This window comes from Molothrus ater, chromosome 14 (assembly GCF_012460135.2).
Source record: "Molothrus ater isolate BHLD 08-10-18 breed brown headed cowbird chromosome 14, BPBGC_Mater_1.1, whole genome shotgun sequence".
Classification (NCBI taxonomy): domain Eukaryota; kingdom Metazoa; phylum Chordata; class Aves; order Passeriformes; family Icteridae; genus Molothrus; species Molothrus ater.
The window spans coordinates 16,227,263-16,299,351 of NC_050491.2; the positions used below are offsets into that span (position 1 = coordinate 16,227,263).

General features: G+C 39.4%; 1 protein-coding gene across 1 annotated transcript; it reads left to right on the top strand.

The window, feature by feature from the left end:
* Positions 1-2,308: 2,308 nt before the first annotated feature.
* Positions 2,309-40,377, top strand: KLHL4 (kelch like family member 4). The gene is made up of 12 exons (XM_036402091.2): positions 2,309-2,449; positions 3,087-3,501; positions 21,195-21,365; positions 22,254-22,390; positions 23,193-23,389; positions 26,220-26,432; positions 27,453-27,639; positions 31,010-31,234; positions 33,135-33,297; positions 35,917-36,129; positions 37,805-37,976; positions 38,759-40,377. The coding sequence occupies exons 1-12, from the start codon at positions 2,422-2,424 to the stop codon at positions 38,816-38,818; spliced, it is 2,181 nt and encodes a 726-aa protein (XP_036257984.1). The 5' UTR covers positions 2,309-2,421; the 3' UTR covers positions 38,819-40,377.
* Positions 40,378-72,089: the final 31,712 nt, after the last annotated feature.

The window sequence follows — 72,089 nt, forward strand, 5'->3', positions numbered from 1 at the left end:
TCTCATTTAGAAGGTTGAACCCAATCAGAGATACACCTAAGAGTATGGGAGAGATGCAGAAAGAAATCACCCAGAAGTAAACACTCATCGCATTCAGGTTGAAGAGAACTAATTTTCTCACCAGGGGATAAATGAAAATGCTGAAAAGCAGGTACACAGCATAAAGCTCCTCCAGGGTTATACATATACATGCCACACTTCCAATAATTTCAGGCCTGAAATTTTGGGTTATCAAATCAATTATGTTGACCTGGTACAGCACACTGAAATTTTAACCAGAACACTAACAAGCTCTGTAAAAAAATAATCTCCTTATGCCCCATGTGAAACATATCCTGTGCTGACTCAAGCTGACTTTCTGAGCAAGATGGTCTCTTCAGCAAATGTCCAGTTTGACTATTTTAGTTTTAGCTACATTCACTACATCTGCTAAAAGCTGTACTGAGTTAGCAGGAACAGGAGTAATTCACAAGCAGAAGTGCTGCTTGTACATTCCCCAGTAAAATACAAGGAATATGCTTTTGATGATATCTCAGAGCAGAGGATGAGTTCAGCAAAAGAGATTTAAGGGAAGAAAACCGACAGAAGCTTTGTGACATGGTGGAAAAATATGGATTAAATGTATGAGAGCTGTTGCTAAGAGGAGCTGACAGAGCTGCTGAGATAGCTCAATGACCTGATTAAAGAGTAGCAAGAAACCATGTTCTCTGTCCACCTCTACAAGATTTCATCATGAATTATTTCATTAACCTGGTATATAGAGACTCCCTCCCTAAAATAGATGTCAAATTGCCATGTAGGCAATCCTCAGGAATATACTGAGATACCACTGAGTCTCATTACTTGTGTGAAATTGAAAAGAAAAACATCCTTAGGTGTGCAGGCTGAAACTGAGCAGTCGAGAAACATTATATTGAATATATGTTTCAATATTGAAACATTATATTGAATATTATACACATGTAATGCAAGAAAAAAATACCTGAAACACTTGGGTCTTCAGAAAGTCTTAGATTGCTGTATAAGGTCACCAATAAAGTGTGAAAACATCTTAAACTGACTTTTGGATATACAATAATCTCTCCTGCTCAATGCCCAGCCTTTTCACTGATCCCCTCACTGTCTATAAATCTTTTAATATCCCTAAGTTTGGTTGCAGCTTCTTTATTAGCTCATATCCTCAACAAGCTTGACTTGAACCCCCTTGTTAAATGCACTTTAAGGCCTTTATACACCTTCTTCTTAATGTGACTTATTAGAAGTTGAATAAGTTTTCTAGCTTCTCTCTATTCCTAGAACATCTCAAAGGAAATCTTGTTAATGTACATTTAATTGCAACAGCTCAGCCTCAGCGTTCTCTATAGCAACAAATATGCATTGGCTGCGTCTGTCAGATCTTCCCTCAGCTCCTTCCTTTCTGCCTTTTATGGCCAAGCTTTTCACACAGGTTTTCTTTTGTACAAAGTCTTTCCCTCTATGGATCTAGATAAGAAAAGATCTTGCTATTATTTTGATGAGTTCTTCACTCATCCTTTAATTTCTCTCACATGCATCCAGCCCATGATGCTGCACATCCTTTGCTTGAATATCATGAATAAGACAGGAGCAGGAGAGCCCAGCATAAAAACTGGAAATTCCTTAGTCCTATCCTCTCGTTTTGCTTTTTCTTCTTTTGTTGTTTTTTTTTTTTAAACTCTACTTCACATTTCCTTGCTTGTATTATATGAAGTCCAAAAGAATAAAAAGCAGATTTTATTTGATGGTTCAATGTCCCATCATAGAATTTTGGTAAAAAAAAGAAGGAAAACTCACAGAAAAGACAGAGAAAAATGAAATTTATGCCAGAAGGTCAGAGAGGAGACGGTGTGTTGTAGAGGGGTCCTCTCTGAATCATGTTGTACTGACTTTGTGTTACAGCTTTTTCTATTTCTTCACACTGCTTACAGTTGGATAGACCATCAGTAACCAACCTGGGAGAATATAACAGTAAAAAAAAAAAAAATCCAGTCCATTCATTTCTTTTCAATTTGCAGATGAAAACATTCTGTGTACATTATTCCAAACCACACAGGGGACAGTTCTCACAGCCCTGCCTGGTAACCAAGGGATGGGAATGAAAACCTCTCCCCTGTTAAATCTGCTGAAAACGCGTTACAGCGCACGCTACCGAAAGAAAGAAAAGAAAGGTGTTTTCAAAAAAAAAAAAAACCCACGAGTGTTTCACAGCCCGTGAGAAATCAAGAGCAGGATGGGAAAGGCTGTTGACACAGGCACTTAGCCAGGAAACTGTGCCTGCCACAGATCCAGTCATTCAGGGAGCACATCTCCGATTTTCCTGAGCTCCCTCCCTCTCCTCTCCTCGCCCTGCAATTACATGGAGAAACCCATCGGTAGGTGAGAAAACACAGCCAGTCCTGCAGCATGCATCCAAGGGCTGCCTCTCCTTTAGGTAAGTGCTACCACACCGAGGCCATTTGTAGGAATTTTACACGGCCAGACAAACAAACGCAGCCCCTTAAGGAGCCGCGGGAGCCGCGGGAGAGTTTCGCAGCGAATCGCCACCAAAAACCCGCCTGGAAGCATCCTCTGTAAATCTCCCGTGAAAAGCAGCATTGCTGATTAGCAGGCTGGATGGAGAACGCCCTGAGATAGATAGAAAGTCTTGTCACTTTATTTGTGCGTGCTCCCCTGCATCTTAAGTCGCAGCTCGGGCTCCCTGAGGATCATGTGAGGCTGGGTTATATATGGGGAGCCGCGCTGTGGAGCTGCGAGTGTGTAAGCCTGGCAGCTGGGGAGTGTTATGGTTGCTGCTTTCCTGTGCTAAGCTGATTTACTTGTTTAAGGTCTGACCTCATCATCCTGTCAGTATGGATTCCCACCTATACAGCTAACAGCAGCTCAGCATCGCCCGCGGTGCATTCAGCAGCAGAGAGAGGCACAGAGCTGCCGGTGTTTGTTCTGCTCTTGCCTTTCCTTAAGAAGAGGAGTTGAAACAGAAGAGATAACAAAGAATCCATTTCCTTCCTGAAAGAATAGGCTTTTGTCTTTTTTTTTTTTTTCCCCTCTCTGGAACAAAACCATGTCAGTCTCTGGGAAGAAGGAGTTTGACGTGAAGCAGATCCTGAGGCTCCGCTGGAGGTGGTTCAGCCACCCCTCGCAGGGCTCCGCCGGCTCCGGGGGCTGCCACCAGCAGGAAGGGTACGAGCACAGGGGCACCCCGGTGCAGAACAGGCTGAAGAGCCACTCTCGGGACAGAAATGGGCTGAAGAAGAACAGCAGCCCCGTGCACCACAACATCCTGGCCCCCGTGCCGGGCCCGACGCCGGGGCACCACCGCTCCATCCACAGCTGGCACCAGCAGAGCCTCATCGAGCAGCTGCGCTCCAGCGAGGACAGCCCCAAAAGCAGCGCCCAGGAAAACTCCGGCAAAGAGGATCCAAGTAAAGCCACCCAGGAGCTGCAGATGATCACAGAACAAAATGCAGATGAATCTGCAGAGAGGTAGGAGTTTTAAAGTGTGCACTTGGAAAGGCAGGCTTGTTCCCGAGTTATTCCCTAAAAGTGTCTTTGTTTTCAGCCAGAGTTCCTTACTGCATTAATATCAGTTTGTGTCTGTGCACACCCACACTCAGAGGAGAAGGAGCACTTCTGCATCAGAAAAAGGAACAGAAACATTGTCATGAAATTGTGATCTTTGCTTAAGGTACATCATTCCATAACTCTTCCACATGCATACAATCTGCCAGTTTGTCAAATTTGCTCTATCAACATTCACAGCATACCAATTTCTTCTCTTGATTTGTTATGTGTGAGTGCAATGAAAAAAGGAGCCTCCTGACATCCTGTCCTCGTTCTGACTTTATCAATGGGTGCAACTTTGACAAATGGGAGCTGCTGGAGGGGCATGGGCTCTGTGGTTGCCGTTGATCTCTCAAATTTCTCACTGATTTTCTTTTACTGTCTTCCTGGCAAGTAAAATTAACCTTGAACTAAGTGGAAAGGAAGCATCATTCTTTGCTTTTTTGAAGGTTTGTTTGAAATCCCAGTACTTTCACAGCTTATTTAGTAGGCTAAGACAAATCTTTTCTGCAAGGTCAGGTGAAAAAACATTACAGCTATGAGATCTTAAGATGTAAGCACAAAGGAAGAGCTATTTTTTAGTTGTGAATAACAAAGAATACAATGTCAATACCACTTATTTAATTCAGTTTTTTTTATGTTTTCTTTTTCAAAACTCATGTCAGTATTTTTAGCTTATCCAGCAACATTTTTACCCCACCTTTCCCCACCTTGGACTCAAATCAAGCATTTATGATATGATTATTTGCACTGTTTGATGAGATTGCTATCAGTCTTTGGACATAATTTAAATGTATTACATTGCATTTAGATACAAATTTATCTCAGTTGAAGTTACAGTTCTCTCAGTAAAAACCAAGCTGACAGCTTGCATATTTTTAGCAGTTATTATTTTTCAAGTTGTGCATCTGCTGTGGGGAACATCTGCAGATGGAGCAGCAAAAACTGCATTCCAAAATGTCACTTGGAAACCAGTCCCAGTAGTCCATAGGTACCAGATAAAATCATGACAGAATAAAAGCCCTGAGGAAGGGCTGTCGGAGTTCTGTGTTTCCAAGGGTGCTGGTTTGGAATGGGGAAGCAGCAGACCCTTAGTACAACATTTCAAATGATAGTACAAATTTCCTGGGAGAAAAAAAAAAAAAAAAAAAAAAAAAGAGGTGATTTGAGACATGCCTTTGAAAGAAAATTGATTTAATTTGAAGAATATAAGGAACACTTGTTCATCCAAATAAGATTCTACACCATGTGAAGAAGGAGGTAAAAAAACCCCAAACCCTTATCAGTTCAGTTTGGGAGGTAATAAACCACTGCCTTCTAAAATAAGATGTGACATTTTCTCCAGCTATAGATGAAGTTTCTGCTAAGACCTCCTGAAGTTTTGTACCTTCATATCCATTCCAATTTAAGTTCTGCTCTTGAGCTGTTTAAAGTTGCAGCTTTTAGGATAGTTCTGGAACTGCATCTATCATGAATTGTTATAGTCAAATAAGTGGGTTTCTTCAGAATTTCAGTAAAAGCCATCACTGCATGTAGTAGATTAAAATCTATTTTAACATACATCTTCAAAAGCTGAATTGGTAATCAATTCTTTATAAAGTGATTCATGGCTATGAGTTTCTCTATAATTAAAATTTATTTCAAGAAAATAAAACTGACCATTAAGGACAGTGTAGCTCAAATTTCTTAAATATGTATCAACAGAAATCATTAAGTAAAGCTCTGTTCCCTTCCCCTCCAGCATCCAGCACAGGCCACACATTAATTAATACGTTAATTGGCTGGGTAGAAATGAGATACTGATAAGAAATAAGGAGAAGCAACCTTATACCTACATCTATCTAAATCTAGGATGTAGATATCAATATCTGAATATATTTCCATCTCTTCAAAACAATGTCTCATCCTTGAAATCATGCCTTTACGTCATTCCAGGTCCCCTTTACGTCATTCCAGGTCCCCTTTTCCTTTAGAAGCTCCAGAGAGTCCCAATCAATGGTAATTAATGGACTCTGCTGGTGATTAACACACAAAAATCAGGATTTTCCAGGATCCCCTGAGCCCACACACTGCCAGGGCCACCACAGCAGGAGCTGTGCAGGTATTTCAAAGGTTAATTGGTCAAATTGCAGACCCACACCTGAGGACACCAAAGACAAATTTACCTTTTAGACCACAAAAGCTCTGTACCTTCAAAGCAGCTCTCTCTCAACCAGTGGATTTTCCTCTGCCTGGAAAAGTCCCATTTTTAGGTGGATCTAAAGCAGGACTCTGCTGAGTATCACATGGACATCCAAAATAGCAGGAGAGGAGAGAGAATCTGGCCAATACCTCAACACTTAGCAGAATATAAAAGCAGTTTCTACTAAGAGTTTAACGCTTCCCGTGGAAAACTTTGGAAACGCAAAAACAATATTCTGAATTTCTTCAGAAAAGCGTGAGCTTTCTTTCTCTCAAACCTCAGGACTGAATGTTGTCAGTGCTGGACAGAGAGCGCCCTGGGGTTTGATGAAATAAGGGTTGGCTATTGAGGAGGAAAGTTAAATAAGAAAGTGCCAAACAACAGTTCCATGCATGATCATTAATACACTTATATCTACTTTCTTCAACCCATTTTGGCATTCCTGTCCCCAGATTAAATAGTGCAAGACTTAAAAAAACCCTTCTGGTCCACAGGCTTGCTCCTGAATTATATCCCATGATAAGTGACAAAGTCAATGAGGCTCCAGTGATTAAACCTCATTAGTTTTGTCCTAATCATAACCAGTTAATGTGTGGTCAGGCCAATAAATTTTGGGCCACAAAGGGTTTATTGGCACAAGGGTAAGGAAAGTTTCTCAGCACCCTGGGACTGCCTGGCCCAGTGCTGCTCAGGGAACCTGCTCAAACAGGAGCATCTGAAATGAGGGGCCTTGACCTGCTCTGAGATCCCTGTGGAAGTTCCATCTGTAGTTTGGCAAAAAGATAAACAGCAGACAACCTTAATTTACTGACCTCATCTGATTCTCACCAATCTGCTCCTTGAACGAGGCCTGGGACCTCTGCCCTGGGTGAAAAGAGAGAAACCAGCTAAAGTCTGCATAGCCACCAAGTAGTTTTATTTGCAGAATGCATTTCCCAGCACAGCATTTTCTGATATTACTGGGGTGATCAGCGAGCTAAACCTGTGGATTATGGCCATGCCAAGGAAGGGAAAACACCTCCAGAGATTTCAGGCTTGGCTTAAAGAGGCGCTGAAGTGAGTGAGCTCTGTAAGAGCCCACGGGGAATCACCTGTGTGTGGCTCAGCAGGCAGGGCTGGGGGAGCGGAGCACTTGAGCTGCTCTGATCTATCTGACAGCCCTGACCTATCCTGCTGGAACCTTGTGAGGTTCAGGCTCCTCTGCCAGGGGAAACAGGAAGAATTTCCATTCCTTCCAAAGAAAGTGGTGTGGCAGTGATGCAGAGACAGCAGCGCGCACTGGGAGGAGTTGATTGTTAGATTTCGACAGTCAACAGAAAGTTTGTGTGCTCCCCATGGACACACGTGTGCACACACAGACTGACAAAGCACTGAAACCTCCAAAAAAGGATAAATTTTATATTGAATTACTTCAACTACTTCTCTTAATAATGTCTAGGCTTACAGATATTGACTTCCCCATGAGAGCACTGTGCCCAGCATTTATTAACACCATGCCACATTAGCCACATCCCTTCCTGCATGCCTGCCAGGTTTGTGATTCCACAAGTGTGCTATTGCAGACCTTGTGTGCTGCTTAAGTATTTCCTAGTTGCCCAAAGGCACTTAGTTTTCAATAGTAAATGTAGCATCCATTCACCATTTTTCTCTTCTGCATCTTTTTTTCGAACCCTGTGGCTGAAAAATTGCTGACAAACTCTAGCTTGGGACAAATTCTAGGACAAATGTTTTCTAATTTCCCACATGAGACAAAATATATTGCTAATTAATTCTAATAGTATCTTTTGATGTTGTAATCCAACAGTCATTACTGATGCACATGCAAACAGATACTTGGGAGGTGCCTCCTCCCAAAGGCAATCCTTTTCTGTGGTGGCTATTTTTGATGTACAGCTATTTTGATACTTTGTCTCAAGACTTGAAAACGCACATTTTTTAGTTCTGGTAGACATATGGAAATAACCATCAGATTATTTTCTTCACTGTCTCTGACACACACATAAACACACACACGTGTACATGACTATTTCAGATGTTGTCCCCTATCTGAGGGTTTTCCCTTGAGTTCTGCTTTTACCTCCAGTAGCAGATGACAGCCTTGGCTCCCACTCCAGAGTGAAATAAAGAAAAACAGGTGATACCTTTCCTGGTGAAAATGGAAGATATGAGTTATCCTGTGAAACCACTGGTCAAACCAGACTGAGAGGGCTTTTGGGACTGTGAGTGAAGTTCTGGGTACCCAATTAAACAGTGGAGCACAGGAATGACTGATAATGCATCCCAAGCAGCAGTGAAAGGGAGGACTGAGGTATGCCCTGGGCAGAGAAGGTGATAAAGGAGGCAACACACCCACACTGTTTCCCTGTTCTGGTAAGAATTCAGTTCCATGAGCAATCTCTGATGCCCAAGGTAAAATTTAGAAAGGATGATTCCAAATCTCACATCATGGCAGTCCTTATTTTTTAAAACAGAACTCCTCCAATTTTATTTTTACTGACCCTCCAGCATTTTGAAAAAAACTTTCAAAAAATCTCAAGTTTAACAAATAAGTATTTTAGAAGCATGATAAAGAATGCTGGACATGTAGTCAGACAGCATTTCAAGTCAGAAAGCTGCACCAACTGGGTTTAGGTGCTTCCTTGCTTGTCTACAGTACAGTTTAAGCTCTTTAATGCCTTGGTCTTTCCCCATCAGTGTATATGTATATATATATATATATGTGTATATATATGTATATACATATATATATATACATATATATATATATATATATACGTATATATGTATATATACACACACATTGTATTATATATATATATTGTTCTACTTATTCTTCTTATTGCCACACTTTCCTTCTTGACACCCTTTTCTTATGTTTGGAAATTGCTGCAAGTGTGAAGGGCAGCAGTTTGTGCAGTCTGGTCCCAGAATCCCTCCCCTACAGCTCTGATATTTCCTTGCCTGTGTCCAGCAGGTCTGTCTGGGCTCACAGCTCAGTGGGCAGAGCTGGATGTGCTCCTGTTGGATCTGGCAGTTCTAGGGGAGAGCTGGATTCCTTCTGTGCCATCCTGACTGAAATCTGTTTGAATGTCCTCAGAAGTTGCTTTTCTCTCATCAACAATGCGGTGCTGTTGCTCATGCCTGCCTTGTGACTCATGTGGAGCTCCTGCCTCTGTACCAGAGACCTGTTCCCAAACCATCTGTACATTTTTGCAGTTATTTGTTCCCAAAGGCAGCACTTTGCACAAATAAATTCCATCTTGTGTTTATCAGAGAATGTCTCCAACTGGCCGAGCTGGTATTCAGTTCTGATTTTATAACCCTGATTCAGTGATTTAACATTCAGTTCTGATCCAATACCCCACCATACATGCAGCTCTTCTCAGCTTGAGCTCCAATTGTAATATATAGTATCAAAGACTCTTCATTTTTTCAATTAATTTGGAAAATTTATGAGAAGATAGAGAGCAACTTCAGTGCTAAGTTCCTCAGGAGCCCAGTTTGATTTACCTTCCTATTTGTCAGTGATAATTTAATGCCATTGATAATTTAATAGCATGACTTCAAACCAGTTTCACCCTTGTTCCAAAATGGGTGACTCCAGACAGACCTGGAGGCTGAACTTTGCACTGTCTGATAGAACACACAGAAAAATAATACTCTTATGTTCAAGGTGTGCATGACAACTATTTATTCCCTGTTCCCCATAATTTCTAGTAAAAGCTGTTAATGAGGCACTTCAGTTTACTTTGACGTGTTATTCTTGGCAAATTCTTGTTGACTTAAGTTATGTTTCTAAGTGCTTAGAAATAATAATTATATGAATTTTACACTGTATAATTTGGCAAGAAGCAGCAACAAGGAAAAGAAATTATGTTTGTGTCTTTTGGAGAATTTTTCAGTTTCCATAGCATTTATAACACTTTAATATCAATTCCAGCAGCATGTTTTAAAAAGATGATTTTCTGCAAGCCTGCAATGGACAAAGAAAATGCTCCCTTGTTACCTCAAGGACAAGCAAAAACCAATTTTCTTCTAACTAGATCTTTAGCTAAAGGTCAAAATATGAGTTGAAACTGGATTGTTTAAGATGTTTGTAGCTGATTTGAGAGGGGTCAGAAGTGACATTATTTTATGGAAATTCACTCACAACTATTTGAAATAGGGTAGCTGGGGGTAACCAAGAAAACTTGATATCTAATGTTTGCTAAGTGTGGAAAATCTATAAAGTTACAGGAAGTGGTATCTGGTGCAGAATTAAGTTTTAAGAGGAAAATCACCTTTTTTTTTTCTTTTTCCCAGCAGTTGATAATTCACAAAGGGGAACAGGCCTTTTGAGGCCGAGAGCAAATGCACTGAACAGTGACCAATGAATTAATTCTGACTAAATAAATGCTGTGTCCTCATACAAGAGCTCTTGGTACAGAAATTAGAATCACAATGTCTCAAAGGCATCCCTGGGATCTATCCCTACTCTCACCTTCTATTATGACACCTTCTGAAGAACTTGAAAGCAAAAAAATGAGGTATTGAAGTGGGTTGAAACAGCTATTAAAGATGAAAGGAATGAGAAGAATTGTATTTTGAATTTAATTTTATATTCACCCTGTGGAAGGACTGGATATTTATTCAAAATATATTTTTTTTCATAGCTAGATAAACAGACTCATAGGAGAATTTAAGCTGAAAAGGAGCTCTGGATGTCATCAAGTCTAACCCTGTCTACCCACCAAGAAGAATAATGAGAAATTATCTGACTTACTAGAAAACACACACTATTTTACAGGCCTACATTTAACAAGCCTAGCTTTCAAAGATGAATTATTACAGGCAAGGGAAAAAAAATGCCATTTAATAGTAATTTAACAATCTAGGACAATTCCAGTCATTTCAAAACAATTTTTTTATGATTCAATTATCTTCTCATTTTCACTCCATAGAGCTTGCTCTTAGCAGAGACAGCTGTTAAATGACTTTTTAAAGAGTTATTACTGTTCTTAAAATCACTTCTTAATGTCTCCAGAAAAAGTTAAGGAGATGATTAAACACATGTGCCCAATGCAGAGCAGTTTTTAGAGACCCACTGAGATTATGCAAGTGAAAGATCAACAAGAAATGAGATGGTTGGTGAAACATTCTGGGAAAAGGAGGAGAAGGTTTTGCTTGGTTTCAAAGTTATAGCCAGACAGGATCCTAACAGAAGCAAACTATTTATTTTCACCCTTGGTTTGTGGCTGAATTGTTTACTTTGGAATATTGCACTGAGGAAAATACTAAAATCCTACACATTTAAAAAATAAAGGGATTTATTTGCTATATCAAGCAGCTAAATTTGCCCAACTAAACTAGTCCAGTTTGGTTTAGCTCCTTTCCTTCTGCTAGAATAAAACAATTCCCCAATGTATTTAGAGAATGATTATATCAGGCAATTAAATAAGACTGCGGCTCACTTGTTGTGGACCTGTTGGTGTGCAGGGTAAAAGAATTAAAAATGAAGTTGAAGAACTGTTGGGATTCACAGAAAGAGCTGAAGTATAGGATATAAACATGAAGAAAATAATCTCAAAAACAAAGTTATAACCAAATTTAACCTCTGTGACATCAGATTCCCCCTCAGTGACTCCATCAAACACAAACACCAGCACTGGAAATTCCCACCCTGCTGTGGCAGCAAGTCTGCTCCCAGACCACCTCCTTCCCTCCTTTTCCAAGCAAATGCTCAACAGTAAAACCTCAATTCAAAACAAATTGAAGTAGCTAGAACAAGACCAGAGAGCCTGGCTCTTCACAAAAATTCTGCCCATCCAAGAATTCTTACCTTAAAACATCTTTGATTTCTTTGTAGCAATTGTTTCATCCTATCGGGCAAATCAGGACATTTCACTAAACCTGTCTGCTGCTCCCAGGGAGCAAGAGGAGAACTAAAAGTATTTAAAGGAACATCCTGCCTTCAGTTCTGGTTTAAGAATGTGCTAGAGCATCTAAATGGATGCAGTTTCAAAGTGTTTTATCAGGAAATAGGCACTGTATTCTCACGCTGTTTTACAGGATAAAAGTTCATCACATTCTCCACTAAAACCCATTTAGGCCAAAGAAACATTTTTAGTGGAAAACAAAGCAATGGCTGATACCTGGTCCTTCCTTCAGTTTTGTTGTACATGTTTGAAAACCTTGGGACACAAATCTAGATGTCTTACCTGGATACTAACATTTGATTTAATCAAATTCAAGTGCTCTCAGCCTAAATTTTTAGCTTCATGACCAGGATCTGAAAATCAAGATATGGGTTATGTCTCAGATTTGTTGCCTGCTTCTTTTATTACCTCAGAGCAAGTACCCAGGCTCTTGGTATCACAGCTCCCTCATGTAAAAGAGCATTTTCCTGGGGACACAACAGGAACTGAGCAGGCTTTTCAAACATCCAGACTTGCCTGCACAAAGCTTTTGCAAAGGAAAGTGGAATTCATGTACACTATGATAGATCCATTATATTCAGAGTTGCACAATTTATCTTCTCATTATACTGACATCACAGAAATCAAAGTCTGCTGGGACTTCCCATTATAGTAATATTAGAGACCAATATCCTTCCAATAAAATGTTTTGAACAGCAAACAAAGGCAACACATTTGAGAAAGGGGACAGCCACTGCCACCCTTTGCCATGCTTCAGTTTACCTGATAAGTTACAAGTTAAGAGGAAAGGAGACATTCTGACAAGAAATGAGCATTTTCAAACCCTGTTCATTTTAATAGAAGTTGGGAAAATGAAGAACCTTTTTGAATGGGGCAAATATACCTTGATTTAAATGGAAATTGTGAGCAAACCACTAAGAAATCCTAGGAGTTGGAGAAAAGCTATTTTAAGCTATTACATATGGTTTGAGTTGCTAGGGAAACCTCTTTTGCAGTGTTCATTTAGCACAGATGCTCAGGAAAGCTCAGTCTCCATGTCAGACCATTTCAGAGCCTTGCAGAATGGGAGGAAACAGAGATATGCACACACACACACACACACATGCAGGCAAAAATACCTCAGCAATTTTACCTTAGTCATGTTCCACATCCTTGGGGGCAGCTCCTTCTTCCCCTCTCTGCCACGACCAACAGAGCAAAAGCTCTGACTCCAGACTGAGCATATTTGCTCAAACATTTCCTTCAGTTTGGATCCATTGGGGTTCATGTTTCAGACATTCATCTTTGTAGAGCAGGAGCTCTGCCTTTGTCATGCACTCAGGGAAAAGGCAAAGGACAGGCTGGCTCTTTCTGGTCACCCTTTTGAGCAGGGAGATAAATACATTTTATATATCTATACATCTATATATCTATACATCTATATATATCTATATATATATATAAATATTTTGAACAGACAATAAATATATACTCTGAACAAAAACTGGGGTGCTCTATCATGATGTGTATAGTGATCATTTAAAGATGAAAATGCTGGCTCTAGGTCATGACTCTCATTTCTGTCTCACAAAAGGATTCTCTCCTGCTCATCATTCACTATATGGCAAACTACCCCTAAAGGCAGAAACTCCCTCCCGTGCCCTTCCTTACCCCCAGCCATGTCTGTGTGCTGGTGCAGTGGCTTAGGATGCACTTTAGACCTTCCTGAGAGGCCTGACCCAGTAAATTCCCCAGCAGTGCAGCCAGTGCAGTCCCTGGTGCTGTCACAGGGGATTTAGGAGCAGAGCAAAACAACTTCCTGGGGAGTTCCAGCCTGGTGATCCTGCAGGAGCCAGGCTGCTCAACCAGAACACAATGAGCTGCTGAGATCAGCGCAGAAAGGACAAGGCTGTAAGTCAGGATTAATTTTTTTTTTTGCCTTAATTTGTTTTATTCACTTAAAGGATCCCAAATTTTCTGCTAAAAAAGAGATGAAGAGTGGCTTGGTGGCACAAAATGCCAATGAAGTTGCTTGGGAGGAAGCTCCCATAGGATGCCCCAAAGCAGGAGAACTCAAATGTGCCACTCCCTTCCTCTTTCACATGGAGCCCAATTACTCCTCAGCTGTTTAAAGTTTCCTTATACTTTTTCACTTCAAGTGAATCCAAACCTGACTTTAACACAATTTAAAAAGTAACAAATTCAGGACTGGAGGACAATATTTTATGACTAAATGCAATAAAATTGCTGTGTTATTATTTGTATAACCACATTACAATGTAAATTTGCCTCTTTCCAGCCTAGTGATTACTGCTGGCATCCAGGAAAAAAACCTGTCATAATAATAATAATAATAAAAGCAATATTTTTCACAGTTCATATCAGTTACATACTTTTAGCCTTTCTTTGTTTTTCTTTTGATTTAATGTGCTACACTTGTTTAGATTTCATGTTTTTATTCTGATTGAATTACAGTGAGTGAGGCTGACACAAACCCTGGCTTGTTGGAGCAAGTTATCACTATTATCTGTCCAGATAAATGCCAAGCCACTAATGGCATTGAGAGAACAGGTTTTATTAAGCCATGTTGTCAGAAATACTGGTAAATACACCTGATAGTGTCAAATTAAAGCAGCCCTAATGTTCTAAAGGTTGTAAAGACAATTCTCTCTCTGTGTTACAAAGCTGCTGTGGGCTCATGAGTAGAGGTTTCCTCACTAAGGAATTCCTGTAAGGTGCTGCCTCAACCTCCTTCTTTTCTGAGCTAGCACAGGAGGTTTTCAGTGGATATTATTTCTTACACTGGCAATGATAAATAATAATAAATCCTAAAATATTTCTCAGGTGTTAAAAAGTGCAAGTCAGTGACCAAAGGTAAGAACAGGAGCTAAAGCACAGCTGTCTACATAATTTATAACATCCAAAATTCCCTCCAGTAAGTATGGAAGGGCATTCACAATATGCTGGTTTGGTTGTACTGACTTGAAAAAAATGCCCTCAATCGAGCCAGAAATGAATACAGCATGCTAAGTTATTTGAATTCCTTTCCAGACCTAGGTTTGAGTTATATTTTCTGACACAGAAGCTCAGAAGATAACAACTGGCTGGAGAGTACTTTGGTATCAGCATATCTGTACCCAGGGAAACACAGAAATATTTGGCTTTAACACAGGGAAACTCTCTCAGGGTGTAATTGCACAATTAAGAGAAGGAGAGGATTGATCACAGATAAATTTATGTGGCTTACAAAACCTTCAAACAGAATAGAAAACTTCAGTCTACTTCTCATCTCTGATTTCTACCTGTGAGGCTGCCCAGACTTTTACACACATCCTCTTTCCCTCATTTCTAATAAATCTGTAATTATGACAGGGCACTCTGGCTAAATAGGTTAAAAATCACACTTCTTGTCCCCAGTGTTTAGCTTTGAAGGAGGTATCCAGCAGATCAGCTGAATCAGGTCAGGAGATATTTTGGAACCAGCCCGGAGATTTTTACGTGACTGGGGGTGTCTCATACAGCAAAATGAAATTTGAAGTGGTGCCTTCATCTGGGGGATCGTGTTTCACTTGAAGGGGAAAGCGTGATAAGTCTTGTTATTTGTTAGTTAGGATCCAGCTAAATGCAGGAAAGGAAAAATGTAAAAAAAGAAATGCTCATGAGAAGCCCAAGAATAGTTTTCCTTTGCCTTTGATGAAAAACAAGAAAGAGGTGAGAAGCACGTATGAAGGTATGAGTGGTTTGAGGTTTAATAAATCAGGATATCTGCAGAAATCTCCCAGCAGGATCCATGCTTGATGAGCTGCAAGGCTCAGATTGGCAGGGCCAGGGATAATTGCTATTGAGACTGTTACTCTCTGTCTTCCCAAAGCTCTGCTCACTGGAGGCACAACCACTTCACATTTCTTTTGTTCTCATGCTTGGATCTCCCTTTGCTCCTCTCTGCTCCACTTTCCCCAGTAACAGGCAAAAGGGACAGCATAAAGCAGGGTCTTCCTCCCCTCACGCTCCCCCATCAGGAGCCTTTCTGAAAGGTGCTTAATGAAGGAACAAACATGGAGTTAATTAGTTTCATCTGCCAATATCTTGGCTTGGAGTGAAAACCAGTTCTTCTTGCCATTGGCCTGTATTTTGTTTTCTATGTCCTCTAAAGAAAAATGCCACGGGCTCAGATCCAGCATTAAGCCATTATTTTTCATTTTGTACATTCTGACAGCTCAAAATCATGCTATATCATGATTCTGGTCATGATGCTATATCATGCCTTCTGGTCACATCATCTTTTGTTCTTTAGAAAGATTATCACTTGCTCCCAGGAAGTTGAGCAGGAAATACTCAACCTCAATGAGTTTCTCCTTCACTTTTAATTTCCCTCCAACACAATCATGTACTGCAAATGTGAGTTTGGAATTCATGCATTGCAGTGACCACTTGGCATTATCAGAACAAGGGATAATTTTAAGATGATAATATATAAAATACTCCTATCCTTTTACCTGAAAGGTTTCACTCAGTTATTCTTTATTATATAATCTAAATGAATACAGGGTTAATTCTCCTGGAGGATAATGCTCTTGAATGGTGATTTAAACTGGCATTAATTGAAATGATTTGTCTGAGACACTCACTTCACCCTTGAATGTAGAAACATTTCTATTAAATAAAACACTCCGGCTGTGCAGGCAGTGTTCTCTCCAGGCTGATTGGATATTGCTTCAGCTCCAATTTCTATGCCACAGAAATAAGAGTTTTTAAGTATTTTAAAAGTGTTTATAGCAAAGTTTTATGTTCAGATTAGTTCTGTACCAGGATGAGAACCATTAGAAAGTCCTTTCTATTTATGTAGGATTATTCAATTTCTCAATTATCTGCAGAAAACAAACAATGAGCATAAAACCCTTCTGTACACATGAGGTCTTTCAACAGTGGAAAAGTAGATCAACAATCAAGAGAGTTCACACACTAATCTGCAGAGACTGGAAAAGAATTTTGCAATTCCTCTGTGAAAATAAGAAATATACAATTTCCAGAGGGAAGCACCTTACTGAGGAGATGTTTGGATTGGCTCATCTTTGTACCTCAAAATCAGAGTGGCCACAGCTGAGAGAAGGCACAAAGGGCTCAGGGCTCTGCAGTTTGGGTGCAGCTTCCATTTCCCACTGGAATTACCCCAAAGAATCCCTGATTTCTATTTCTGGCGGGGATTCAAAATATCCTCACCCAAATTCATCCTGCTCTGAATCACGATGACATCTGTCTGTACGTTGTCATGTCTGGGGGAAGAACAAAACTCAAACGAGCTAAAAGTGGTTTGCAGTTAACGAAAATCACATTTACACTTCTAATCCCAAATGGGAAAAGTTATTTTAACTAACACTGACTGAGATAAGTGGCCAGTTTTTGCTGGCCTTGGCAATAAAAATTGCGAAAACCAGGCAGTTTCAAGAGCTCCAAGCTCTAAAGGAATTGCCAGAGCTTTCAGTTTAGTTGGGAAGTCAGGAGTTTCTCTGTTAACTGAAATAAATTATAAATTTTAATTAATTTTTTCTTCATTTGCTACATGATTTTCTATCATTATTACAACCTCATGTTAATGTTATGACCTGAGCAGTCATCAACAATTTCCCATACTCTTTTAGGACAAATATTTTCACCCATACCCTAAAAACCACAATAAAGAATAAAAAATGAAGAAGATGACTGCAGCAGAAATTTTAAGGCAGAGGCTGGGATAGTTACTGATGTGCTAAAATTTTATCAGCATCAATTAATACATGAATACAACTTTATCACTATTTTATGCAATATTGTGCTTCTAAGCTTCCTTGTCATCAGGTTTTCTTCTTGGTTTTGGCCACAGACACACTGAATGAGGTTTAATAAAACACTGAATTTTAAAAATGGTATGGCAAATAAATGGCATTTATGTGTTATCACATTCCAATTAAATAATGAGGAAATCTGGATTTATCCTTTATATACTGATTAATGAAGAGTGCTCTGCTGATTAGCGTGAAGAGTTCTCCATTATGACAGAAAATTAATTTAACATAATTCAGAAATTTAAAGAATTGTAGGCCTGGAATGCATCACAAAACTCATGCCATCAATTCTGATTACAGAAAAGATGAAATTGTACCTCCACACACCATTTCTGAGCCCCAGCTTTCTTAGGATCCAGAAAAATCTTGCTGTTACCTGTCATTTCCTCCCTTGTGTTTCATTCAGATAATTATTGGAACAGAGGTGTAAGCAGCTCTTTGAAAAGTAAAAAATTCCCCAAAGTTTAATGAGAAAAGGGCAAAGATGCCTTTCTGTATTTAAATTCTGTTCCCTCTCTGTATTTAAATTCTGTTCCCAGAAAACATTTTTTCTTTCTATGATAATAGCAAGAAAAAAAATACATACAATATGCTATAATTACCCATAATAATAATTAAATATTATTAATAATTAGACCCTCTTTCTAGCACATGATTTTCTGTGATAAAATCATGGAGCAGCGTGAGGAGCAGGATTTGCCTGGAATTCTCTCAGCACCTTGTCCACCTTTGGAACTGAATCCCTGGCAGATTTCAAGCGTGGCTAAACAAGTTATTCCTATCTCTTGTATTCATTTCACTCAGAACCTGCCATCCCAGCTCAGTTTTGAAAATGTCATGTGAAATAGTGTCAGAAGTCATCCAGAAGGCGAGATGACTTCTGACAATTCATGTTTTTCTCCCAGTAAGCTTTGGTACCTTGGAAAAAAAAGAATAAAATGCAATTTTCTGACATGATTCATTGTGACCAGCCACGCTGGCTGGTATTTATGTCCTCCTTATCATCCAGACCCTTAATGCTTTTTGATTATTTCTTCAAGTTTTCAATGTATACTTTCTGTTTCAAAATTCCATGTTTCTTTGAAAATGGACCATATTTTGAGTATCCTTCACAAATCCTTACAGGAAAACTCTGGAATGATTTCACTCGGTTTTCTACCTGAAATGAAATTCATACAACTCAGTGAGTTCAGAATAATTTAAATACAGATTTATCTCTCCGGGCTAATCCACATTTTAAGCCATTATTAAGAATGCTAATTACAGCTCCTCATCCCAGTGAACACCAGCACAAAGATAACATGAAACAATTTGGGCCCCTGATTCAAACCGTTGATATTTTTCCACCCTTTTGGAAACTTTTATTCCTGAATACTCAGCTTTTGTTTGCCCAAACCTCTGCACATTTTATAGAAATAAATCTTTATCTGTGCTACACCCTCAGCATCCTCTGCCTGAATTCCACATCAGACTCCAGGGGCTTTTCCTGACTCCTTCCTTGAGGATATTTTGATCTCTGACTTTAGTTCATCATTACCCAGTTCTACACTCTGAAGGTCAATATTTGAGTCTGACAGTCATACACTAAGGAAAATATATAAATATTTATCTTTGAATTTAATTTTCCCCCTCCATTATAGATCTACCATTTCAAATCAGCTGCTGAAGATAAACCAGAAATTATATTATTAATTTTAATGGAGAACTTGTTTTTGCTTCCAGTATTTTTCAGTCTCTGAAGACCTTTGCCTTTGAAATAATTAATTATATTAGTGGCATTTATAGTGTAGTTAAATGTGACTCCAATAAACTTCTGAAAAAAATACCCATGACTAAATGAAATAATTAGACTTTCACTCCCTTGGAAATGATTCTCTAACCACAAATAAATCCATGCTATGGGGAATTATTTATTTCAGACAACAGTACTATCTATTTACAATTGGGATGGCTGAGTATTATTTGAGGTTTTTTCTGCAAACATCAGGGCTAAGTGCAATGTACTGAGATACAACAATTAGAGAGCAGCTATTGAATCTGAAAAAAATATTTTTTTCAAAAAATAACTTTCTGAAAAATGTTAAAGGACGCTTAAGAGGTAAATAACAAAACATTCCAGAGTATGAATTTGGCACCCAGTAGCTGATACAAAACTAATGAGCATATAATCCAATTTTGCAGCTTTGTCATTGCCTATGAAGCATTGAAAGAAAACAAATAAGAAAGTGGAGTCATTAAACACACTGAGACAAATTCATTTTTGTAAGTCAAAGATGACAAAGGAAACATATTAGAGGTGAACTTGGTTTTCCCATTTTTCTTTAAAACTAAACTAAGCTAAGCTAAAATGGATTTGAAGTTGCAATAAAGACAGAAAGGTTTTGCAAAGGGGATGGAAAACTGCTGTGTCTCAATTCAATATTACATTATAATTTTGTTTTTAATTATTTCCCTTGGCTTCTATGAGCTATATAATGAGCTATGATCTTTGAAAATGAATGATCTAACATCTCTATTTTCTGATACTACCAATTCAACCTGACTTACCCTTTTTTATTTCTCTGTTTTCTGAACTAGATGTTAAATTGTGGATGTAATCCAATATTCTGCTAAATTTGATATGCTAATTTTGTGAAGAGACCTTATCTCTCCTAATCATTTATGAATTTGCATTAACAATATCAAAGACAACCAGGAAATTTAGTCAACAGCTGTCATTATTTCCCAGTTGGGCTTGGAAATTTAAAAAACAGGTGCTAACAGGTGCACTCTAAAAAAATATGATATTAAACTGAGAAAATGTTTTTCTAAACAATCTCTAGATAAAGTAGTGTTAAATATTGCAGCATTTTCAAGCTATATGATATAAATTTATATCAACAAATGCATTATTATTTACTAAAAAAAGACGAATGGAAAAATAAAGATTTTTCTAAGGAAGTGTCAGGAAGGTGTTTCAATCTACATCAAAATCCATATTTAATGGCTGTAAGGAATGATGTTTTGAAAAAACAATATGGGTTGTCTATAATCGGGAAAGCTAACAGAATTCTGGAGTGGGAGGAATATATTTATATTGTACATTTCTGTGAAAGGTAGAGAAATTAATTTGTCTCCATTGTTTGCATTCAGATTCTAAAGGCCACGTACAGGTTCCATGAGCTTTTCATTTGGAAATTTCTCTAGAATTACATGGTGCTCATTAAATTGTCCTCAGATTCATTACTATTGACTCAAGTAATTCAATGGACAAAGTAAGAAGAGATCAGAAATAACACCTAAAGATGCGATATCCAATATTTCATGCCAAGAGGTATTTTAGCTGTCAGTATCACAGGAAAATAGGGTTTTTTTTGAGGATTCTGTTTGTGAGTGCCCAGGAGGTTGCATTTGCCATGTCAGTGCTGTGCCATCCACTCAGAACTGATGGAAGCAGCCAAATACTACGCACCCTACTACTAGGGGGAAGCACCCCTTACTACACACAGCTGTAATAAAGTACAGCTGTTTACACTTTAATAAAGTAAAGTTTATGTGCAGGTTTATGAATAAAAACTTCCAGATAGCAAAGAGAAAAAAGTGGGAAGAAGCCGTGGTAAGGCCAGGACTGTGGGACTCTAAAAAATTTCTGTGCTGCCTTTTGAATAAAAATCAACGTCGTCAGCGTTTATAATGGATTTCTAACTCTGTGTTCATCCCCGCCTCTGTCCCTGGCAGGCTGTCCACCACCAGCAGCTCTCTGGGGATGAGCACCAATGGCTCTGATGAGTATTTCCAGTCCTCAAACCACGCGGAGCAAACCTTCCGCAAGATGGAGAGTTACCTGCAGCAGCAGCAGCTCTGCGACGTGCTCCTCATCGCTGGCGACCAAAGGATCCCAGCCCACAGGTACAGCTCCCAGGCTCCTTTCTGCCTCACGTTCCCAAAAAAGCTGCCTCAGTTTATGAATGGCCTGGTTGGTTGTGAATGGAGAGTTACTCTAACTAGGACCCCAGCTAATCATGCGATCAACTTTTCATGTCTGTCATTTTGAACACAATAAAATTCAAATGCAAACTGCTGGCACTGCCCACCCTCTCTTCTTGCTGCTGTCAAATCACAGCAAGATCAGCGAAGAAAATCTGCCCAGATAAGCACTCTGGGAGAAAATTAGATTACTAATTACTCTTTTAACTTCACTGCTGCAAGATTTGACTCCTATGCTAATTGTTTCTGTTGTACACACAGTTCATAACGTAATAAAGCTGGATTTTCTGGCAGGTACTGAGATGATGAGGTAATTTGCTGTCTTTGCTGTTCTGCTGATGCCTTGTGAAGGCTGCCCTAGAACAGAGGCTAGATGGAGTTAAAGAATAAAGCAGGGATTTATTTAAAGGCCTCAATGGATCCACCTTGGACAGCACAAGAGCCCAGCCAGAGCTGCACCCAAGATGAACCAAAATGGTCACAAAATGCACGATGGGTCACGAGGTGTGACACTTTTATAAGTTTTGCATATTGGAGTTAATTGTCCAATTATAGTTTTAGGTTATGAAGTCCCATCCTGCTTGTTTTTCTCTCTCCAGCCCACGGTGTTTGTGCTCTTGGGGCTGAGATTTGGATCATTTGTCCTTGGTGCCCAGCTGGAGCAGGAATTGTTTTGTCTCCCTGCTCTGTGCACAGAGCTCACCATCCCCTAATATGAAGCTCAGACCCACACACTAACACAGCACAGAATCTGAAAAATATAAAATCTAAAACCTTGAGGCATCTCTGCTAACCCTGCCTCCCCTGCAGGCTGGTTCTCAGTGCAGTCTCTGATTACTTTGCTGCCATGTTCACCAATGATGTGAGGGAAGCAAAGCAGGAGGAGATCAAGATGGAGGGAGTGGATCCCGAGGCGCTGAAGGCTCTGGTGCGCTACGCATACACAGGTAACCTGCCCCAGAGCTGCTCCCAGAAATTTATACATGGTTCTGTTCATTAATGCATGAATTTTCATACTAAAGTTCTGTTTGTAGAAATTTATACACATTTTTGTTCATTAATATATGAATTTTCATACTCAAGTTCTGCTTATAGAAACTTATATATACTTTTGTTGATTAATATATTAATTTTCATACTAAAGTTCCGTTTATAGACATTTATACATATTTTTGTTCACTAATATATGAATTTTCATACTAAAGTTCTGCTTATAGACATTAATTTATATTTTTGTTCATTAACATATGAATTTCATACTAAAGCTCTGCTTATAGAAATTTACACTTTTTTTTGTTCATTAATATATGAATTTTCATACTCTACGTTGGAAGGGAGTTTAAAAAACACCCATCTACAGCCATGACTCCCTCCACAAGACCAGGTTACTCAGAGCCCTGTTTTGGGAAAGGTTTTTTCCCTAATCACAATTTTCTTTTGGTTTTTTGTTGGTTTTTTTTTTTTTTTTCACCATCCAGATTGGATCTAAAGCTGTTAAAGTTCCAATAAAAAGGTCCCAATCATTGTATTCAAAATCCACCAAATCGTGTAAGTTAAAATATCTGTTATATCTGTTTAAAGAATCCTTCAGCAAGAAAGGAAAATAGATTTGTGCACCACAGGACATCTCAGAGAAAAGCCAAAGAGCAACAAGATTTTAAAAAACAGAAATACAAGGGAAATGACTTAAAACTTTCTTTTCTTTTTTTTCCTTTTTTTTTTTTCCTTCCCTAAATGAAAATTGCCCAGGTATCCTCGAGTTGAAAGAAGACACCATAGAGAGTTTGCTGGCTGCTGCATGCCTTCTGCAGCTCTCCCAGGTCATTGAGGTGTGCTGCAATTTCCTCATGAAGCAGCTCCACCCCTCCAACTGCCTGGGGATTCGCTCCTTTGGGGACGCCCAGGGCTGCTCCGAGCTCCTCAAGGTGGCCCACACGTACACCATGGTAAGGCGAACAGCCGACAGCTTTGCAGCCACCATTGCTTACAGAAACACCCACTTCTGTTGTTCCCCACTTCAGGGTTTGGCCCTGTGGAAAGGCGGCCTCAGTGGAGTTAAATTTGCAGTACGAGGGGTACCTGCTCCTGCCAAAAAATGTAATAGGGCCTTAACGTGGCTCATGTCTAGGGGCAAACAGCAATCGTGCCCTTTGATTCCACACAAAGAAAATTCTAAAGCTGATTTTAAGGTGAGACACTCATAAAAAGAGTCAAAATAAAGAATGTATTGGGAAGATTTGGAATGCTGAAAAAGAAGCACGTCCCTGACTGGAACACAATCCTCCTCTGGCTCAAAGCAAGAAATGAATATTCAGAGCATGGGAAACAGAGAAGTGAGACAACTTGCTATGAAACCAAATTGAGGGATAAATATTCAGGGCAACAAGATGTGCTATCACAGCTTAAAACACACAAAAAGAATGGCAACTGCTAGAGCTAAATAGATATAAAAAGAACTACTTGTTAGGAGACCCATGGCAGCTTTCTGCTCCAAATATTAGGGGAGGATGTCAGAACCAGTTTAGAGGCTTCAAAATACTGAGAGCTCTCCAGCAGGGCATTGTGCCTGTGCACCTGCTGAAGGAGGCATGAGCAGATGAGGGCACTGCCTGTGCTCCTCCCTGTCACAGCAATGAACTCTCTGTTCAGCAGCAATTTTACCCCCTCTACGTTTCAAGGTTTGAAACGGGGCATTTCAGATAGAGGTTTGCTCAGCCTGTATAAAACAGTGCTGTCCTTGCTGCTCCAAACCTTTTTTTACTCATCCAAATTCAGGAAATCCCCCTCTACTGTTGCTTCATTCCTCCCACCAGTGCGAGAACGTGGGGTTAAAATTATGGCTCAGATTTCTGCAAAACTGAAATAAAATCATAGGGTTGGATTTATGATTTTATGACAGTAAGAGATGTTGAGAAAATAAACAACAAAGAGATGATGACAATGATTTTTGTTTATAGTTTTTTTAACCATTTGAATCCTCCAGTCTTTCCCAGGAGTTAACCCTTTATTATTTTTTGAAACTATGTGTCAAAAATTTGAGAGTTGAGTCATTAAGAACATCCTGAAATGAAGGATCATGATGACTCTGTGACACTCAGCAGCACTGGGCATAAGTTTTATATTATTTTCCTTGAAAACAACTTCTAGAATCACTTCCTGTTCTGGCATGGAACAGACTGAAAATGCTGCCTTGAAACAGCGCCTGGACCACAAACCCACCCACCCCATTTGCTACTGACAGCTTAGAAAGAGAGGAGGAAAACTGCACCTCTGAAATAAAAATCTGTCTCAAACCCTTGCAGTGACATTAAAAAAAGCCTTTGGAGAACAGATGATAACAATGCATAAACACATAAACATTGTGGAGGGGGCTAAGTAAAACAGTCAGGTTTGTTTTGTGTTGGTGAAAATGTGGAACTCGGGGAAAGGCTAGAAAGTTGTCCTGTAAATACAGAGCCCATTCCATTTCCAGATGTGCTGTAAACACCAGAACCATTCAATAAAACCAGACACAATGGGAACCTTCCCCTGCAATATTTTGGCCACAGAGGCAGAGTATTAACAATTTCCTGCCTGGTATCTTTTCGTGCAGATAGAGCTCGTTCTGATAAACAACTGGGGCTATATTTGTAACTAGAAGTGGACTGGCCTTCCTGTCCCTGTTTCTGAATGTCACAAATATTAAAGCAGGATATGCATAACAGACCAAAGTTGACATCTCCTTTAATCAGTGATACTTCTGTATTTGCATCCTGGCTACACTTGAAAAGAGTTACAGAAAGTGAAGAAACTGCTGAAAACAAACAATAAAATATCAGTTACTAAATTTCTTCAACTGCCCTATTTCAATCTGGTTCCTAAAGAAGATATATTAATTCTAGGTACAGAAGTAGAAATTATATTTCAAATGCACTCATGAATTCCTACATGAATCTCTTTGAAAGTAACATAACCCCCTCTGTCTCTTCACTAAATTTCTTTTTTCCTTTGGAATTTGATAGGGAATGAGATAATATATATATATATTTATATCCTATATATTGATATCAACTATGATATTGTTGTAACTCAATTGTACAATATTTTTTAAATGAAAATTAATTCTATTAAAGGCTTTAGGTATTTAACACATGTGGTCACTTCTGGAGCTGGGGAGTTTGATCAGAGCAGTAGCTAAAATGCTGATAACCCTTTACTGGGGTTTGTCCAACTTTGTATTGCCCAAGAGAAAAGTGAGCTGGATTTCCTTTGCTGGATTTTCTTGCCCTAAGAGCACGGTCACAGAGCCAACAGCTGGCACAGCTTGCTGTAAAAGGATTGGAAGGTTTTGGTTTATTTGGCTCAAAACCTTTGAATCTGCAACAGAAGGGACACATTTTATTTGAGTGCCCACTTGGCGCTTCTAAAATGCACATTTTATCTTCGAATAGTATTTCTATCAAGCCACAGAGCTAAGATCACCCTGATGAAGAAAAGTGCCAATGGCAAATCCCTAAGCCAGGACAAAGACATCTGCAGCATGGTGGTGTGAAAATGAGCATTATTCCTCAGTTCTGCAAGAGCAGGGCAGCAAAAAGCAACCAAAATATCCCTTAAAAAATCTACCAAAAAATCCCTACCAAAATCTCCCTGAAATGATAGAAGGACATTCAGTGATCTTTAAAATATCCACAGCATTTTCCTGAATGAAACATTCACAAAGCCTACATCATCGAAGAAAAAGCTATTTCTACCTGTGAAAATCACCAGTGCATTGAAATCTTCTTTTGTTTTTAGGAGCACTTCATAGAAGTAATAAAAAACCAGGAATTTCTTTTGCTCCCAGCTAATGAAATTGCCAAGCTCTTGTCTAGCGACGACATCAACGTGCCGGACGAGGAGGCAATTTTCCAGGCCCTGATGATGTGGGTGAGGCACGACCTGCAAACCCGCCAGCAGGACCTGGGCATGCTCCTCTCCTACATCAGACTGCCCCTGCTGCCGCCCCAGGTAGGAGCACGAAGGGTTAACAGGTGCCAGCTGCAGTGCCGGTCCCGGGCATCCTGCAGGCAGAGAGGAGAGCTTTGTGGGAAGGTTCTGGTCGGGACTGGAGATTAGTGGTATTTTTTCGCCCTTTTAAATTTTTTTTAATGATATATTATTTATCTTCATTGTTTTTGAACACAGATGAAAATAAACCCCCCAGTGCCAATGAGATTACCAGGCTCAGGATTACCTCTAAAAATGCCAGTCTATTCCAAAAGCCAAGTGTTCCAATGCTGGGTTGGAATAGCTCCCCTCTAACAGCACAGCAATTTAGATAACATGCAAAGATATTTCTTTAGATTTATCAAACTGCAGGACAGATAAGCCACAATGCTTCTTTCTTTATTGCCACAAAAAAGCAGACAAATATGAAAGGGCCGAAATGACTGCTGACAATTCTGAGCACTGACATTACTTGTCCCTTAATTCTGGAAGGGACTATTCATCCATCAAGCTCCAGAGCTGGTCATTCTGTTTACAGAAAGGTGACACTGCTGTGTCTGTGTCATGGAGGAATCTTTATATTTCCTCAAAACTGCATATAGAATATTGAGACAGTCAGGACATTTTATGACTCTGCATGACTGATGCTGCAAATATTCTACCTTCAATAACATATAAAAGTACCATAAACACTTTATTTTAAATATATTTAGTATCTTCTAATACTCATCATCTAATACTAGATTTATTTACTCACATAAGGAGTTTTGTATAGAGAGTGCAGTACCACAAATTTCTGATTTGAACCTTTTTTAAGAGTTAAAACTAAGAGGTAGGAAAAAATTAATCAAACTCACTGACTTTTCCCTTCCACCTTTGTACAGTTTTGCTTGCATGAAAGTAGAGTTCCCAGCCAAGCACAAGTGAGTGCTGAGCTCAAAATGAGTATTTGTAGCTACAAATACTTCAATTATTCAAGTACATGCAATTTTAATGATTTAGCTGCATATCAAGATGTTTTTTCCCCCCCTCATTTCCTAGCTCCTGGCTGATCTAGAAAACAGCCCAATGTTTGCAGACGACCTTGAGTGTCAGAAACTCCTCATGGAGGCCATGAAGTACCACCTGCTGCCAGAGAGACGCTCCATGATGCAGAGCCCTCGCACCAAGCCCAGAAAATCCACAGTGGGTGCCCTTTATGCTGTGGGAGGCATGGATGCCACCAAAGGTAAGCCCACAAGTTCATTTGATTGGCTTAATTCATTGTATTACAGACACCCGGGGAATGTATGACATTTAGTGAAATATTTCCCATAGGAAAGTGTCAATTTAGGGGTAAAAAAGTAAAAAAAGCAAATCACAGAACAGAATCCTATGTGTCAGAAGTGCTTTCTTGCAAGAATCATATTTGTAAACAATACACTTAGGTGCAGACTAAAGAAGTTTGAGTCATATGGTGATTTTTAAGATTAAACTTTGCATGAATTTTTGCAAAAGATAGTTGAATTTAGAAATCTGAAGGAAAAATAAATATTTAAAATGTTTCAAGATTTGTTTAATATTGAACCTTGTAGTCTGTATATTCTGACAAAGTAAGAAAGCTTAAATTTCAGAGAAGCAGAAAAATAAAACCAAAAAGCATCACTGAACTAGAGAGAACTCCTACCTAATGCTTATAAATCCTTATTAGAACATTCCAGGTGGAAAGATTTGTATTTTTCATGAACACAGCTTTTCTTCAGGACTTCAAACACAGGGGTTTGGTTTTTTTTCCAGATTTGTAGTTGAAAGTTAATTATTATAAATATATTCCAGTTCCTATTATTTGATTTTCACAACTGCAATCAGGTTACAGCTTTAAACATTGCACTATTCTATTTAGGAAGCAGAATATTAAATCATTTTCTGCAGGAACCTCAACTTCAAACCCACAGCTTGGAGCCAGAGAACTCTAATTAGTTTAAAGTCTAGCGACTCGCAGCACAGAATTACTTTTAGCTGTGTGAGTTCACTTTTAATAGAATCACACAGAAGATAATCCATTTCATGGTTTACAAAAAGCTGCTGACGACTGATTTTTCCCCACATGAGAGACCTTGCAGAGCTACCTGCCTATCTCTGTGCAATCAAATCAGGTGCAGAATACACATTCATCCCCTGCACAACATGAAAACACTCATTCCTAGCACAATTTAGCAAATTGGAGTTAATCTGGTGCAATTAAGCAGATTCATTAGCGATACTGAGTATTTATGAATTATATCAGACAACCAGGTAATCTTTAAAGTATCTTCCCCTGAAATAAGAACACAATTTTCCAATCCAGTCATTTTTCCTAGTAAAGGTTATGCAAAGAAAGGGTTATTTCAGTCAACATCTGCACTTCCTCTTGGTGCCTCTCTTACTTCTTACCTTGGAGTGAAGCCAATTGTTTGAACTTTTGCCTTTTGATGGGTAAGAAGAGCAGCACTTCTGCTCCTCCTGCTGTCCTCCACAGCTCTGACTCAGATTTGGAGCCTGGGCTGGATTGGGAGACAAAGGAACAGCAGAAAGACACCAGGATGCTCTGGAGGAACAGCTCTGAGAAGGGAATATCTCCCACCCCTGGCAATAACGCACTGCCTGTGATGGAGACAGGCACCAGGCAACGCCAGCTTTGCCTTTGTGCTTATCTCAGGTGGGATACCAAGACAAATCTCGAATTCCAATGATCAAAAGAAGATCAAAGAGGTGCTTTTGGGCTGGAATTTTGAAAAATGGGAATGTGCCTAAACCACGTTAGGTTTTGTGGCTTTCAAATCTTCGAGCCTCTGTAAAAATTGCAGCCCACAGGGTATGGCTGAACACACTCAAGCCTGACTGCATTTTCCCTGTGTTTTAGTTAGTGTGAGAGATTTCCTTTGAAGTGGAGAACTTTAGGGCACTCACACATTAGCATAGAATAAATGAGAAAGAATCAAAGCAAAGAGCAGCAAACAGAATAACAAGACGGAAAGAACAGGCAAAGAAACCCAGCTGCTCTGACTAAAGGGGAGAAAGCAGAATTTCTGTCTTTTATTGCAGATGGAGCTGGTTTCTTTCCCAACCTATGCATGTGGAAAAACATATAGATAAGAGAAAAAACAGCATGAGATAAACTCTTATTTCACTGAATTTCTGGAGTACATCAGGTGATCTCTTACAGATCTCTGAACCAAATCCTACCTTTCTTCTCTGCTTTATTGCATGGTTGCTTTCTTGTTGTAAAAGTAATTTCTTAGCCACAAACTGCCTGTTGTTATCTCCCAAACACCACTTGTCTGGTCTCAAATCCCGGTCAAGGAACAAGAAATCAGCTCTGTTTTCCTCATCTGGTTGCCTTTGACTGAGCTGAATTTGAGCTCCAGGGTGCAGTGGCAATTCTGCCTCGGATCTCACTGAGCTGTGGCCTCGCTGTGCTCAGCAGCTCTCAGAGGAGCAATTGTGGCTCCTGAGTGCTGATGGGAGCCAGGGTGTGGAGACGTGTCAGGCTGAGTGGCAGAGAGCTGCTGCCTTAGGAAAGGTTTCAGTAAAGTGTTAGTGCAGGTCCAGTGACCTGAAAGAAATGGAAAATGTGTCTGATGTGTTAGAGCAGCCAAGCAGATGCTGCACAGGTGAGCCTCAGGGAAGATACCTGTGGGAACCAGGTGTGCACTCACACACAGCCCTGCCTCCTGCCTGACTCCATCCTAAGAGGGAAAATACCCACAGGATTCCTGAGGATGCTTGTCCAGTTCCTCAGACAGATGGGTGGAGGCTGGTTTTAATATCACTAATGCTTCAGGCACAAACATGGTTAAAGAGTAGATTGTTGTGAGGCACTGTATTCATAAGGAATAAAAAGAAGCCCCAAAACAAACCCACAAACCCCCCTACTCTCATGGTATTTCAGCAACAGATTTAACTCGCCTCCAAAATGTGCAGTGCTACAAAAACTGCCATATTGTAAATGCTCGGGCACCCCCGACGAAGGCAGGAATGTTGAGGAGGACTCCAGGTTCTCAGAAGGCTAATTTATTACTTTATTATACTATATTATATTAAAGAATACTATACTATACTACAGAATACAGAAAAGATACATACTGAATGTTAAAGGCACAATAATCAAAACTCGTGACTCTCTCCAGAGACCCGACACAGCTTTGCTTGAGTCAAAACAACTCACAGCAGAATCCAATGGAACAATCACCTGTGGGTACAGAATCTCCAAACACATTCCACACCAGCACAACACAGGAGAAGCAAATGAGATAAGAGTTGTTTTCCTTTTCTATGCGGCCTCTCTCTCTGCCTTTCAGCTCCCAGGAGAAAAACCCTGGGTGAAGGAATTTTTTCGGAGAATGTGAAGGCCACACTGCCACAATTTAATTCTCCATTTCTTGCCACCAGTTTATTCTCATAGACTTGCCAACCACGCATGCAATTAATGCAGCTTTCTCACTGTGCTCACACGAGAACTGAAGTTCACAGCAAAACCTCATGCACAAAATTTCAATGTTTTATAATTTCCTCACGTTTTGAGCTGGCTGCTGGTGTCTGGGCACTGCTCCCTCCATGGCTGTCTCTGTTTGTCACAGGCACCACCACAATTGAGAAGTACGACCTCAGGACCAACAGCTGGATCCAGATCGGGACCATGAACGGGCGGCGGCTGCAGTTTGGGGTGGCAGTGATTGACAACAAGCTCTACATTGTGGGGGGCAGGGATGGGCTCAAAACCTCCAACATCGTCGAGTGCTTCAACCCCGTCACCAAGGCCTGGACCGTGATGCCCCCCATGTCCACACACAGGCACGGCCTGGGTAAGAGGGGCTCTGCCCCTGCACACCTCCCAGCACACACTCAGGGGTTTGATCCTCTCCAGCACCGCTGAGAAAACTTTTAACAGCGTGCAGAGACACGCAGCAGTATTTGTAGAGGAAGTTTTTCAAAGAGAGATTTGCCCATTGCCTTGATTTTATGATTTTATTAGTATCCACCTAACTAGCACTGGTCTTCCAGAGTTAATTTTGCTGGTAGGAAATTCCACAATATAAACTATATAACTATATAGATTATTTTCACTATATAAACTATTGCGAAAATAATTAACTTTTCACATGATTTAATGGTCAAGGAATACGTTTGCAATACAATAACAGCCTGATTTTATTATTTTTTTTAAATTAGTTATGAAATAAGCCCAGAGATATCAACCACCTCTGTAACTCAGATCAGGAAATTACCCACACTGAAGAAATCAGTGTATGGAAATAAGTACAACTTCACCAGTTCTAATTTTGTAATTAAAAGAAGTTTTACAAAGCTCTGCTGTGGCTTAGTATCTATGGGTTTTTTTACTGCGAAATAATCCTTAATATTATTCACACTGAAGGAATAATATGAATATGAAATCTAGAATTTATTTCCAGAACTATAAAAAATAAGGCTTAGTAGACTGTAACAGAGGAAATATGATGATTTCTGAAAAATTTATATATCCCAGGCTGGTGAAAAAGCTGGCTTCTCTTAAGTTACAGAAACAGGTATTGCTTGAAATCATCAGTAAGTTCAAATGTCATGGAATATTTCTATTTTTATGGATAATAGAGGAAGATTGATCCAGAATTATTTGGCAAAACAATGTGGCCTATGACACCTTCACCACCGCTTGACAGAGAAAGGGTCGTGTAGGGTTCCTACCAGCTAGAGCACCAAATTTATGAAACCAAATACTAGTAGGTGGCAAAGGGGAAGAAGACCAAACAGATGAAATAATTTGCATTGAAATATTTATAATTCCTGACTGCAGGGGCATAATTCTCCCCAAAAAGTAGGTCACAGCCATAAGTTGGAGTGCCCAAAGTTTGGCTTCAATCTGTGCCTGGTTTGCAAAGCTGCCTCACACTTACAGTCCCCATTACCTTCAGGGAGATTCTGTGCAGTTGGTGCTTTTGAAGAAATCAGGCCATGTATATTTAGGCCTGAAAGACAGATTTAGAAAACTTTTAAGCAGCTGGATTGCAACATTTTGCCTCACCTAACAAAGGGAGCAAAGAGCAGCAGCAGCTCGCAAAGGGAAGGCACCAAAGCCCTTCTCTGGAGAGGCACAATGGCCCAGGCTTTGTCCACACAGAGCTTTGCAGTGAGAGCCAAGCTGGCTCTCCTGTGCCTCAAGGACAGCTGATAGGAGCCAGCTCTCATCCAAGAGGCATTAAAATGTTGTGGTGCTCTAGCTGGTAAGGACAGCCAGCTACCCACCCACCCAGGCTTCGTGCTGGCAGCACTACAGAGCTTCCGCTGGCTCAGAATTAGGAGACGTTGTTGGTTTGGGCATGTTTTTCATTGCCTGACTTGAATTTTGCCTTTTTGTAGGAGAACAACATCGTTCCCCAGTTAGGGGCTCAAATTTGTTTCAGAGCAAGGTCACCAGAAGTGAAAGAGATAAAAGTCCAAGAAGAGAACATCAGAACTAAAGCAGCTTTCCTCTAATCTTTTGGCAAAAGATAATGGTTATTCAGAAGAGCACTGTATGTGAAGTGCTTGTTTATCTCTATTTATTCTTCCAAATGAAAAGGCAGCTTTCAGATCATTTAATACCAGCCGAAATTGCTTATCTGCAGGCAGGGAATTAACGCACGGAATGAATTCGCCGCTGGTCACTGAAACCAGGAGATAATTTGTCCCTAATTCTATTCTATGTCCCTAATTCTATCTCTGAAGGAGTAGCAATGCTTGAAGGACCAATGTATGCAGTTGGAGGCCACGATGGCTGGAGTTACCTGAACACGGTGGAGCGCTGGGACCCGCAGGCGCGGCAGTGGAATTACGTGGCCAGCATGTCCACCCCGAGGAGCACCGTCGGGGTGGCAGCCCTCAACAGCAAGTATGGAAAAGGAAAACCTCTCTCGGGGCTTTCATTTGCTTCCTTCCCTGCAAATGCAGCTCCTCGAATTTTATTTTCAGGCTTATGGTTATTAATGACCTCGAGGAAACAAAGAGAAAAATGTAATGCGTAGAAATAAGAAAGGAAAGCCTTTCCTCTGCTGTGTGGTAAATTGATTTCAGGCTTGCAGTCAGGTTTGAAAACATTTCAGCCCTTTTAAATGATAGCAATGTGGAAATGTTATTACATGCACATCAAAATTTTACCTAGAATGTAACATCTGGGGATATAAAATCAGCTACTTTAAAAAAATATTCCAAGTTTTTGTTTACACTTTAAGATCATTGTGTCTAAATAGACTTAATGTGTACGGAAACAAAATCTTTCCTTTGTCATACAAATTCACAGCCAATTTTTAAAAAGGTGTATGAAGTGTTTAATGGAAAGAAGCTGAGTTTATTAATTAGGTATGGAATAAACAGCCTCTATAAATCTTATCCTATCCAGATTTGCTCCACCCTCCATCTCTTGCTTAAATACACAAAATCAAGTGTTAATGTATTTAAAGATTCTGCTAAGATGCTAAAGCCACTTAAAGCCCTTTTACATGGGAACAGACAACTGTTGATCTTACAAAAACCTTGTAAAAAGCCTCTGGTTATGGAGAATACAGTTTGAGCCAACATTTCTTATTTAACCCTGTGGGAAGCTCTCAGCAGTCTGTAGGGGCTGGGAACACTCAGTTACAGACAACTGCATTTACCTGGAACCTTTGCCGCTGCCTTCCCTGATCTCTTTGTAAATTCCCAAAAAAGAGAAGGATAAAAAGCAGAAACAAAGATGCCAGCAGAGGGGTATTTGTAAATGCAAGCTGGGGGTTTGCATTCATACAAGGCAGGACTCAAACTGTAGCTCACAAGTCCAAGAGAGACACAAGTGCCTTTCCAGGTCCCTGCTGTAGCTCAGAGGAAATGCTCTCAGCAGAAACTCCACCAGAAACTCCTCCTGGTGCCTTCCACAGCAACAACATGCAGGAAACCACTTTGTCAGAGAGGAAATCAGCCCGATCCTGACTCTGTTCTCAATCATTGCTGATACAAACTGTCTCCAGCAGGGCTTAAATCACGTCTGTTAGTCTGGTGATGTAATTTCTGCCATAGCAGGAGATCAAATGTCCATCACTCAGTGCTACTGCTGCGCTCCAACCAAGAGAATGCTTCTCCTTTTCCTGTTTTCCTAAACCACACCATATTTTTTCCTGTTTAACCCCACCAGAAAAGCCTTTGCATATCTGTGGAGCAGCACTTTTGGACCAATAAATGGTCCATTGAAAACATCAGTCAATGATGCTATATTTGGTCTTTTCCTTAGAGAATGGGAAACACCAAAGTGTTTGTAGACATGTTGTGGAAAACAAAGGATCCCAACCAATCACTTTGTATACACAGAGATTTCCTTGCCCTGTGAAAGCTGTGTAAACAAGCAGGCTCTATCAATGGCATGATGTGAAAAGAAAATAAATCAAAGCCTCAAGTTTTGGATGGATCAGACAACAAACTGCACAACCAAACTCAATTTTATCAAGTGAAAAAACACTAGGAGAGAGAGAGCTGGGAATTTTTTATTATTCTAATGGTGAATAGAAGAATCTTCTAGCTAAAATATGCACCAGAGAAATCTGAAAGCTTTTAAAGTCACTGGAATAAAACAGGCAATTCCAAAAAATTCAGCTGATCTGGTTTACATGATTTACTCTGGGCAAGTTCCACATTTCCCTAGTTCTCTAATAAGCTGCACTAAATAAATTAAATTTCAAGGCAGAAAACAATAACAAAGGTGTGAAAGGGAGCAGAAAAACCAGCACACTCAACACCTGGACACATCTTCCATTACATTCCATCCCAGTCCAGCAGCACACAAGTCAGCTTGAGACCAGAAAGAAGTTCAGGCTTTGGAAAATTCATTGAGAAAAAGCCACAACCCTCTGACATTTTTTAATATGGATTACCACAATTATTCCTAAAAGTTGCCCTGATATCAGCTGTTTAAATCTCTGTTTGCTAAATGCCTTTGGGCTGAATAGACAAGATGACACAAGGTGGTACCTTCTGTCCAGCAGATTTTCTTAAATACAGACTTAGAGGAAAATATATTTAATATATGTTTTATATATGTTTTTGATATCTATTCAAGTTATTAAAGTTAACTGCACAGAAAAAACTTTTAATGTGATGATATGTCTGTACTCTGTAACCCTGTCCCAGGGAATGCCACCATATGTTTCAAACATATGCAGCATCTTTCAGTTCAGCTCTTGGCTCAAATAGCTCTTCAGCTATTGGCTCAAATTTAGAGAACCTGACATGAATTTTTAAGCTTAATTTTCATGTGTGGCTGCTTGAACATTTCCACTGTAAGTGAAGAATGTAACTTCATCTAAAATGTCTTTATGTTAGATGGCAAACATCTAACCTGTTTGCCTTTGAGCAAAGGAAGTGCCAGAGCACAGCAAATAATGACAATTTTAAAGTGTTCTGAATGAAGTCAGCCAGATAAAATTCTTATTAGTGGGAGAATAAAGACTGAAATTGTTTTCCTGCTTGTGGGCTGCTGTCCCAGGCTGTACGCCGTCGGTGGGCGAGACGGGAGCTCCTGCCTGAAATCCATGGAGTGCTTTGATCCTCACACAAACAAGTGGAGCTTGTGCTCCTCCATGTCCAAGAGGAGGGGTGGTGTTGGTGTGGCCACCTACAACGGGTTCCTGTACGCCGTGGGAGGCCACGATGCTCCTGCTTCCAACCACTGCTCCCGCCTCTCCGACTGCGTGGAGAGGTAGGAAATTATTTTGCTTTTTTTTCCTTTTCTCTTTACATCCTGAGAAGGGATTCTAGAATAAATTCTCTTCACAGTTGGAATGCTGTGTTTTTAAAACATATCTCACCTTTTTGAAATAATGTTTTGAGCGGGAATAACTGATTTCCAATGCTTTTGTGATAAAAAAAGAATTAAACATCCGCAGCAAATTCCTCCCTTCTGCCTGAGGTACCCAAGAGCCAGGCCAAAGGAGCTGAAGTACTGAGACAAGTTAAACATGTGACCTTCCTACTTCTCAAATGCCAGAGCTCAGGTTGAGGCTGCTTGGACATGTGCTGTAGGAATGAAACACTTTTCAGTCGTTCTTCCAGTAATTTGACTGATACTGATAAAAGTTATAAAAATATGAGAAATATCACAGTCTTGTCATATGGGGAAAAGAAAGGAAAACTGAGTGGGTGTTAAACCCTGTTGTGAGCAACAACAGCCAAATTTTGTTCTCAGTTACACAGAGTAAAACAGGAATTATCTGCAATTCACTGCAATTTATATTGGAATAGATCAGAAATAAAATCAATATTAATGTAAGATGCTGCCACGCATTTCATGTGAGAAACTTAGATCTACTACACAAGATATTTACCTTCTTCTATAGTAGATATTTACCTTCTTCTATAAACTTCTCTGAAAACAATAATTCTGACAATAAACAGAAAACCAAAGTCTTTATGGAGGAAGAAAAGAAGAATACATTGAAATTAGTTTTACTGAGTCAACTGGTGCCCATGCCATCATCCCCTCAAATCCCATTTGTGTTTAAAACGTATTGATGGCTTAATGTAATTGAAACGAAGAGACTGTAATCAAAAAGTGAAAACAGGAGCATTTTCTGTGTGCTTGAAGGCCCCTCTAGTGGCTAAATCAGAAACTGAATTGTGGCATTCACATTCTCTGAAAAAATCCCTTCGCCCAGGATTTTTCTCCTGGGGAGCTGAGAGACCCCAGAGAAAAAGGAAAACAATTCTTATCTCATTTGCTTCTCCTGTGTGGAATGTGTTTGGAGATTTTTTACCACAGGTGACTGTTTCACTGGATTCTGGTGTGAGTTGTTTTGACTCTTTGGCCAACTGGGGCCGAGCTGTGTCGGGACTCTGGAAAGAGTCACGAGTTTTCATTATTATCTTTTTAGCATTCAGTAATATTATCTTATTAATTATAAGATATTTTATCTTATTGGCATTCAATAATTCTTTTTAGCATTATTATCTTTTTAGCATTCATATCTTTTCTGTATTCTTTAGTATAGTTAGGATAATACTATATTATTTAGTATCCTTTCTGTACTCTTTAGTATAGTTGGTATAATATTATATTATATAATATAGCTGGTATAATACTAAATTATATTAAAGAATACTATACTATAGATAATATAGTTATACTATATTTAGTATAATATTCTTTAATATAATATAGTATTATAAAGTAATAAATTTGCCTTCTGAGAACATGGAATCAGATACATCATTCCTGCCTTTGTTAGAACATTCCCAGCAAACACAATACTGAATCACATCTCAGTTGTACTCGTTCTGAACGGCAGCACAGGAGAAAAAAAGCAAATATCAGCAATTTAGACCTGAAACGTGTCTCCACCACGCATTTCTCTGAATTTGCCCCCCACATTTCCCAGGTATGACCCCAAAACGGATGCCTGGACCACGGTGGCCCCTCTGAGCGTGCCGCGGGACGCGGTGGGGATCTGTCCCCTGGGGGACCGGCTCTACGCCGTGGGCGGCTACGACGGCCACTCCTACCTGGACACCGTGGAGTCCTACGATGCTCAGAACAACGAGTGGACAGAGGTAATGGGGACCCAGGGGGTGCCTCAGGAAGGGCAGGGGCTCTTCCTGCAGCTAGGAATAATTCTGTCCAAATAACCGGGAAATTGTTGCCGTTCTGGGGAACAGTGACATGTCAGGATGTGGGTAATACTATTTAATACTGGAGGTGGGCTTCAATAAAATATCTGTTCCCTCTCCTGCAAAATAACCACATAAAACTTTTCACACTGAGGGGTGGAGGAAATGCACGGGCCAGCAAACCAGCTTGCACAAATCACTTGGGGTTTTAAGTGCTTGGATTCCCTGTTGGTAGAGCTGGTGTGTTTCTCAGCCATACCCTCTTCTGGAGACACCTCCAGGCTTTTATATTTATGGCCCTCCCCACTGAGACCGAGAGGAAAGCCCTGCACTGCCAGAATCCTTTTGCAGCCATCTAAAATGTCTTCATGTTAGATGAAGACCAAAACCAAGTCCCTGGTTTTGAAGACTAAAAACATTCCCTGGTTTTGGAACACTGGATGTGAAGGGCTTTGAACATGTCAGGGGGACAACCCCAGGCCAAACACTTGTAACTGAATTTTGCCAAAAAGCCCAAACTGTGTTTTCACAACTTAGTTAAACCTAATTTTTTAAGCATTACATCAATTTAACCTGAAAGTAATTTCAGATTAAACTGATGTAATGCTTAAAAAATTAGTCATTACTAATTATTCTGTTATATTAATCTGAAAGTAATTTCTTGTCCTATCCATAGGGTGCTACTGAAAATGTTTCCTCCTTTTTCTTTTCCTTTTCCTTTCTAGGAAGTTCCTGTCAACATTGGCAGGGCTGGAGCGTGTGTTGTTGTTGTGAAGTTGCCCTGAGGACTGTAAATTATCCTGAAACTGAACTGAGTGGAGTCTCAGAAGTCAAGAAACATTTCCAGGACAGTACAGGCTGCACACACCTCAGCAGCCCTCCCTTACAGACAATATTTATCCCTGAGCCATCACACCATTCCAGCACAGAAGTGTCTTCCTGCATCACAAAAATCAGAAAACTTTGCAGAAGTGAATTACTTTGTTATGCCTACTATATAAAATCCAGTAAAATGGTTTAAATGTTTAAATGGTTCAGGTTTGTTACAAAATTCTATCTGTTATTTATAAAGTGCAGCAGTGAGAGATGTGAATAAGATTTCGAACCTTTTTTCCTTTCTATGTCGTCAGGAATGCTAAAGTTTATAAAAAAAGCTTTTATATTTTAAGTACATGAAAATGACTATGAAACAGCTCCAGCAGGGAACTGCACAAAAAGAAATATTTACTCCTAAGTATTACTGTCAACAGAATATTCTCTGCAGAAGCAACTTAATTTCCATATTCAGAAATTAAACTCCTAAATTAACTTTAAGATCATATCAGAGAAACAGATAATTTGTTTGTTCTTTACCATCCAGCACTGCTCAAACTGTGACAGAATATCCATTTTTAGCAGTGTGTTAAACTGAATAGCAGGGTTAAGGTACCTTTATCCTATTGTGTGCCAGCAGAAAGAAATCTCTCTTGTCAAAACATAATGCAAATATAATTTGCAATAATTTTCAGTGCGTAGATTTGTGATATTTTAATGCTGCTCTGTGTCAGGTTACTCACGGATTTCTCCTTGCCCACTAACCATCTGTCAGTATGTGTTAAACTAACCTGACTATTCTTGGGATAATAACCACGCATTAAATTTTGAAACAATCACATGATTACATTCCTTGAATATAACTTACAAAATGAAATTTTTATATCATATTGATATGACAATCTTTGACCTCAGCTGAAGATTACCAGCTTTCTCTCATGTACAGTAGAAATATGGTAAGGAATAAACCACACCCACTGTGTAACTTCAGACACCATTTCTGTGAACCTGTTTATGTTCTATCTGGAATTAGTGGAATGAAAGGAATCAAGAACAAACAGGAAGAGGATCACCTGGGAACAGCACATAGTATTCCACATGCATGATAGTTTCTTTTTTGTGTGCCAATTTCTACTGTTTTGATTTAATTTCATTTTTTATAATTTCAAAATGCTGAAAGTGTACTCTAGAAAAAAGAATGTATGTAAAATATTCTATGCTGTAAAGCACAATATTTGGTCAGTATCCACCTCAGTGTTATGTTGTTGTTTTGTCAGTATCAGAAAATTCAGGACAGAGACAAAGATCTCTGAATGTGTAGGCCAACTTTCCTGATAGAATACTGTGGTTTCAGATTTTAGCAATATGCTATTTTAAAACAAATTTATAGTATTAAACCTATTGAATGCCTCTAAAGAAAAAAAATCTCATAAGCATATTTATAAAAAGAACATTTTTAACTTTAAAAATCAATTATGTTTATATATAGCATGCTACATTCAAATAAACTTTACTTTCTCTGCTAAGAAAATTTTGGACTATATTTTGGACTATGTTTTATATTTGGATTATACTTTCAAAACTAAAAGACACAGAAGCATCAATCTCATTTTTGTACTCTAAAAGAACAAAAGATGCACAAAAATCCCCTTGCCAAGCAAATGGGGAACGAACCCTAAACCAGCTCAGTGACTTCCAGAAGTCACTTCAGAAGAATATCATTGAATATTTTGATTTCCCAGCAGATCAAGGATGTGAAGCAAACACAAGGGGTGAAGCACAGACAGAATCTGCCCAGTGCACTGGGGAGTAGGAGGTGGGAGTTGCTCCTCTCTCCCTGTCCATAGGGGAGTTGTCTGTCCACCTACCCAGAACATCTTGCAGAAAACATTAACTTTTAAACATTAATAATAATAGTTCTAACATTTCTCCTCTGTTCTTTGTCATCCTGCTTCGATCCTGCAGCGGCCACGTGCAATCTTTTATATGAATAAGGATTTGTGTGGATGCAGGGAGAGAGTCACTGCTGCTTTTCACTCAGGCTCTAAATCATGCTTTTCTCCTAAAACAGCACAGCCCCATGTGTTTGGAAAACACTGGTATTGAATGCTCATTTTAAAAATGAAAATTAAAAAAAAAATAAAGTTTTTATTTTAAAATAAAAAATAAAATAAAAATGATAATTTTTCCAATAAAAATTATACAACGTGCAACTTGGTGCCAACATGGGCAAGTGGCACATCAGGACAGACTGACAGACTGACAATGCCAATGGGCCTGACCCACTGAGCCTTTGCAGGGAATTTGAAGTTTTCTTGGGAAAAAGAAGGCACAAGCCTCAAGTGAGAGAAAGCAGCCATAGCTCCTGAACTAATTCAGAGGTTTATAAATAAAAGCCCATCCCCAAAAACCTGTTCAAGTCTCTAGAACCTTAATTCATACACACAGAATCTTGGAGACATGACACAGAGCTCCCCTGCCTTTGTCCCCTTCTCAGCTTGTGAATTTTATTAAATGCTCTATCAGTAAACAAGACAGGAAACACTTAGGGAAAACACTTAGATTTAAACAATCCCTTTAAATATCTCTCAAAATACACACTGCCATTTGTGTAATTTAATGAAGGCTCACAGGGAGTATTAGAACACTTCTTGTATTTCTTTACAGCTCTCTGAAGAAATCCTGTCATGAGATTTGCTGATGTAAAAAATAACACAAGGCAGAAAAAATATTGTCATGGTTTTAGCTTTCAGAAATCAGCTCCATTTATCAGTTTAATAAATTCAGTAGCTCTTCCTTGCATGCTCTACAACCTCTGAGGCAGAGCATGTGAATATTTGCATGTGTGTGTTATGAGATGAGATGCTCTCATTTCTGTGGCAAGGCTGCAGTAACAAGTGCACTTCTCCAATTTTAAGTTTAAGGCTGCATTTTGTTATAGAAACAACACCAAGATAAACACAGCTATGGGGAAAAGGCAAAGGATGGAAGGATATGGTGGTTTTAGTACTGAACTTGGGTTTTGTTTTGTTTCTTCCATATTATTTGTACAGCAGTGAAAAACCATGTGAAAGGAAACCAGCACTCCCCAAAAGGAAACTGGGCTCTTAACAGGAAGGTGGAAGGAAAGAAAGCAAGAGAATTTGAAGGTTTGGGTGATAACTCTACATGAGCTGCAGCAGCAATGATGATTTAAGTAAATATAGTGTATGGGGAGCAGGGACAGCGCTTACCCCTGAAATCAGCTCTGAAAGGCTGAAGATGCAGCTTCACCCTGTCTCTGTCTAGAGAAGATCTTTAGGCCAAGAGCATGAGCCCAGAAAAGTCCCTCCCACAGCTTTAGCAGTGACACTTGGAGGAAAGCAGTATTGAGAGCTATTTATAGCTGTCACAATAAAAATAAATTCTATTCCTGATAGAATATAATTTTTTATTTCTTGCATAACACAGCTACACTAAACCCCAACCTCAACTGATCAGTTCTGAGTGTCTTCAAATTGTACAAACGAAGGAGTGAGCAGCCTCCATTCAGAGTTTATAGGAACTTAGTAAGGATTTACTCAATCCAGGCAGTGACACAAGACTTTTTCCCAGACAGGGTCACACATACTACATTTTCCACAAAGGATATTTCAGTGTCAGATATTTCAGATATTTCCTTGGAGTTGCCTGATGTATGCCCATGAATTTTTCACTCAGGGCAGACATGACACTCTTAGACTCATTTCTTAACAATGACTCCTCTTCCTCAGCAAATTGGATAAAACTTTTCCTACCCCCGGTCCTTGCAAAGTCCTGAGCACCGGGAATTTGAGCGAGACTCGAGCTCAGCTCAGGCTTGGTTTGCCATTCAGGCTCTGCTCAGAAGATGGTGCTATGTGACAATTTTTGGAGAATCCTGGCTCTTACTGAGAGAACACGAGGCTACCTTGGAGTAATATTTATCCTTGAAATATAAATCCACTCTTTAACACTCTCCAGAGCCCCTTCCATTCAGTGGAGCTGCCTCACGGACACGCTCCCTGCACACACAGGCACTGCTGAGATCCTCAGGAAAGTTTGGAACCAAAGTTACTGAGTTACAACAAAGCCCCTTCTGTAAATATCCCCAAAGCAGCAGCTGGTGCTGCTGCCCTGGTGCCTGTCCTGGGGTTTGGCACAAGAAAATCAAAAGTTGCTCATGTTTGATTTCACTGAGCTCCAATAATGGAAACCATTTCTGTGGCTGCAAAGGCTCGGGATGAAAAGCCAAGGATGAGGGTAGGTGGATGAAAAGAAGGGACTATTTTGGCCCATTACCCATCAACCAGCCAGGAAACCCACAGCACCCACCCCTGACTTCATCCAGACATTTTTAAGCTGCACTTCCTGATGTGGGGTAAAACTGCACAGCTCTGCCCTTTAGAAAATGCACACGACACATCCATAGGTGTTAAAGCCATAAAAAAAATATAAAAATTTTTTGCCCTGTTTCCCCATTTTCCATACTAGGATAGCCATGAAACAGAGCCAGAGGTGAGTACAATGTGCTTTACATGAAAGATAAGGAAACTTCATACAGTTCTGATAATTCTTTTACAGGGGATAAAGCAAGGCTTCATCCTTCCACGGCAGCAGGGAACAGGGAATATTGAATGTTTCCAGATATTGGATGCAACTTTTCCAGGATTCAGCAGTCTCACCTCACCTCTCTAAACACAGAGCTGGAACTTGCTTTTATATGTAGTTCTCCCTGTCACCTTCAATTTATAGATAGTTCAATCATACTACTTCCAGAATTCAGAAAGATGTTCTGAAGCAAAACATTAAAAAAGTACAGCTTATGAATTATTCCTCACAGAAAATAGAGACTAATTCACAATCAGCTTTATACTGTTTATAAGACAGTTCTAACTACAAACAATAATTTTAAAAATGTTGGGGAAAGTGAAGTGTTAGAGCAGTTGAAACTGACCCTTTCTTTGCTATACTTTTGATTAGAGGGGTAACTATTCCTCACTGACCTCTGTCAGCTCAAGGTAAGTCTGAGCTCAGAGACATTTGGCTGTGCTCTGTAGAGAAGTTAAAACACCACAATATATTAATAATCTGTTGTGAACCACCGCTGTTACATGGCGAAGCTTGCTTTTGTTTTTTCAGGACATCTACCCCCCTCAAAAACATTTCCTCAATAATTACAACCATGGGGCAAAAGAATCTCCATAAGAAAACCTCTTTATTTCTCTGACACAAGCAGCAGAGGTGGAAAGAGAGACAAAAATTCAAATTTATTGCCTCAGCTTTCCAAACTCTGAAGTGTCCAACTGGTCCCTTTTAAAAGCCAGAGCTAATATTTGTATGCAGCTCTTTACATAACAAGTCTCAGTGGCTCTTCCCCTGCCTCCCCTCCTCACTAAAAAGGAGCTTTCTTCCAAAAAGCTTGGAAATATCATTTCCCTAGAGGCTCCTCTATGCATTACCTCCCTCCTATTCTCACAAAAAACATCTCCTATGCTCTTAAAAATGAACATCCTGTCCCCAAATCCTCCAAGCCTCTGCATGCCAAAGGCTTTCCTGCCCTTGAGATTCCCGTCCCAAAGCTCAGCTTTTATCTGACAGTGCTCCCATGTAAAATCAGGCAGGAGAAAATAATGCCAATTGTCACCAAACCAGTCCAAGTGGGAACAGTTTTAATTTCAAGCATTCAAATGTAGGCTAATCTTTCTTAAAATAAAGATAAAATCAGCACTTCTAGATGAAAAAATAAAAGCCTATGTACAGCTACAGAACAACTGATGATAATTGAAAAACCCCATTCTGCCCAAGGCATCTCTGATAAGAATTGATTATCAAAGACCTCATTAGTTTCTTTCACTCCACACTGTTTGTGCTGAACAATAGTAAATAAAAAGTCTTGTGATGATTGTGTCTTTACAACCTTAAGTATTGCACGAGCTCAGAAAAACATGTGCCTGTCTGATTCACTTGGGGAAAACAGTGTGCCATATAAAGAAAAATTCATTTTAATCACACTCAGTAATCAGATTCCTTTGTGGGGAAAGGGGCCTGCAGCTGCTAGATGGAATCAAACGTGCTGCAAGAATAGAGAAAAATCACTATGGCGTGTTCTTCCCAAGCAACATCGGACACACTGCATTAACAACGTCCTGCGAAACTGGGAGAGATTGGAGAGAAGAGGTCAGGAGCTAAAAGAGACATTACAGAGGAGAAAAAATCCTAAAAAGTAATTCCTCTGAGGAACCTGTCAGACTTAATTTGATCCTTAAAATACAATAAAATACAATAGAAAAATCTCATCTGGTGCTTTACTACAGGAAGTAAAAAGGGCCATGAAGCAAAGCAGGAGCAATGAAGCCCTAGGTGTACACAAGAGCATTTCTTACAGACTCCTTTCCTGTTTTCTTCCTTCCAACAACAGAATTGTCAGATGAGAAAGCAACAGTTTATTTGGAATCTGTTTCACTCTACATTTGGTAACTTAGAGATGAAAATTGTATACAAATTCACGTTTCAATTATCTAGCATGCAGACATAGCAACAGAGTTAAAATTCATGGTGATTAAATGCCAAGAGGTTTTTATTTCCTTTAGCAATAAAGAGCTGAAGGCCTTTAAAAAAGGTTAAAAAGCCAACAAGATCTAAAATGTAATGTAATTTTCTTAAGTTTTAACAATCAACCTCTGTGAACTTCACTTTACATACATTACATTTGTTTGGGATCTCCTTGTATTTCTTCTCTTTTTTTCCTGGTCAAACCTTTTTTACTTAATTTTATTTTTGTATTTTCTCCACTAGGTTGTCATCATAAAACCCTTATAATTCTCTTAGGATTGTTGAGTTTATTCAGCCCTCCAGAGACTGATATAATGCAAAGTTCACTACAATGTTGGCATCTTCTCATAAAAGTGCTGTAGCTACTGATGAAAGCAAACTTTTGCTAGAGTTGTTTCAGGAATATTGTTTGGAACCTATTTGATAATTCTCATTATCTTGAATGGTTTATAGTCCCCTGACTTATTGACATAGCTCATTGTTGTCATTCTTTAAAATGCAGAGCTACATGCTTTGCTCTCAAATTCTCATTTGACAACAGACATTTGCAAATGTTTAAACAGAATTTTGTAGAATTGTGTTGGGATATTGATTGATAAATGCAAGCAACAAGCTCTTGATTTGAGCATGCAAATAATTTCTTTTTCAGCTAAAAGCTTTTTTTTATACCTTTGTATTGACAGAATCAGGACTTTAAGGGGCAAATTTGATCTGCAAATTAAGATATAATTTCTGTGCAGTGTATTAAATGTTTTTTTTTCCTCCACTGTTAAAAGCTCTTTTGCTCCTGTCATAAACTGTGAAATAAACTGAGTTCAAGCTGTTCTATCAAATACATCAGCCCATGCCTTACCCTTATGATAAACAGATTTTATTTTCTGTGTTTCATGACCTATGAGAAGCCCAGATGCACTTCATAAAACAATAAGTTCATTTTAAAATGAAGCAGACACCCATTCCAATGTGGTCCCATTGGAATGTTGGAGTGTTAAATAAGGGATGTTGAGACAATTTATTTCTCAGTTTTTCAGAGGGAGCTAAGGGAGCTTTGTGGGCAGGTGGGGGTCAATCTCTTCTCTCAAATAAGAAGTGAGAGGATAAGAGGAGGAGAAAACTGAAACTCAGGCTCCCAGTGTGAAGGACCAAAGAGGATCAAACAAGAACAAACCAGCAAACAAATGATTTGAGGAGGATCAAAGACCAAAGGGTGATATTCCACATTATACGTGTAAAACCCCTACACTCTGAGCCTCCTGCATTTCTCAAATTTCAGTACAGAAAGGTTTTATTTTTAGTCTGCCACAGGTGAAAGCTCAGAAAGTCACCCAGTCTAGCCAGTACAGCTGTAATGGCACTCCAAGCTATTTTTTGCAAAGCAAATCAATTTTTATATATGGTATTGAGTTACAATATCACTAATTTAATTTTGACTTGAAAAAAAATACCCCAAACAGCAGACTGTTTGTCTGAAAGCTCAAAGGAAATGAAAAAAACTGCATCTCAACCTCAGAGAAATCATTGTTTGCATTGGATAGAGAATTCAAAATAGGGATGAAGCATTTCAGGAGGAAAGAAGGAGGAAAGAAGGAGGAAAGAAGGCGGAAAGAAGGAGGAAAGAAGGAGGAAAGAAGGTGGAAAGAAGGAGGAAAGAAGGAGGAAAGAAGGAGGAAAGAAAGAAGGAGGAAAGAAAGAGGAAAGAAAGAAGGAGGAAAGAAAGAGGAAAGGAGGAGGAAAGGAGGAGGAAAGGAGGAGGAAAGGAGGAGGAAAGAAGGATGGATGTGGTGTATCTCTGACTAGATATCCATTACTTTTATGGTATTTTTAAAGTTTAAAAGCTAGTTATGTCTCAATAGTAACAGATAAACCAGAAAATTATATTACTAGAAAAAATATGCATACAGCTCTTAAAAAAGGAAAGTACTGTCTTTGGGTGATGGAAGCTGTGACCATTTACTCCAAAACTAACACTAACATTAAATTCAATATGCTAATTAGGACACTGAAATGCACAACATTTTTAAGAAAAAGTGGTTCTTTCTGTGCATCTTCATTAATTTGGACTGACAGCAACTTGATGATATAACTGTTTCAATTCAAACTGACATCCACTCTGCCAGGTTTAGTAAATGAAATTAATTTTCAGTTGCCTGCCAATAGGAGAAGTATTGCTGTGACATAAACATGGTATTTATTTATTTTAATATATGTTCAGGGCTGGAATTGACACAGGCCCTCAGTAGCCTTTATTTTGGAAAGAGAAAAGAATAAATATTAGTGCCACAGGACAATAGGAACTGCAGGGGTTCTAAACCTTTAAATTTTAGGGAAATTCTTTAGTTGGGTCCATCACCACCAAGCTCCTGCATTGTGTAGTGCGAGCATGAAATTTTTGTGTTCTTGAAGAAAAAGAAGGGACAAAAGGAAAAGTTTTCATGACTTTTAAATAAGGAGGGGAAGCAACACAATGAATCAAATGGGGAATGAGCCATGGTGGTTCTGCATTATTTATCAACAACTGAGGTGAAGATTTTGCACCATTTAATAAATGTGCAATTTTTAAAACTCAAACCAATAAATTGTTTCCGGCATGACCATGAGTTTTAGACATCCTTAGAACAAATCCTTCCATCAAATGACTTTATCAATCAACATCCCAGTCGTCTGGGGAAAACTGATGAATCAATGGTCTTGCTGTAAAATTCTTCTGCAAGGTGAGATTTGGAAAGGTCAGGAACTGCTGGGGGTTATTTTTACAGCCACCGGTGGGGATCTGCTCTGCACTGCTGGTTGTTGAGGCTGAGTGTGGCTCCAGCAGACCTGGTGCAATGAGCTCTTACCAAGAGTGAGGAAAGCACTGAGATCTCACACTTGGTGTCAGAGGATTTCAATTTCAGGTACAGCTGCACCAAAACAAAATTTAAATGATTAAAATGAAATTATCTTTTGAGGAATTTTCGCACTCCACTGAATGTTTCTGTGGTCTTGGTCAACACTGAAAATGTTACAGCCTGGGAGGAAAGGAAAGGAAATCTCAGAGCTCAGTCATGTCACACCTTGATGTCGTGCTGTGATGCTTTAACACTATCACAGAAAATACCAATAAACTGCACCATTATTTACAGTAAAATCAGTAGGATCTGAGTGTGTGAGTGGCCACACATAACTGGACATAAGGACTAGAGCAAATCCTGTAGCTAACTCTTAGTTATCAACTCCCCATCCTCTGCGCTAAGATTACTCCTTTTGTACACAATAATAACAACAAAACACCTTTAAAAAAACCTATAATTTATTCTTTAGTACATTAAATTCCCTTAGATTCTCAAGTTTGTCTTCATGAGGAAGGAAAAACCATTTTTCTGCAATCCCATAAAGGCTGTAGCCTTGAAGGGAGGTTGCTGAAGCATTACATGTGTGATTTGTATCAGTTCTTTCTCTCTGTGCCTATTGCACAGACAAATAATTGCAGCTTAATAGACTTCTTCTGAATAGTATAATTTCTATAGAGTATAACTTTTAATGCAGACTCAGGTTACTTTAAGAGGAAAGGTAAATTAAACATTTTAAAGAGTAAAGATTGTAAGCAAATGGACACATAATTCAAAGCTGGAGAAGAATTATGCTACTTGTTGGAAACTGAAAAGTACTAATTTGCATTTCTGTAATCATTAATAGGGGTTATGAGGTGTCAATTATGTTCCACGTTGTGACCTTTTCAGTTTCTAGGTAATGCACCTCAATTAATTGTCTGTGGCACCATAAAGCACCTTTTCCACTGCACCATGGCTGTGGAAAGCAATAAAATTCTGCCTCTGCAGCTGAAGTCTGAAATGCACAGCTGACCTTAGCACTCAGCAGAGCTCACTGATGCTAATGCAGACCTTCCACTGGCACAAATTCCAGCGCAGGCAGGAGCTCAGAGCCCAGCTGATGCTTTCCCAGCTCAGGGTGGATTTCTGCAAAGTCACAGCAAGTAATGGCCGCGATTGGAAATTCCAGTTTCAGTTCTCAGCTGAGCTGCACACTGAGAATTCTGCTGGAACAAAACTCAATCCACTGCTCTAAATTTCAGTGCAGAAATTGCTATGAAGGGAGAAACTATGATCCAGTCACACTGTTCCTCTCTTAGGAATAGAAATGAACCAGAAATCTTGGTGTTTGGCAGGCATTCTGAACAACTCTGATGAACAAAATCAGAAGAGTATCACGAAATATTTTCTACCCAAGAGCTCTATGCTGTAAATTCAATATGTAAACATAATCTATGGATTAAAACATGTCATTAACTCATTAAGTACTTTGAAAATATTCAGATGAACAAATAGTCATAAGATTATTAATTTTTTAAACCCCAATGACCATATATTAAACTTCTTGAAGGAAATCACTATGATTTTCAGCTTTCAAATTAATTCACTTGCAAAATCACACAGGAGGAACAAGAGAATAAAAACAACTCTGGTCATTAAGAGTAAGGTAATTCCGTAGGAAAATATAACCCTAAATGGCAGTTGCCTCACCATTTCAAGAAGGAGAACATGGTGAGAAAATTAATGTATAAAAAACCTTTAACCTTCTTCCCTCTGCTCCCCAACATGTACTACAGAACTGAAAATCTAATCAACAAACTGAAAGCAAATAAAATCCAAAAGAATATTTCATCTTTCTCAGCTTTCTAAATCTTCAAATAAATGTCATATGTAAATGTATTTTCCAACCTGGCAATGCCAAGGTGTAAAAATCCTCTTGGGCTCATGCAAATATTTTTTGCTGCTCACAAAGACTTTATGAATCAATGGTGAGATATCTATTGAAGTCTATATTTATTTTGTAGTTTAAGTTTATAGTTATATTTATTGCCAAATAGCTTCTCAAAGCCCACCTGTCAGTAGCAGTTTTGTTTTCGTTAGTTATTGCTCACATGTCCCTAAACAGACATGGCAGAGGATTTATCTCAAGTTCATAACAACAAGGCTGCTCAATAAATTCATGAAGTAGTACTGATACAGATATAAAGTTGGCATTAGTGGAATTTTTAAAAGAATAAAAATATTCCGAGTTGAAGTACAAATATAATTTCAGAAAAGGTTTCAAGGAGTTCTATGAAAAGTAAGACATAATAAATGGGATCAGCATCCACCCAGATCAAAACAGAACTTCCCTAAAACACCTTCTTTTTATTATGTCCTGACATTCTTACCTTAAGAAATTAAACAGTTAAAAGTGGAGATTATTTCAGTTTTAAAATACTCTGAATTTCTGGTATTAGAGGCAAGGAAATGTGTTTCGGTTCTTTGTCAAACTCTGCCTTAGAGCCCTCAGCCCTTGCATTCTGTCTGAAGCCTGAATGTGCTCATTAGATGGGAGAATATTCTCATGTGCACTCCATTGTATGGCTCTGAGGAAATGCAGACATCTCAAAGTCAGAATTTTGGCTTTCCTTCCCACATAATGCTGTTCCATCAGCTGCCCTGAAGATAGGGAATCCTAGTTAGGAACACACCCCAAGCACGCTCAGAACTGGTTGGTGCCTACCACACTAAAGCTACAACAGGAGTGACAGTGCCTTAAGATTTGTCCTATTAAAACAAGATTTAACAGACACCAAAATCTATTTCATGTACTCAAAAACTTCCTGGCAGATCCCATGAACTCATTTTGCTTTGCTGGTTCTCTGTGAGCTCTCCCTCACTGGTAAATTTTACTTTATGTAACAAAATAAAGGTTTTTTTTTATTGAGTTCCTTTAGGAAACACAAGGTTTCCATCAGCATCTTGTAATAAATAAGATGAGTGAAATTAAATTAGATCAATTCTCATGAAGTGTGCAGCTGTTTTTGAGAAGGCAGCTGGTGGATTCAGTGGGCCCAGTATTGCCCAAGCAGCTCACTTTGAACAGCCCAAACAACTCCCAAAGTAACTTTTCCTCCAAACCACTGCATGTGACATTGGAAAATGTCCATTTTTTAAAAGGAAAACGGTACAGGAACAGCAAATGACGTGTAAAATTGAGTAAAAGATCTTCACTTTTTCTCCATATTTATTGTTGCCACCTATTCTCAGAAATGTGTGGGGTTGACAGAGGATTCAGGACAAGTTCCATCCATCTGTAGCTTATTTTCATTAAACCCTGTAATTTTATGTCAAAGGAATTTATGTGCTGTTCTGACATGCATCATACTATATGTCCTAGACATAATAAAGTAGTTTCTGATCACCAGAGTTTGAGAGAGATGAATTCATTGCACTTACATTATCCAGAATATGCTCTGTGACTCTTCCATAGCAATTTCTGAAGCTTTTCTTTTGCAGAATGGTGATTCTGCTTGTAGGATATTTCTTTTTCAGAAAAATATTTAAGACTTTATGAAGTAAATATGAAAAAGACTCTTATGAACACTGGAAATCTGAGAGGAGATTTAAGTTTTACCTGCAGTAAGGTGAGTGCAATTAAACTGAGATGTGAGAGAGGTTTTAAACCTAGTCTGTTAAAGCATTTTATTTGCTTTCATGTTCATTAGTGCAAGCTCACATTTTAAATTAACCTATATCTTCATTTTGAAACTTTTCAGGTGATGGAGATAATAAAGAATTGTTCAGCACTCAGTTCTTATAGAAAGAGCATCCTTAAAGCCTGGCTCTAGGACTGCCTAACAACTCTTCTCATTTACTTAAAGCCCACACCCAGGGTTAATTAAGGCATCCTTGCAGAACTGCAAAGACAGAGGTGAATCAAAGGGCTCCAAAGAGGGATAGAACACCTGCACCAAAGCCCTGCCACCTGCTGCAGGTCCCAGGGGAGCTGGAGCACGCCTGAGCCTCGGGTGGCACGGGATGGGAACCCAGCAAATCCTGGCTCTGCTCCCTGAGCCATCTCTTCCTTCGTGCTGGGAGCCTCTCTGGGGGTTCTGAGCATTTTGTGCTTTTCTACTGCCTAGAGGTTCCCCAGGAGCCAAAATGCTGTTTGAAAGGCTGAACAATACCTCCATGGGGTGTTTCTTTATGTGTACAGCACACTCCTGATCACGCTCTCAGTGTGTTTGGAAATTCATTAGCAGTGTTTCAAGGTGCCTGACTTGCTAAATCGCTTCATCTCAGAGGCAGCCAATGAAAGAAAAGAAAAGAAGGAAAAAACCAGCTGTAGAAGAGACCCCAGAAAGCATTTGCTATTTTTCTCTTCAAGAATCATTCTGAATATTAATCACTCTCAGTAAAAGACATTGATCCACATGTAAGATCATCCTCTGAGCTGTAGCATTTTTAATTCACAGCCTATACTGGGACCTGAGAATGGAAAAGGGAAGTCGTTTTCCCAAGTCTGGGTGCAGGCTCATTGGTGGCGTTTCGAGCAGTAAGGGAGTGAAGGGTCCTACTCGCTGGGAGCTTTAGTTTTGGGGAAATCCAGCAAAATTTGCAAATTTTTAGGTTGGCACCACACTGTCAGCCCGTGCGAGTGGCAGCAAAAGGATGTCATTTTCCATGGGAAGAGAAGTCATTTCCCCAGAGGTGGCATTTGGGGCTCTAAGACAATGCGGGATCCTAATTGCTGGCAGCTTTAGTTTTGGAGAAATCCAGCAAAGTTTACAAATATTTAGGTTTCCCCATGGAAAATGGACTCCTTTTCTGGCCACTCACAATGGACGACAGTGTGGGTGCCAGCCTAAAAGGGAAAAGGAAATAGAAACTGTTATAAACAAAAATCTGCCAAATTTTTTTGTGAGAACAAAGTTACAAAAACTAGTCAGACCAATGTTGCTGCTGAAGCGCTGCCTGTTTGTTATGTTAATCAAAAGTGGTTGAAGTTAATGGTTCTTTTTGTATCAGTAAAGGCCCTGGCTAGGGCTAAGTTAGTGGCTCTTCTTCCCAGACAGTGAGGGGCGGGGCATCAGAAGATGCAAAATAACTTCGGGACCAGCATGCCATGGGAAGTGTCAAACTTACTGAAAAGACCCCAAAAACAACGAGCCAATGCAGAATTAAGAAATTAGAGTGATGCCTGGAGGTGAAGAACAGAATGCTGAGCCTGCAGAGATGCCGAAAACCTTTGTTGCCCCTCGCCCTGAGCACAAAACCATCTTAAACCGAGGCCCAGAGCTAGAAAGGGAGGGAGAGGTGAGATTGGGGTCACGCCAAAGGCTCCTACGAGGACAGGACCCTCAGCTCTGCCCTGAGTGGACAAAGCTGTGCATTCCTCCTCTGAGTCACCTTGGGAGAGACAATGGAGACTGAAGCCCCATTGGGCTTCCCAATCTCGAGCTGATCACATTTAATAAAGGCATTAAAAGGAGAAAAAGTCTCCTGCGCTGTTTATTTCAGAAATGAGAGGAGTTTTTTGAGTAGTTGAAGCCTGCCCATGCTGATGCCCAGCCTGGGAGAATGACAGGGCAGTGAATTTCTGCGTCACTGCCTGTCCCAGGAATGAGCAGGATCAGCTGGTGCTGGGGTGGGATGTGAGGATGGCCCCTTGTGGGGCCATATTTAACTGCAGGGCGCCCTGACTGTCTGCCCTGAGGGCTGGAGATCAATTCCTGAAGCTTTAGGAGAGCCAGGTGTATTTACCAAGGATTCCTTGGGCTGGGGCCAGGGTGACACAAGGGAAGGTGTTATGGACACAAAGCCTCCAGGCAAGGCTGAGAGTATCCATCAGCTTTTAAACCTCTCAGGCATTTCAGTGCTTTCAACTGCAAATTCCAGCCACCTCTGCTGCCATTCCAAATGATCCAACTAATCATTTGACGAAAGACTTCATTCTTCAAACCTGATCGCTTTAAACAGGAGGGCTTTGCAAACTGATCCTCCTTAATCAACTGCACACTTAAAGCTTTAATTGTGTGAATACTACTCATTTCATTCCAAAATTCCTAGTGAACAATTATCATCATACTGACTGACACTTATATGCAAATCACTCACAGGTCCTGATCAACTTTACAGCAGTTTCCTGCTAAGGGTCATTAATGCCATTTCCATGTTCTCTGTGATCTCTCTGCTATTATTGTAACCGTAATGAACGCTTAAATTCATAGTAATGAACCAGAGTTCTTTTTTTTTTTTCAATATATCCTGATGACTTTTTCAGAAAAAAAATTCTTGGACTTAGCCTAGTGATTCAAAAAACCCACAGCCAATCAGTATTGAATTTTCTTAGAAAGGAAGTTTAAAAAACCAAGACATTATTTTCAAGTCATGAACCAGGGTTTTTCTTTCACAAAACCCAGTGTAAGTGGGGCTGGCAGCTTTGTGCCTGTGCAAGGGTTGTATCATAATCCATACCAGCAGATCAATGAACTGTTGGACAGAACCACTCAAAATCACCTCCTTTCCCATTATCCTGCTTTCTGGCCTTCCAAGCACAAGTTACCCATCAACCTGGCTGCCCCAGCTCCAGAAAGCTGCTGTAAGGAGCACCTGTCAGAGTGATGCATGCACAGCCCGCTGCAGTGACAGAGAGGAGGCAGGAGCACTTTTCACAAGGAATAACACAAATTTAGCCACAAATCTGCCTCAGCATTAGGCTGCCTCGATTTCCTGCTGTACAATCCCAGAGCTGCTACTGGACAGGACATCATGGTGCCAAACCTTTGTGATTCACCACAGGACAAATTGCCACTGAGGGGTGTGACTGCAGGGATATCCACCAGCTTTTTAAAGACCTGACACCAGATTATTTTCTCCCTCAGGTAAAGCCTGGAAAAGACAGCCAGGAGGAAATACACCCCACTCTCCTATCAGATCAATTTTTAGAGTGGAATTCACAGCCTGACAACCCTAAGGGTGCTCACCACTGCAGTCCTGACTATGTTCTGCCTGTAAAAAGTAGAGCTTAATTAAACGCATATATGCTTTCAAATTGCAATTAGTCACATGTGAAACCTCCAGAGACGCAATGCTTGGCTTAGATTTTATCCTTATCTACTGTTTCTAAGCTGGAGGGACAAAACAGATTTTCCTACTTGACATTTAGTTTTGGCATTAGTAAAGCTAAGCAAGGCAAAAAGGACAGACAGGAAATTAATTGGCTGTGTCCATTAGCAGGAAGCCCTGAAGTGATCACTACAGAAACTGTGATGGGGAGTGTGGCACGGCGAGAGCAGGCTCGGGTGCTGCTGTCACCTCAGAAATTGCCAGGGCACAGGCCAGGGGATGGGAGGTGGATGAGCCACTCAGGCATAGTCAGGGATGGGCTCTCACACACTCATTTGTGGTTATAGCTGCATGGAAATTAAAGTCTCTAATAAAGGCTTCCATTTCCATTAATGAATTACTGGCTGAAGTTCACCGGGATCATCTGAAGTGAAAGTGGTTTTGTCAGTGGTGGGGATTTAACCCACTCTCGAACTCAGTGAGGGCTGTGAAGGGTTTCACATCCTCCCAGGTGAAGGGAACTCAAGCCCAGGGCTGAAACTTGGGGCCTTCAGGACAAATGTCCCAGGCTGTGCTCAGAAACAGCACCCAGGGCTGGTGCTGGGCAAAGAACAGCCTTTGGTCATGCTGGAGCCACCACAGGTAGGGCAGGAGGGAGATTCCTGCCACAATTCCTCCCTCACTCTGGTGGTGGATTTTCCAGAAGGCTGATTACCTGCTCCTGCTGCTCCTGCTGGAAAGGAAGGTTTGTCTCTGGCAGAGGGAGGAAAAGGAAAGCCAGTAACAGCCAGAGCTGGGGAAAATCTCTAGGCCAGCAGCCAAAAGGATGAAGGGACATCTCATCTCTTCTGTTTGTTTGGTGTGTGTGTGTAAACTTCATGGCTTACACGAAATACATCCGTACATCACCAGAATTACCTAATTCCTCCCCCAGCCATGCAGAACTCAGTGCTGTATCATCCAATTTCTCACAGGCACTGAGTGAAAACACTTGCCAAGACCCCAAATTCACAGTACAGGATTGTAAATTCTGCAGAAATTTATCTAAAGGCCTGACATTTTAAGATCCATGTTTTGGCATTTCTCTGTTTCAGCTTATTGAAAAAGCAGAAGGTGAGGGTAAAATAGATTGTTAACACCAGAACCCTGTTCTTTAGATGTGGCACATGCAATACATTAAATCATGCCAAAGGAGAAAAATCCTATGGATTATAAATGAAGCAAGTACCATGCTAACCTTCAATACACATGCAAGACATTAATTAAATTTTAACATTTCCACTACAGATTCTAGCAACAGGTGACTCTCACCAGCTCCCACACTGCACACAGAAATAGGAATTGCTGAAGTTTTCAAAGTCATGTTTCTAATCAAGAAGCAATTTTTACCACTCTATCCAATTTTCAGTTTTATGCCAATACAAAAAGGCATTTAAAAAATCTATTCCTAAAGCTCAGGTCAAGAGCAGACATCTGTGTGAAAACCTTGGGAATGCGCTGGAGAGAGAGCTGAACACTTTGAGCTGGTGACCAGTAGATGGTGGCATAAGCTAAAATACTGAAATATTTGATAAAAAGATGGCAACTGTGATAAAATGACAGCTTTTGTTTTTCCTGAGACTTCAGATCTTTTATCTGATACCAGGATCCTTTCTGCTTTGTTCTTCTTATTGCAATTGCTGTCTTTGTTCAATTCGTTTAAAGTTGGAGAGAAAGGTGTATTTTATTGTCTTCCATCAAATATTAATTTTCATGTTCTTTGGTCTAATATTTACATTGCAATTCTATTGAATCAAAAAGCCTTCACTTTCAAGACTCCTGATTAATCAGTTTGTTATTTATTTATGGCTTTTAATGCAGGAATAATAATTTAAAAAGGGCAATACCACTGTTAGTTTGGTTCAGCCAGAGTTAAGCATTAGCAGGATGGGGCAGCGCCAGCCTTGCCTTGGCCAGAGGAACAACAACAGCAGCACCCAAAGGACTTTCCTGCAGGTATTTGCTCCACAGTGTTCCACCCTGCAGTTCATAAATCATTCCTGTTTCAATACCAAGGAACAGCGAGAGAAACAAAACCAATTTTCTGTTCTTCATTTGGACTACAGCAATGGTAGAAGAACTGATGGATTTGGTGGGACTGGAGCAAAAGCAAAGCTCTGTCACCATCCATCCCAGAATCAGCTAAAGAGCACACAGCTTTTCCCAAAATCAAGGAAAAATTGGCTCTTCAATTAAATAAGTGCTGCCTAGGTGGATCAGGGTGAGATGTAAGTGGAGATGAAATCAAATGAGCTTCCAGAGCTCCCCAGTGTTTGTCAGGGCATCTGTCAGAGAGCTGCAGAGGGATCCAATATCTGCAGGGCACCTCTGTGCTCTCCCATCCATTGTCTCTGTCACTCACAGCAAAATCTGCTAGGGCTTCACTGTAAAGAACACGGCAGCAAAACCTGCTCTGAGCTGAAATACCTGGAGGGCTCAGCGAGGCAAGGCACTGTGCAACCACACAAGCAGTGCCCTCATACAGTATTTAGTTCAGGAGTTCTTAAAAAGCAATATTTCCAAAGTTTCAAACTGCCCCAGATCTCTCTTACACAGAATTATCTGCAAATATTCATTGCAATCATGAAATAAAGAAGCTTTACTGTCAGACTTACAGTTCATCATTCACTTCCACAGGAAGTGATGACTGCAGAACTGTTGAAATTTAAAATAAAAGTCTTTGCTGAATTATGCCTCTATACACAAATAAAGGTATGATACACATGCTCACAAACATAAACAAAAATCCCTAAAGGCAAGACACCTTTACAGTGCCACAAAATAATCCTAAAAGAGCATTATGATGTCTTTCAGGATATAACATCTAAACCTGACCCATCATTGTAATTGTTCTCGGATGGTTCATGCAATAAAGCTGGTACACACACAAAAGTTTCAGATTTGCCCTTCTGCTGCAGTTCCATTTCTTTTGTCTGCAAACAGATTCTTGCACTGTTAGAGAAACTTTAATGCCATGGTCTGAAAAAACTCAGTTTCACTAAAACTTTCCCCAAACTACTTCTATTGTCAGGGCTGAGCTCTTTAAGCATCGTTTATTACTATGTAATAAGAACATGAAAGGAAAGGAATGTCCCTTAGAAGGGGCCAAATCAGTGACATTTCATTAATTCTTCAAATTTCTTCCAAGCATCCCCATTTTCCCATATATACATGAAAATGAACACAAGTCTGCACTTCTACTCTGATTAACAGCTTGAGAGAATTGATTATAATGTCAGTGCTTACAGAGAATGGTTGGGGTGGAATTTTTTTCAATACTTTTAAAGGAAATGTCTATGATGTATTTAAACAACTAAGAATTGTACAAATTAAAGAAAAACCCCAAACTCTACACTGGGAAGAACTGGGAAAAAAAAAAAAAAAAAAAAAAAAAAGCAACAGTGAGAGCAGTAAAGACCATTGTAAATGAAAATGCAAAATGCTGAGAAATATTACAACCTGTAGTTCATGCATTGAATGACATTAAACAAAAAGAGAATATTCAACTCCCTGTAGGGTGGAATTCTTCCTTAGCAGTCCATGAGGGAAAATGATTCATTGAGTTATTTACAGTGAGATGTAACAAAACCCTGGCAGGTTTCTGATGAACTACTTGTGTGTTGACAGGCAACCAGACAAGGGTATTATCAGTAATCATCTTTTTCCATCCCTAAAATTTCAGCACATCCTTTTTTTGCAGATATTCCCTTTGGGTAACTTTAGGGAATGACATTCCCTCTAAGGAAGTTACTGCATGACAAGAGAATCAAATTCTTTAATATCTGTTTATTTTACAAATTATTTTAAAAGTAGAGGTGGAATAGATTATAAAGCTGTTCTTATGAGAGTTCAACACTATTTGAGTTTTGTGCCACTGTGGGGTGGTGGACTCCCAGAAGCTCACAAATCCAGGAGCAGAAGCTTATGGGGTAGCAGGAAAAACCCAAATGTGCCTTTGTTTCTCTGAAGAAGCCATGCAAGAAAGGCAAATTTACAGCAAGCACATTCATAATAATCCCATGTCGTTTTTCAAAATACAAATCCACAGTAAAGAAATGATTTGTCCAGTAGCAACAGCTACTGTAGAAGAGAAATGATAAGACATTATTTTTAATTATGATATTAGTGTCTGTTTAAGCATGCACACCTGCAAATGAACATCTATATTTTAATTTTGCCACGGTAAAACCAGTTTTTAAAAATGTTTTTAAACATTTTTCTTAATCTTAGATAGTTGGGCATTACTCAAACACGTCTCTCAAAGCGAAAGTGAGAAAATTTGGCAGCTGTAAGACCTTCCCAGGTAACTCCCAAACCACTGAAGTTATCAAAAAGAATTCAAAAGTGAAATGTTATTTGTCAGTCTCTTCAGTTTTAAAGCTCTGTACTACTTGAATTTATTTCTTTTTGTCCTGAAATCAGAATATTTTGCCCACTTATATTATGAGCAAGCGAGCCTTGTTACCTTCCTCTTAAAACAACCAGATTCCTATCTCCAGTGAATGACCAATCTAATATTTCTTTTTTTGACATTTAATATTTCTTCAGGTTACAAAAAATATCATCTTTGATTTTTCTGATGCTGCAGCTGTTAAACTCTGCCATTCCCACAGAATTTTGCTGGGGATGCTGTTTGCCCACCAGCACTGGGGCGATGCTCTTTGTGTGCTCTGCGTCCGTGCCACCAAAATTTGGAATCTGTCCACTTTACTCAAATGCTGGCATTTATTACCTCCTCGTGTTTTGACACAAGGCTTACAGTGAAGTAAAAGGTGGCTGCATGTCCCTGAATGTTACAGGGATTCCTCCTGAGTGAATGCTGCAATTTTCTCTCTTTTTTTCCTTTTGTTAGCTGTGGGATAATCACAGCAACCACTCTCCACCATCAATTCAAGTGGTACAAAACAGTTCCTGGACAGAGAATACAGAATTCATTTGAAATGGCAATATTTCCATTTGACTACTTTAAAGTGAAAAAACCATTTCTAATCTTTTGAAGCTGCCTGCTGGAAAGGATTACGGAAATTGCTAATGTAGAGGAATTGGGAAACAAGAGGTGATAACTGTGGGAAATGAGGTGGCACAAAGGTGGTTCCCCTCAGTTATCCAGGGAACCCTTTCTGATACTCAACTGCATTTGTGCTACATATAAAAATAGAAAATAATCCAGTGACTTTAGAAGGGGAGTGCTGTGTTAAAAGCAACATGTAAATTTGAGAGCTTCACTGATCCTTGCGTTTGTTGTGTCAGCAATGAAAATATGTGACCACGTGAAAGCTGAGGCTGCTGCAGGATGGGAACCTGTGCATGAAACGCTACCAAATTTTACAGGCTCAGCTGCCACCCCCTCCTTGTAGGGATCTTGTGCATTCCAGTGCTGACAGTGAATTTCATGAGCTCACTGGGAAGTGTTAGAGATCTATCAAGAGTAATGCAGACACAGGCTGGATGAGAACTGTTTGTCAGTTGTTGTCTGACTCCAAACCTCATCCAGCTCCTGTACTGCAAACAGGCTGGATATAGAAAAGGAATGGAGCAATGATTCAAAGTTCTATGTATTCACTGAGAGTAGATCACATTAGAAATGGAAAAATCCACAATCTAATCAAGAAAATCCACAAAACAGGTACTCAGTGCATATAAATAAAGAAAATTCAGAGAAACTAGTCACTATTTCTGACCTGCAATATAATTTCATTTTCTTTATTTAACCCCCCTTAGACAGCAGTATACTCACAAGTATTTCTGGTATTTAGTTATTTTTCCTTAGGCTTTTTTATTACCTTTATTCTTTTTAAATTTCAACATTAACACAATTTAACTGCTACATTTTTAGTACTTCATGTGGTACCAAAGTAAAGGGATGTAAGATGGAAGCTCTTTTAGCTTCTGTCAGTCATTAACATCAGTTAATTTGGTTTTATAGTACCTTTCTCATTAGACTCTTTTTGCAACTTCCATTCAAGTCACAGAATCCACCTAATAGTGCTCATCAAAAGGTGCTAGGCCTTATTTTGTATTACAGGTATTGTTTAAAATAACTCCAAGCTCATGTAAATCTAAATTCCAGTTGATTATAAGCCCTTCACAAAGATAAATTATTGCAAACCAATCTTCTGCAGATGAAAATGATTGCAAAGCTGATTTTATGCACGCTACACATTCTACTGCTAACTCTTAGGGTCTGGAAGAAAATAACTTGCTCCTTACTATTAAAATATAATTGAAAACATACGGCATTCTTTCCCAGCTAATTTCCATGGAGCAGCTAATGAAAGTGCTGCAGTGAAACTGGGCTTCAGTGGGAAGCAATATCACAAAAGTAATGCCAGAGCAGCATGGGTCTAATTACTCAATTTTTAAACTAATTCTGAGGGCCTTTTAGTAAATGCCTGATTTAATAGTTTCACCGTGCTTTGGTTAATATATGACCCAGATGAAAAAGAACAATTGTTTTAAGCATGATAACAAAGACTCCCTCCAGAAATGTACCCACCCAATCATTCTGAGATGCTTTTCATTTCCAGCTCCATCTTATCTACAGGATCTACAGATTGGCTGTGGCGCAACCTGTGAGGAGTTTTGCAAACATTTGGAAAATATTGAGGTCTCCATTGGACTCTAAGAGTTCAGGCATTAGTGACTGATGAGATTTCCCTCAGCCCCTACATTTGATGGCTATGCAAGCCCTACATTTCCACTTTTGGTGCCAGAAAATCACATATCCAGCCTGTATTTAATGCAGCAGGTCTGCAGTAGTCAGGTGCTAAATAAGGTTACTTGCTAATTATGCTCAAAGTATGACTTGTTAAGAGTTGAGTCTTTTAAAATATATTTTAAAAGAATTACCTAAAGAAATGACATTTCACTTTATGAATCTGATTTTATGGAAGTGAGACTGCTATAAAGTAATGGATGTTGCAGTTCTGTGGAAGCACTCTTTGGGGATTACTGCTTGCCCTTACACCATGAAGAACTTTAATGTGCTTTAGCTTACACAGTGACTTCATGCTTTCAGCTGAAATCCCCTGGTTACACCATAACTCACTATCACTTGGAGAGAACAGCCATATTAAAAGGGGATAAACTGTCCAGGAAAGTATCTCCTGCTCCCATGTACAGATTTACATACGGTTTCAGTGACAATAAAACATGGGAACCCAGCTTTATTTATTTCTGATATATGTGTGCCAACTCTTCGGTTCATCACATCCTCTTCTGATAACAAAGCTCTAAGCTCTCCAAAATTCTAGCAGTAGGAATATCTAGAAAATGTAATACTTGCAACAGTCTCTTGCTTTGTATCATCTTGCTTTTGTATCATCTTGCTTTTCCCTCAAACAAATTTAACTGATATCTGGTGTCTGTATTCTCCTTTGAGACAGTGTCTAATTATTTAAATGCATATTTTGTTAACAAGGGATAAACAGATAATTACTTATTCCAGACAATTTCTGCTAGAGGGCTCTGTGGCAAGAATCTCAGAGAATTTTAGGAGCAGGAAATTAATACTATAATTTTCAACAATCTTGAATTCTCTTAATCTCAAATGCTTAGCCCCCTTCCTGTGCCCCTGTACCTAAGCAGAAAATCTCCCTGCCTACAACTCTTTTCCTGTTTTCCTTTATCACATCAAATCACCTTGCAGTATTGTATAATGGACTGGATTTCCCTACTTTCTCTTTTTGCACCCTGAGATAAAAAAGTCTTTAAAATAACTAAAATCTCCTTTTGCACAATTGATGCAAAGTCAGTGGTGTTGGTGCCGTGGCCAGCAGCAGGAGTTCTGTGGGACCTACCAGATTTACAGATTTTACCTCTGGTAAATCCAGATCAGCCCTACAGAGAGCACAAGTTATTGAAGCTGCACTGCACCACGGACCAAGCCTTAACCATTAAGTGCAGAACTTGCAGATGAAATGCAGTTGGCATGTGAGAATCTTCCTGAGAAGCAGCTTTCCCTTTATACCGGATCTGTCAGGATTTGATGCTAATTTTAGTCAAATTTCACCAATAACTAATTTGCCAAACATGCACTCAGTTGGTAAGAGCTGTAATCGTGGTGATTTTTGTGACATGAAAGGTTTAAGACCAGTGTATTTCATATTCAGTAGGCAATCCAGAAGATAATTTCTAATTTGTAAGTCTGAAATCCATTCTCCTTGGGAAGCACTATGGAGAAATCATTACCCTGCTTTCTGAGCTATTCTGGTTTCTCTGTGAATGCACAGTGATTCTCTGCACAGGCACTGAGAACTGTACACAATTAAAAATCATTGAACTTTTGAGTGTCTCTGTTAATTGCATAGCAACCACAAAATCAAAAAAAAAAAAAAATAAATCACAAATTCAAGTTCAAAACAACCTCCACGAGTTCTGGACGTTATTTTTTTGGTTCCAGCTCTACCTTTTCCTTCCCAGCCTTCCAGCAATAATTGGAGCACACAACAGAAATCCAGAAATCCCTTTTAGGAGTTCCCTGCCTCATCCTTTTCCCTTTATTGGGACCCAGTGATAAATGCTTGAAGAACAGCACAGGGACCATGAACCATAATCCTATAAACAACCCTTCCTGGGAGATTCAGCAAAGAGAAACAGCTGCAGATTTTAACGCTGGGCTTTGAGGAAACAAAAAGCTCAGTTTTGGGTGGGAGTTTAGGGTAAAGGCTGTGGAAGCCCTGAATGAAGAGAAGGAGGAAGGTCAGGAATCTCCAGCAAAGCACTGGATATTGGATCATCCCCTGTTGTGTTTTCTTGTCTGCAACTGCACAGAATCAGTGACTCTCATAAGCTTAGGAAAAAGCCCCAAAAAACAAAAACAACCAATCTTTCTAAAGTAGGTATGAAAGCCCAATATGAAGCACATTTGCAGCCATTTCTACTGGATGTGGAAGTTTCTTCTACCATCCTTTGTGTACTTTCAGACTATCTTTTTCACCAAATATTTTTACTATACTATCAAAAATAGCAAGCAAAGACTGCACTTGAGCAGAATAATAGGAAAATACAAGTAAATAAAAGAGGATTTCTTAAAATTTACATTTTCAAAATTTGGATTGTTACGAACCATAGATTTCTTAAATGTAAAGGTTATAATAAATAGCTGATCTCCTCAGTAAATCAAAGTTTTGTATCATCACAAATCCTTCAGCACACAGTGTTTGATTGCACTGTGCTTGAGAAAGGCCTTGCTCCATGGGCACGATAAAGAACAAGATTAGTGAGGAAAATCTCTTAGAATGCTACAAGACATAAAGCACCAAAATTCTATTTCAAATTATTGAAATGTATCTCTCTATTCTACGATCTTCCCAAGCCAGGAGGAATTGCAAGCTGTTGTGTGCACCAGTTTACAAATGAGCCTCCATGGCAAGGGGCAGCAGCCTGTCAGCGGCACAGGTGCCTGAGCAGGAGCACACACCGCAGTGTCAGCTCAAATAAAAACACAGATCACCTTTTTCCCCCAATCAGTAAACAAAAAACACTTACAAAGGGCAGCAGGAGCAGAGGGAGAAGAATATCTTCCCTTAATGGTGCTTTCAGAAAAAAAGGGAGAAGGCCCTGATTAAAATCTAAATGCCAGGAGCCCAGACATTCGCCGGACATGCAACAATTTGTAGCAGCTAGAAGAAAAGAATATTGGAGGAGAAAATAAGTCAGACCTGTCAGATAAGGGCAGTGAGTTCATGATTCAGCAATGCCTCATTGTTAGCCCAAAGGTCAGGGATGCAAGGGAGGACATTGGAACTCTGCATTGGAGCAAAATGCTAAACACACACTCACCCAGCAATTACAACTTCCAAGCCATAAATTAAAGCAGGATAGCACTGCCTGCTTGCATCTCAGTGCTGACTGCACTGGGACCAAAGGCAGCAGCCTTTTTCCCTCTCTTTTTCTTTTTTTTCTTCCTTTTTTCAGCTAAATTGACTCTGAGAAGCAGCCTGTAGCTTTTGCAGGCATCTGGTGCCCAAATGCCAATTCTCTCTGCATCTTGACATTTGTACAAGGTGAGCATCTTTTGAAGCTTCTTCCCTCTTACCACGACCAAGAATATGAAATTATTTCATCATATTCTCTCAGGATTTTGAAACTATTTCTGAATTATGAAATGTTAAGTGTCATATCCTCAAATTGCAATTTGCAGATGCAATTGCCTTGGTAAGAATATAACAGTGACAAGTTTGTGCTGTCTCAATTAAAACAAAAGGGTGAGTGAGATCTTGACATCAAACTTGGCAAATTTGTTGGAACATCATATTTTATCATTCTGATGGAGACCCAATTTTCCTGTGAGTGAATGGAAGGGTGACACTGAATTCCCAGCTGGCTGGTGAGGGCTTTGTGCCTCCTACAGAAGATTGGCAGTGGAACCTGCACTGAATATTTCCCTTGCAGATATTATAATGTTTATAAATTAATTCAGAGGCACACAACAAACTGTACTGGCATCTGGTGGCTCTGAACACAGGAGAGTCTAAATTATAAACATAATTGGCCAAGAATCTACTTATTTACATGTAACAATTTATGAAGCTCATTGTAACTACTCCTGATATAATCAGGTGACATCCAGACTAGGCATGATCAAAAGTGGAGTAAAATTATTTTAATTGGGAGAGAGACTCACTTGTGCAGTATCAAAACAGTAAAATAACATTTTTAAAAGGACTTGAGTAATAGTTGGTAGCAGAATTTAGCTGCAGGCTGAGATCCAAGAGATAATTATTCATAATGGAACCGTGGTAAAAATTTTGTCTCGTTTTTGCACTTTTTTCCCCTAATTTGGAATGTAAGCCCTTTCTTGTGGATAAAATTACTGTCCATCTTAAGGGTAATGAAGACAAACAGCTCCTCAATTACTATTTGTAAAAAGCTTATCACAGACCTGCTTCTGTTTCAGTAAAATGAAAAACGAGAATGTCTCCATCATCGGTTGTAATAAAAGTTTAAACAAAACCTCGGTTATTGCAATAAATTTCAATGTCTCTCCTTGTTCAAGTGAACTGAAGATCTGAATTCTGTTCTTATTTCCTGAAAAAGCCGCAGGATAGGGCAGCTTCAAAGAGAAATTGCTGAAATCCCCAATTTTCCAAAGCTAGTAATGAAACCCATATTTTGCAGATGTTTACTTAGTATCTAATAGAGAACAGGCTGTAATCCTAGATTTTTCATTAAAAGCAAACCATCCCCTGACCACTGCCACAGCTCAGCTCACACTGGTTTGTAACTGGATACACGAAACCTGACATTACCCTAAATTGCATTTATTTTTCACTGATTTATTTAAAAGGCAATAAAAACAATTTTACCATAAAATGAGCAGTGCTGTGTCTGTGTTGGACAATAATGAGGTTTTTCCAACACTATACCAAGAAAGGCCAAGCTCTGCTTTTCCATTTAGTTCCAGCTGAATGGCAGAGCTTAACTAAATCAGGGCCCTGTACCAGGATGAGAGCAAAAGCATCCTAAAGGTGCAGATCCTTTCAGGGCTGAGACACAAAAACTCTGGTTTATTTATTTTTTTTTCCTTTTTCAGATCAACTGCTGGACTGTATTTTTTCCAGGCTCAGGCTCTGAATTTCATAAAGGAAAAAGAATGGGTGTAGCTGTCAAGGGATGGCACCAAGATGATAATTTTACTTGGTTTTTGCCACAGATAAATCATCATTCACCACTTGTAATTGCTGTTCCAATGATGTGACATAATTTTTACTGTATCATCATGAATAGCAACACTGCAATTACATCTAAGAATTCACTGCAGTAAAGATCTCATTTCTGAAGTGTCAGGCAACAGGCAGCATCCTGCAGCTCCACATCTCACTAGCAATCAATGCAGCCAACAATAGAGCTGATTGACAGGAAGCTTGATGCTATTAAAAGACAAACAACAAAAAAACTGATTTTCTCCAAGTGATAAAAAATGTATGGACCATCTACACTCCCCTCGTGATGTCTTCCTGCAGGGAAAAAATAACAACACAGCTGAAAACCAAAGCAACTTTTGGGCCCATCTGTAATTAACCCCCAATCTGAGCTGTTGCACAAGAGTAAGAACTGGCCAATTCCTAGGCTACATTTTTTTGTGAGCTGCTGTTTCTGAGTCCTGGATAACCTGCAAAGGAGTCTCCAAACACAGATTTATGCAGTGGTTACTGCAGGTTAATGACTCCTCCTGGTTTGGTTTCTAGAGCTCAGAAGCTGCAATCAGCACTTGGGGTGTGGAACTGAGAGAGCAGCAGAAAACCTCTGTTCTCACCAACAGAAATGTTTATTTAAAAACACCCCAGTGGTTTGCTGTGGTCCTGGTACACAGAGGCAAACAGCAAACAGACAAACTGCTCTGCAAACACAGCTAAAGCACAAACTCCTTTTCCAGCTCAGTCCTGAGGTGTGTTTTTCCCTATTCACACTGAGAAATAAACAAAACAAAATCTGCCAGGGCAGCGTGAGGATCAGCCGCAGAAAAACAATTGTAATAACCTGGAACTGTTGTCTTCTCCCCTGACCTTAGAGGTTCACTGCCATTTCTCCATGCAGCAGGAATAACCTGAGCCATTCCATCTTTCTGACATGAGCAATGAGCTTCGATTAAAAGGAGCCAAAAGAAGAAAAGCTACTAATGTGTTTTATACAGTCACTGATCAGTCCCTGACATGAAATATTTCATTTGCTTTAGGACATTAAGAAGTGTTGTGTACCTAAAAACAACAGCTTGGACGATGGTATATCTATCATTACATACATCATAAAAACAAGCAGGACATAAATTTGTTTCTGCCTGTTAAAATCTAATTACCTGTAAAATCATTACTTGGCACTTTAACAAATTGACACAATCAACTTAATGATCCTTAACATATTAAAATTTGCAATGTGTTTCTGCTTGCTGCCTGTCCAAACCACAGTAAATATTTGCTGGTTCAGGTGACACCACAGCAAGGGTCAGATCTTCATTTTTCCTGCTAAGTACGAGTAATTGCAGTTTTGTCACTTGCCATGGTGCCTGTATTATCCCATCAGTCCTACAGCTTGGGAGGACAGCAGAGAGAGCTTTGTAGCATTCTCTCTTTAAAATCACATTAAATATTTATGCCTTGCTTCACCTTCTTTCTTAATATTTGGAAAGACATGCAGGAATCCTGTTGAGAACGTGGCCTTCAGATAATCCTGTTTATGACAGCACAGCCACAGTTGTTTGCCATCACTTTCTTTTAACACCTGAAATATCCATGTCCCAAAACTCACATTTCAGCTGCCAGACTATTCCCCCTGACCACCCACCCTTAGCTCCATACACTGATTTATTTTCTCCACAGCATCATCTAGCAGTCCAAGAACATGACCAGACATAGTTTATTCTTCCCCACTGATATAAAAGTTTTCTCCTCTGTGAAAATTACAATATCCAGATCCTTGGGAGAAAACCAAACCCCCTCAGAACACATCCAAGATGAAAATCTTGTGAGCCAGCATCTGCTATTTTATCTGGGAGATAATAACTTTCTGCAGCAGTTGGTTTTAACTCTCAAAAGTCCTATGTTCAAGGCTGGAACATTTTCAGACATGGACTACTTAAAATTAATGAAGTGACTTCAAATAAAGTGTTCTGTATCAAAGTCATGAAGAAAGAAACTCATTAGATACTGAAGGAATGAGATTTTACAGGTCTTCTGATGCTATTAAGTGCGTGTACCATCCCTTCTGATTTCTAAAAACTGTGCAGAGCCTTTAAATAAGTTCTTGAAAATTTAATTTTGATGTTTAGACACTTTAAAGACCCTTTTCCTAATATTTAGAATGTACAACAGAAATTATTTTAAGTTTCTTTTGCTTGTCTCTTTATAGTACTTCCTTAATTTCCCCCATAGGAGAATTTACTTCCCATTTTCATGACCATCCTGTGAATCTTATCTATTTCTAACAGATATTTATATCAAAAAGCATAATTAACCCCAAAATCAAGAGAAGCCACTGAAGATCAAATAATGCTTAATGAAGGCGCCAGAGAAACTGAGAGACCCTTTAACATTAATAAATAAAATAAAAGCTGACAATACGTTTTACAATCTTCCACAGTTTCTGTGATCTCTGTTTAAACATATATAGATGTGAGAATAATGGTACAACCTCAGATTGAATAACTCTTTTTTAAAGTTATTTTGAAGCTGTTGCACTACAAAAGTAATCCTAAAATTAGGGGAAAAAAAAGAAATCTTTTGAAAGACTGAGTTGAAGATGGCAGTTCTTGTGTTTAATCAATCCTTACACTGAAATATTACCAACTGTTCTTCTAATTAAAACATGACAGTGTCTTGATCAACAATCAGAGGCAGAAACATCAATGGGAGAGAGTCATTATGATTGGATTTGTAACCTTCGTAATTTTTCGTTTCCTCTTTATCTTCTTTATAACAAAAATTAGCTAATAAATTGCACAATTTGATTAAAACAATAAAGCATTTTTACCCTTTTCTTGTTAAATATCTTATTCCTGCATCAGTAAGAGCGGAAGCACCTCTATGAAATTCTACAGGTAAAAAAATTTCCTATTTACCAAGTTCATCCCTAAAAGAACTGCAGGATCCCCTCCTTAAATTCAGCTTTCTGTAACTTCAGGGAGGTTTTTGCCCCTCTGTGTCCACCCAGACCATGCTGTCAGCCAGTCCAGCTGCAGTTATTGATGTTTGCAGCCACTTGTTCCCAGCCCAGCATTTGTACCTCACAAAGCTCTTCCTCCACTGCTCCTCATCCTCACTGCATCCTGACTGCTCTCAGAAGGAAGAAGCAGAATATTCAGAGGGTTTTCCCAGTCTGCTCTCTCCTCCATATGCCTGGCAGTTTGTGTTGTGTTTTAGGTGATTTGTCACCAAATGGGTTTTGAGAGCTGGTTCTTACATCTGTACACATTCAGCTGAGGATTAAGACAAAATAATTTAAATTGAGTGAGGAGGCTGATGTTTTTCTTGGAGCATTCTGCTTTAATCCTATTTGCATTTTCATAAGAAGCCAGTTCCTGCTGAACAGCAAGATGAGGATGGTGCAAGGTCTCCTCAGGGGCTCTTTTCTGAATCCATTCATGAAAAAACTTACTCGAGGGAAAACCAAAACATTGTAAAGGATTCAAAATGTTCAAAACAAGAAAGGAACAAATCTGCATGTAATGCTTAATGAAACACTACACTCCATGGAAATGGCAGAAAGGGAACAAACTTGTCCTTCTTTCCACCTCAACTGCAAAAATCACATTGAAGGTGAATCCCAGGAGCAGTGCAAATTCCCACAGTGTTTCTTAACATGCTGGGGAGAAGGAAACCAGGAATGGCAGCTTCAGGCTGCTCTTGGAAAACATCACCATGCTAGGAAAAGCATTTCTCTGCAATAACCAATTTTCCTAACACATCAAATGTTGTCACAGCACTGACTTGGGTTATTACCAGGGATGAAAAGCACAAAACAACAGCTCTGACCTTCAATAAATCTCAATCTCTGTTGCACTGTTACACTCTTACAAAAGCAGAAATCATAAGTAAAAAGGAAAAGAGCTGTCCCATTGTCACAGCCACTTTCAATAGTCTGGAAAAATATGATAAAGATTGAGAACTACCACTATGGGGGAAAAATAGAGACTCACTAACAGAAATGAGGGCAAGATTGCCCATGGCCAAAGAAGGAGCATGGCCCCTGTTTTATAGAAGTTCTTCAGAGCATGCCAAGTTCCCAATTTCTCTCTGATATGACTGCAGTGATTATCATAACCTGCATCCCATCCCAAGAGCTCCATATGTGACATTTCCCACTTTGCATAAATTCACGGGGAATTCTCAGTTCATATGTTTCCTCACAAATGTCTCAGCATGGATCCCAGAGATGCAGACTTACAGAAGCTGGGCTCCGTGGAGTAACTTTCATATCTATATTTCATTCACATCAAACACTTCATTTCTTTGACATATATCATGTATCTTTTGGTCTTGTCACTGAACTTTCATTAGATGCCTAAGGAAAAGCTTTATAAATGGTGTTGCATTTAATTTTACACTGTCCTTGCTCACCACACCTTCACAGTAAAATAAGTGTTTTATAGTTCTAGAACTGAAGAAAATGCGCTGATTTTAAACATGTGAGCAGGAAAAACAGTAATTAAATCTTTTTATGGCAAACATATTTGAGGTATATAAAATTTGATGCAAATTAATTATGATTCATTTTTATTTGTAATAATTTCACTATTTTATTCATATATCTTTGGGGAAAAAAGTATTAATTGGAATCCAGGGTACCCATATTCACCAAAAAGTAGTAATGCCATGTATCTACGTGAATATGTATGGGTGTTGCAATGGTGTCTTGACTACAAATCCCCATCTGTGTGTGAAGTGTGAAATGCTGTGTTCTGCCATGCTGGCTGCTACGTCCCTGAGCTGACTGCCCCAGGCTGAGCACATGAATTCCAAGCACTGCCAAGTCTGGAGTGGCAACAAGTCCAAAGGCACATTGGCAAAAGCCATATTGCTGAATTTCTCACTGGCAAGGGATAAACTGACAGTGCTAAGTCATCCCCAGAACTAACTGAAAAATATGTTAGAATTTACATGTTTAGAGTCCTATACTCAAAAAAAAAAAAAATCCCAAAAACTTGTCTCCATTTAAATTCCTGTCACCGTTTTTTCAGTGATCTCATTTTCCCAGTGGGAAAGTTGCAATTCCTTCTTGCCTGGGTAGAGGAAGGCACAAGTGATATCTGCAGCTTTACCACAATTTGTTGGTCAAGAAAAGAATAAAAAAT

What these genes read in the sequence shown, in the direction of transcription:
- KLHL4 (XM_036402091.2), top strand. Translation starts at nt 2,422, where the DNA reads ATGCATCCAAGGGCTGCCTCTCCTTTAG. An exon ending in CAAAGGATCCCAGCCCACAG is followed by an intron (nt 21,366 to 22,253) that starts GTACAGCTCCCA and finishes CCTCCCCTGCAG; the next exon opens with GCTGGTTCTCAGTGCAGTCT. An exon ending in TGGCCCACACGTACACCATG is followed by an intron (nt 23,390 to 26,219) that starts GTAAGGCGAACA and finishes TTTTGTTTTTAG; the next exon opens with GAGCACTTCATAGAAGTAAT.